Genomic DNA, 55620 nt, shown 5'->3' on the forward strand with positions numbered 1-55620 from the left:
GATGGGGACCACACCGTAGCTAATGGAAGGACTGTTCATAAGCCTGATAACAGAGGGAAGAAACTGTCCCTGAGCCTGGTGGTGCGTGCTTTTAAGTTTCTGTATCTTCTGCTCGATGGAAGTGGGGAGAAGAAGGAGTGTGCGGGGTGGGACAAGTCTTTGATTATGTTGGCTGCTTTCCCGAGGCAATGTGAAGTGCAGATGGTGTCAATGGTGGGGAGTCTGGTCTGTGTGATGGACTGGGCTCACTGTAAGTTGCCATTACATTACAACTCTCTGTAATTTCTGGCAATCTTGGGCAAAGCTGTTCCCAAATCAAGCTGTGATGCATCTCTTCCTAAACACTGCACCATTCTGACATGGAGCTACAGGGTATAATAATATCTTCATTCTTACTGGGTCTAAATCCTTACCCAACAACACCTATGCAGTACTCCACCTGAATGGCTACAGTAGTGCAGGAAAGCAGTTGACGCCTATGTCTCTCGGCAATTAATTTAGAGATACAGCAAGGAACAGACCCTTCAGCCTACCGAGTCTGTCCTGACTATCGATCACCCATTCGTACTAGTTCTATATTGTACCACTTTTTCACCCACTCCCAACACGCTTGGATCAATTTACGGAGGCCAATTAACCCACACACCCGCACATCTTTTTTTGGGATGTGGGAGGAAACCAGAGCACCCAGAGGAAACCCACGTGGTCACAGGGAGAATGTGCAAACTCCACACAGACAGTTGGGAACAAACCTGGTGCTGTGAAGACGCAACTCCAAACAGCAGTTTAGAAGGATGAGGGGTGACCTCAATGAAACTTCCCGGATAGTGAAAGGCTTGAATAGAGTGTATGAGGACAGGATGTTTCCATTAGTGGGAGAGTCCAGGCCTAGAGCTCATAGCCTCAGAATTAAAGGATGTTCCTTTCGGAAGGAAATGAGAAGGGATTTCTTTAGGCAGAGGGTGTTGAATCTGTGGACTTAAGGCTGTGGAAGCCAAGTCAATGGATATTTTTAAGGCAGAGTTAGATGGATTCTTGATTAGTACGAATGTCAGAGGTTATGGGGAGAAGGCCGGAGAATGGGGTTAGGAGGGAGAGATCGATCAGCCATAATTTAATGGCGGAGCAGATTTGATGGGCCGAATGGCCTAATATTGCTCTTATCACTTATGACATGACCTCTACCAGCTGCGCCATTGTACCACCTTAAAAGGGTCGATAAATGTTGTCCTGGCCCAAAGGTGCCCCTTGTACAGCTGTGCCACACGTACACCAGCTCCCCCACACTGCCAGTGCTTTTGGGAATGGGCATTCCCCATCATTAGCACAACCTCTTTGGATCTGTTACACTACAATGTTGAGAACTACAGGGCGGCACAGTGAGCTGCTGCCTCTCAGCGCCGGTGACCCCGGTTCTATCCTGACCTCGGGTACTGGCTTTGTGGAGTTTGCACATTCTCCCTGTGACCGTGTGGGATTTTTCCGGGTGCTCCAGTTTCCTCCCACATCCCAAGGATGTGCGGGTTTGTAGGTTAATTGGCCCTCTCTAAATTGCCCCCAGTGTGTGTGTGTATTTTTTTTAATTTATTTTTTTAAACAAATACTTTATTCTAAAACAAAACCAAACATACAAAGTAGTAACGCGATCAAATCAAAAGCCTGTATTGGCAGTTTACAAACAAATTAAAATTCTGCCAACTTTGTCAATAATACATTCGACCTCCCGTGGCGACCAGCGTTCACGGAAGGCCTCCAGCGTCCCCGTGGACACCACCCCTAGTGTGTTGGGAGTGGATGTGAAAGTGGGATAACATAGAACTAGTGTGAATGAGTGATTGATGTTCGGCGTGGACACGGTGGGTTAAAGGGCCTATTTCCATGCTGTATTTCTAAAATTAAGACATGCGGATCTGTAGGTTAATTGACCTCTGTAAATTGGCTTCTAATAGTAAAATGTGATAACTTAGAACTAGTGAGAATGGGTTATTTATGTTTGGCATGGACTCATTGGGCCAAAGGGCCTGTTTCCTTGCTGTATTTCTAAACTAAACTAATCTAAATTAAACTAAACTAAATTAAACTAACCTAAACTAAACCGAACCAAATCTAAACTCAACTAAAGTAAATTCTGCACTCTGTGTCTTTCCTTTCTTCCCTACCTCTTGATAGAAACAAGGAACTGTAGATGCTGGTTTACAAAAAAAGATAGAAAATGCTGGGGTAATTCATACACGTCAGACACCATTTCTGGAGAACATGGATAGCAAGAATCTAAGACCAGAAAGCACAGCATCAGAATAAAAGATCGTACCTTCCACTGCTTCGCCGATGATATCCAGCTCCTCATCTCCGCCAAGTCAATCTCCACCACCACACACTCTACACTGGCAAACTGCATCACTGAAATAAAATCTTGGCTTCAATCAAATTTCCTCAAACTCAACTGCAACAAATCTGAAATCATCATCATTGGTCCAAAAACGCTCTCCAAATCCACTCAAAACTTCATCCTCAATATTGATGGTCTCCCAGTATCCACCTCCCCTCACATCCGGAATCTTGGAATCATCTTTGATCAAACCCTCTCCTTCGACAAACACATCAAACACATCACAAAGACAGCCTTCTTCCACCTCAAAAACATTGCCCGTCTCCGTCCATCCCTCTCCTCCACAGCTGCAGAAACCCTCATCCACGCCTTCATCACCTCCCGTCTGGACTACTGCAACAGCCTTCTCTATGGCTCACCCTCAAAAATCATCAGTAAACTTCAATACATTCAAAACTCCGCTGCCCGTCTACTCACCCACTCCCCGATCCGTGACCATATCACCCCCGTCCTTTACAAACTCCACTGGCTCCCCATCCTCCAGAGAATCCAGTACAAAATCCTCCTCATGACCTACAAAGCCCTCCATAACCTGGCCCCATCCTACCTGACTGACCTCCTCCACAGGCACACTCCCACCTGCACCCTCCGCTCTGCTGCTGCCAATCTCCTGTCGTCCCCCATCCGGACCAAACTCAGATCCTGGGGGGACAGGGCTTTCTCCATCGCTGCTCCCACCCTATGGAACTCACTACCCCAAACCGTCAGAGACTCCTCCTCACTCACCACATTCAAAACATCACTGAAGTCTCACCTGTTCAGCACTGCCTTCAACCACTGACCGTCACCTCACCTTCTGTCTCCTTTTTCTGTTCGTTTACTTATTTCTCTATTTATTCACTTCTCTATGTTCTAGTAATCTCTGTAAAGCGTCTTTGAGTGTTTGAAAAGCGCTATATAAATGTAATGCATTATTATTATTATTATTATTATTATTACCTTTAGAATAGAGGAAGAGTTTCTTTAGTCAGAGGGTGGTGAATTGGTGGAATTCATTGCCACAGACAGCTATGGAGGCTTATTCATTGGGTATGTTTGAAGTGGAGATTGATAGGTTCTTGATTAATGACATCAAAGGTTATGGGGAGAAGGCAGGAGAATGGGATTGAAAGGGAAAAATAGATCAGCCATGATCGAATTAAACACTACAACCTCCAAATAAGCTCTCAACTACATTGAGTTGGGAGCATTGGTTTTGTCTTTTTGCACTAGTATTGTTTGTTTTTATGTGTATGTTTGTATATCTGTACATGTATTAGGGCGGCACAGTGGCGCAACGGTAGAGGTGCTGCCTTGCAGCGCCAGAGACACGGGTTCGATCCAGACTACGGTGCTGTCTGTGCGGAGTTTGTACCTTCACCCCGTGACCACTTGGGTTTTCTCCGGGTGCTCGGTTTCCTCACACACTCCAAAGACGTGCAGGTTTATAGGCTAATTGGCTTCAGTAAAAAATGTATATGTCCTTAGTGTAGCTGGTCGGTGTGGTCTCGGTGGGCTGAAGGGCCTTTTCCATGCTGTATCTCTAAAGTGTATATGTGTCTGTGTGTACTCTATATAGTACTCTGTAAACGAGAAAAAAAAGTTCAGTATATGTATATTCATCGTTCTGTCTGGGACACATGACAATAAACCCTCTTGACTTTACTCTTTTGATTTATTTGGAGAGCAGGCAAACAAAAGCTGTATCTGTGTCTGGTAGCATTTGATCTTAACAACAATAAACCAGAAACCTCAACCTATCTTATTAGTTTGGAAGTTGTTCTTTCGGCACCTGCCATGCATTTTGCAAGCGGCACACACTGCAGACGTGGTGTATCAGTGGGGTGGAGGTTGTAAGCCGGTGGGGTGTGAATGAAGTGGGATGTTGGACACTGTCGCCAGTCCTCTCTCTCTCTCTCTCTCTGTGTCTCTCTCCCCGGGATGAAACGGCGCCGCGAAATAAAGTGGAGTCGTCATAAAGTGGTCGCGTCATTGTTTCCAGGGTTATCCTCCGGAGCTTAGTCTCCTCTCTCGCCCCCCAACCCTCCTCAGCTACTCTCGAAAGCTGAAGCCGCACGCCTCCCGGCGATTACTGGAGCAGCGAGGTGGTGATGGAGGCGACCCCTCTCTGTTTGCTCATCCTCGCCTCCCTGGCGCTCGTACAGCCCCTTCTCGCTCTCTCCAAGGCAGAGAAGACTAGCCTGGTCGATGCCCACAACAGGTTTCGCTCCGAGGTGCCCGATGCAACCAACATGCTGAAAATGGTAAGTGTGCTTTAACTCTTCAACCCCTGTAGGGAAGGCACTGTAGATGTTGGTTTACACCGAAGATAGACACAAAGTGCCGGAGTAACTCAGCGGGTCGGGCAGCGTCTCTGGAGGAAAAGGGAATGGGTGACGTTTCAGGTCGAGACCCTTCTTCAAACTGAGAGCCAGGGAAGAGGGAGACTAGAGGTATGAAAAGGTACAAAGAACAAATCGCCTGGCGTTTCTCCGTATTACTTGAAAGAAATTTCCCGGGACAGCATTTGTCATGTTCCACTGTCTGCCCGCGTTTGAGCTTTTCATAAGTTCTAGGAGCAGATTTTTTTATTTTAAAAAAATACATATTTATTTTCCAGTCAATACAATACAACCGATTGACCATTCCGTTGTGAAAGTTAAATAGTGCGAAATCATTGTATCAAAAATAAAACAATATAATCACATATTTTCTGACCAAAAAAAAGGTGTAGGCAGAAGCCAAAACTTATTGTGCCTACCCTTAATACTTAACAAAATATAATTAAAAAAAAACACAACATCATAAGTCAGAAGCAGATAAACAAAACATAGAAAGAAACACAAATATAGTCAAGAACCATCATTTCTGTCATGCCAGTCATTTCTCAGTGCTGATCACATATTTTGTATCTTTCAAATATAATATTTTTGAACATTTTCTTGAATTTACACATATTACTACACATATTACTACACTAGAATTAGGCTAGCAAGTCGACTTTGCCATTCAATCCTGCCTTCTCCCTGTAACTCCTGACACCCGTACTAATCAAGAATCTGACAATCTCCTTTTGAGTTCAGACACTGGACTTTCTTGTGTTTATTATATTGTTTACAGAGTGCTATGTTTACATATTCTGCTGTGCTGCTGCAAGTAAGAATTTCGATGTTCTGTTTCGGGCATATGACAATAAAACACTAGATCTTGAAGATCGACACAGAATGCTGGGAGTAACTTAATGGGTCAGGCAGCATCTCTGGAAAGAAGGAATGGCTGACGTTTTGGGTCGAGACCCTTCTTCTGACTGAGAGTCAGGGGAGAGGGAAACTAGAGGTATGAGACGGTACAAAGAACAAATGAATGATAGGTCTGAAAAGAACAAATCAAAGTCAGCAAGGCTGATTAAGGAAAGGTGGAGCCCACAATGGTCCATTGTTGGCTGTGGAAAAGGTGATAACGAGTGGATACAAACAGTGAAACTGAGCAGGACAACAATGAAACTAGTAGGACGACTAGGGTGGGAGAGGACAGAAAGAGAGCGAATGCAAGGGTTACTTGAAATTAGAGAAATCATAATTCATACCACAGGGATTGTAAGCTGCCCAAACAAAATATGAGGTGCATATTGGTTCATTCAAAATACTCTGTACATCCGTAGGACTGCTCAGATATCGGCTCGTACTTTTCTCCAGTTCACTGGTATCTGAAAAAGGGACCCGAGATGTCGCCTGTCCATTCCCTCCACAGATGCTGCACGATCTGCTGAGTTACACCAGCACTTTGTATTGTGTTAAGTGACTGTTGACTTTTCACACATGTGTCTATCTGATCCCCATTAGGGTAGGGCTGAGTAGCTGTTTTCACTGCGACCGCATGGGTTTCCTGCACGGGAGCCTCTGAAAATTGCCCCTGGTGTGCAAGGAGTGGATGTGAAAGTAGGATAATGCAGAACTAATGTGGACACAACGAACTGCAGATGCTGGTTTACAAAAAATGACACACAAAACGGGTAGCTTCTTTGAAGAACAAGGATAGCTTTTAGTTTAGTTCAGAGATGCAGCACGGAAACAGCCCCTTCAGCCCACCGAGTCTGCGCTGATCAGCGATCCCCGCACACTAACACTATCCTACACACATTTTGGACAATTTTACCAAGCCAATTAACCTCAGACCTCTACGTCTTTGGAGTGTGGGAGGAAACTGGAGCTCCCGGGGAAAACACACACAGGTCACAGGGAGAACGTACAAACTCCGTACAGAGAGCATCTGTGGTCAGGATCGAACCCGGGTCTCTGGCGCGGTAAGACAGCAACTCTACTGCTATCCCACCATGCCGCCCTGTGGATGGGAAAGGCCGATGACATAGAACTAATCTGAACTAGTATGATCTATGGTTGGTGTGGGTTCGGTGGGCCGAGGGCCTGTTCCACGATGTATCTTTCAAGTAGTTCAATCAATATTAATTTGGTTTGAAACATTTTCCAATGTCCGTGAACTTACTGAAATAATGCAAATAACTTTACTACATTTATTTTGTTGTGCATCTTTCTGAATTCAATAAATCCTTGGTTAAGGACGAGAAATAACGTTGAAACGGAAAGATTGTAAACTTTGAATACTGTGGACCACATTAATCACCTCACAATGCATAACCAACTGTTTTGCATAAAGTTATCAATTGGTCTTTCATACTGTTTGTCATTGATTAAATTTTATATCACCACATAATGTGCTGTTTGTAGGTTAATTGGTCTCTGAAAAATTGCCGCCAGTGTAAGGAGTGGATGCAAAGGAGGAATAACATAGAACTAGTGTGAACAGGTAATCGATGGCCAGAGGGGCCGAAGGGCCTGTTTCCATGCTGTATCTTGAAACTAAGCTAATTTCTTAGACACGCAATGAACTGTTTCACATAAAAAGACACAAAGTGCTCAGTAGATCAGGCAGCATCTCTGGAGAACATGGATTGGTGAAAATTTGGGTGGGGACCCTTCTTCTGAACAGGATCGAGCTATCAAAGATAGACACTAAGTGCTAGAGCAACTCAGCAGGTCAGGCAGCATCTCTGGAGAAAAAGTGGGTGATGTTTTGGGTCGGGACCCTTCTTCAAACCACTCAGATTCAGACCAGTCTGAAGAAGGGTCTATCTTTGGTATAAACCAGCAACTGCAGTACCTTATTTCTAGAGGATTGCGCTATCATTGATCTTTCAACTCCAATTGATTTCACTCAGATTAGTCCTAACTTTAAGCAACCTAGGTATAGAATCGTAGAGTCAGAGAGCACAGAAACAGGCCCTTCGGCCCAACTTGTTCATGCCGTTCCAAGATGCCCCATTTACACAAGTCCCACCTGCCTGCATTTGGTCCATATCCCTCTAAACCTTTCCCATCCATGTACCTGTCCAAATGACTTTTATATTTTCCATTTTCTCATCTATGAATTTGCTTTCAGAAATGGGATAATCACTTGGAGAAAATTGCCACAAAATATTCAAAGAAATGTGCGTGGAAACACAATCCAAACAGAGGAAGAGTTGGAGAGAACTTGTATGCGACAAATGGTCCATTAATCCCAGCAAAGGGAGTTGAGGACTGGTATATGGAGATCTATGATTACAACTATGACACAACGGTCTGTACTACAGGGAAGATGTGTGGACACTATACCCAGGTATGAATTCCTTTTTTTTGTATCTCAAAATTTTAATATGTCTAATTATTGCAGAGAAATTGCGATAAGAAATGACAGAGAATTATGGACACAGCCCAGGCCATCACATAAACCAACCTCCTTTCCATTGACTCCATTTACACCTCATGCTGCCTCGGCAAGGCCATCAGCACAATCAAGGATGAGTCGCACCCTGGCCACTCCCTCTTCTCCCCTCTCCCATTGGGCAAAAGGTATAGAAGTGTGAAACTGCACATCTCCAGATTCAGGGACAGTTTCTTCCCAGTTTTTATCAGGCTATCCAACCTCTCCCTGTCGCTGAAACCTTCTGAAGCCAGGCAAGTGACATTGTGGGAAGGTCAACTATCCATTCCCTAGACCGTTGCTGCCTGACCTGCTGAGTTACTCCAGATTTTGTGTTTTGCTCATTTTTCAATGGTTCTTTTAACATCTCAAAAAATAAGGTTTGTCTTGGAAATTATGATGAATCTGTGATACTGTCATCTGTTTACAAATTGGACGTACACTTCTTGGGACATGTATGCTGTTCAGAGGTCAGGATGTTGTTGCCTAAGAGATTCATGTAAAAGTTGCATTCTGATGGTATCTCATCACTGTTCAATTGATTAAAAATATTGTAAAGTTGATGTAGTCATTTGACACAGATGACCTAAGCACCCCAGAAAACGCTCGAGCTTGCACGTACAGGATAACTACCCTTTTAATCGTGTGAAGTGCATTGCTACCAGATCATTTCTGTTTCTAGGAATTACCTTCTTCCAAGTGCTGAATCTCCTGCATCCCAAAAATGTGTGGGTTTATAGGTTGGCAGACCTGGATAGAGTGGATGTGGAGGGGACGTTTCCATTAGTGGGAGAGTCTAGGACCAGAGGCCATAGCCTCATAGTCGTAAATAAACATACCTTTGGAAAGGACAATGAGGAGGAATTTCTTTAGCCAGGGTCTTTGGAATTCATTGCCATAGGCATCTGTGGAGGTCAAGTCAATGGATATTTTTAAGGTGGAGATTGGTAGATTCCTGATTAGTATCTAGCCATAGATCAGCCATGATTGAATGATGGAGTAGACTTGATGGGCCGAATGGCCTAGTTCTGCTCCTATAACTGAAGAACTTATGAAGACACAAAGTGCTGGAGTAACTTGGTGAGTCAGGCAGGATCTCTGGAGGAAAAGGATAGGTGATGTTTCGGGTCAGGGTCCTTCTTCAGTTTGAAGATCAAAGGTCGGTTGGATCCGATGGGCCGAAGGGCATGTTTCCATGTAGTATCTTTTCTTTAGTATTAAGATGGGTCCCGACCCAAAACATCACCCATCCTTTTCCTCCAGAGATGTGGCCTGACCCGCTGATTAATACCAGCACTTTGTGTCCATCTTTGGTATAAATCAGCATCTGCAGTTCCTTGTTAAAACTGCTGGGTTTGTAGATTAATTGGCTTCTGCTAAATTGCCCCAAGCATGTAGGGAGTGGATGAGAAAATGGGATAACATAGAATGAGTGTGAATGACTCAATGGTTGGCATGGACTCGGTGGGCTGAAGGGCCTGTTTCCATGCTGTATCTTTCAATCAATATTGTATTACAGAAGTATGAGGAGAATCTTAGACCTTTCAGACTTGAATAGAGGCTGTCGATAGATACTCTCCTTGAAGAATGAAATAATTAAATACAGATCCAAATCAGTTTTACCGGCAACCGGTGGTTTGACCCCTCCTTTAATCCAGACAAAATCACGAGAGCGCTCTTGAAAAAAGTGACAGGGAGAATGTGCAAACTCCACATAGACAGCATCCGAGGTCAGGATCGAACCCGGGTCTCTGGTATTGTGAGGCAGCAACTCTACCAGCTGTGCCACTGTGCCTAATCTTGATCTCAAACTCCATTAAAGTTTTGACATATTTACAGCCAATTTTCAGTAATTCTGTGTTATGCTTCACTAAATGTTCACGTTCTAATTTATTTTGTTATTTTACAGGTGGTATGGGCAACTACTGAAAAAGTGGGCTGCAATCTTAACTTCTGTGATAAGCTGCAAGGTCTGGATAATAAAAATCTCACTATTCTGGTATGCAACTATGCACCTCCGTAAGTACAACATGTTGCTGAAATTCTTGAACATAATTTGGAATTGCTAGCCTGATCTAGGACATGCTCGAGATTAAAATACAGCAAACTCTTGTTATAACGGACCTCTTTATAACGGATTTTGGTTATGGCGGATGGACCTGCCAACAACTTCCCTGTCTCATGTTGCCTCTCCGGCTGCCCAAGACACCCCTAGCACACGCCGCTTCCAGGCCAGACCTTCTGACGCCACCTCCTGCCCGCACCGCCTCCCCGGCCATTTCCAGGCCAGACCTACTGCCATTATCGCCGGCCCACACAGCTTCCTCGGCCGCTTCCAGGCCTCGCCCACTGTCACCGCCGACCCTCACCTGCGCTCCGGCTGCCCGTGGGCTGCGACCATTGACTCCGCCGATCCTCGCCTCTCCACCGGCCGCTAGCAGGCCGGGGCTGTCAACTCACCTGGATTCCAGGCCCAGTTCCAGACCGAGAGTCTGAAGAAGCGTCTCCACCCAAAGTTTCACCTGTCCGTGTTCTCCAGAGATGCTCCCTGACCCGCTGTGTTACTCCAGCACTTGGTGTCCTTTCATGTATTAACCAGAAACTGCAGGTGTTTGTTTCTACTACATTAATTTAGTTTAGTGGTACAGAGCGGAAACAGGCCCTTCGACCCACCGGGTCCGCACCGACCAGCGATCCCTGCACATTCACACACATTAGGGACAATTTACATTTATGCCAAGCCACCTACAAACTTGTACGTCTTTGGAATGTGGGAGGAAACCGAAGATCTCGGAGAAAACCCATGCAGGTCACGGGGAGAACATACAAACATTGTACAGACAGTCGGGATCGAACTCGGGTCTCCGTGCTGCAAGTGCTGTAAGGCAGCAACTCTACCGCTGCCCCACCATGCCGTCCTATGCAATGCAATACTATACTTAAGCAATGAAACTCTTATTACTCAGTTAGAGTGAACATTAGGCAATAATGGACATCATTCCCCTCCCATGGTCCCTTATAACTACGGTTTACTGTGTAACGAATCTGGCATTATTGCATTTTCTATTTAATCAATCCATCTTAAATTCTAGAATATGTAGTTATGATGCCACAATTAATCTTATTGCATTGCAAAAATCCTATGTTTAAAAACTTGTGTTTTTGCCTCAGTGTTTTTGACACAACAAATTCTAATACTTGACTTTTGCATAATGTTTCCATTTCCAGGGGTAATGTGGTTGGTATGAAACCGTTTAAGAAAGGTGCTTCCTGCAGTGAATGTCCAACTGGATATAAATGTGTCGATAAACTTTGCAGTGAGTATGCTTCTGCAAAATAATTGGAATCAAATCTTCTCTGAGTAACACACAATATGCTCGGAACTCAGCGGGACAGGCAGCAGCTCTGGAGAACATGGATCGGTGATGTTTCGGGTCGGGACCCTTCTTCAGTCCCAACCAGAAACATTGTCTAACCATGTTCTCCAGAGATGCTGCCAGATCCACTGAGTTACACTTTGTGTCTTTTTTTCGTAAACTAGCATCCTGAAATTCTCAATGCAAGATATGGATTGTGTACAAAGGCACTAAGTGCTGGAGTAACTCAGCCAGCCAGGCAGCATCTCTGGAAAACATGGTTGGTGATGTTTTGGGTTGGGAACCTTCTTCACTCTCAACCCGAAATGTCACGTATCTATGTTCTCCAGAGATGCTGCCTGACCCGCTGAGTTACTCCAGCACTTTGCGCCTTTTTTCTGTAAACCAGCATCTGCAGTTCTTTGTGTCTACACATGGATTGTATAATCAGTCGGAGGATGGAAACACAAGATCTGTGAATATCTTCCATGTTCATCTCATGGTATTCCTCAAATTATATGTGGACAGGCAGAATAACACAGGCTTTATATTCAACTGGTGGAAAGTGAATTTGTAAAGGCAGCGTTTATCCAATATTTGTTTTTTGATGCATGCACAACTATTTAGCACTCTGAACCTTCATGCTGTGCAGAAGCATGGGGTGGTTTAAGCTAATCTTTACTTGTACAAGATGCTGATACCTAACTCAAACAGACAAGTGTTTCCCAACCTCTATATACATCATCCTTGTCTCTCTTCTTCCATCCGAGCTGGTTATGCTTCCTAAGAAGTACTTAACTGATTGGACCCTCTGTGTTCCTCCACCACTTCGTGTTTTGTTCAAGATTCCAGTATCTGCAGTTTCTTGATCTCCTCGTCGTAATGTTGCTGCCTCTGTTATTTAGTGGACTAGCGCTACAAATGTGAGCAGCTTTTCGATTGGATTTATAGAATCGTGGATGCTGAATTTATTCCTATTTGGCATTCAAAGTGTGCGCACAAATTGATGGCATGAGTTGCAGCAGTCCTGGTGAGGACTTGGTGTGAGTGCAGTGTGTAGGTAAGTTGTACCATCAATCGGCAGGCTGTGTTGATTTTGTTACACCCTTTGTTACACCATGATCTGATTAATGTCCTTGTGCATCGAGCAAGCATTGGATCAAAGAGAGACCCTCACCAGCAACATAGAAAGCAGTCACCAAGTTAGTTGCAACTTTGTTATCAGACTTCTGAATGATCCTTCCATAAGCTAGGGTACTGTCTAATTCACCTCTAACCCATTGCAGTCATTGGACTTAGTCTCTGGAACTGGTGTGCTACAATGCTGAGAACCATATTCTATGCTTTTATTCTTCCCCTTTGCACTACTTATTGTGTTTCAACTGATTGTATCAATTTATGGTATATCTGAAGACTGAAGAAGAGTCAAATCAAACGACACCTATGCATGTTCTCCAGGGGTGTGACCTGATCTGTTGAGCTACTCCAGCATTTTTGTGTCTTTCCTTGGTAAACTAGTATCTGTAGTTTTTTGCTTAGATTTAGAGATACAGCGCAGAAACAGGCCCTTCGGCCCACTGAGTGGTCCGCAACCAGTAATCGCCGCGTATATTAGCACTACACAGTAGGGACAATTTACCATTTGGAAATTCGGAAAAAGTCGCATCTCCGTCGAGGAAAGAGATTTTAAAAAGTCCCCATCCCCACCCAAATACAAAACTAAGGATACAGTAACACATACATTTAACAACATAAGATTAAAAGGAGCACAAAGTGCTGGAGTCAGAGGGTCAGGTGGCAACTAAGGAAGACATGGATAGGCGATGTTTCTTTAGACGTTGTAGAAAGCTGGAAAGGGGGGGGGGGGGGAGGACAAAGCCTTGCAAGTGATCCTCTTCTCTCCATCTTCCACTTGGGTAGCTTACAACCCAAAGGTATGAACATTAAATTCTCCAATTTTAGGTAATACCTCCCCCCTTCCTTCCCTGTACCCCACCCTAGTGCATACACATTTCTCCCACTATTTTACACCCCTTTCCCTATCCCCTTTCACCTCTTGCTACTTTTCACTCCTCTTCTCTCCTTATCTGACACCCTTTTGTCTCCTTACCATCTGTAGCATTTGTTTACCTATCTGCCAATCAAGCTCCCCTCACCTGTACCCACCTATCACTTGCAAGGCTTTGTCCTCCCCTCCCACCCCCCCTCCCCACCTCTTTTCCAGCTTTCTACAATGTCTGAAGAAACATCGCCTATCCATATTTTGCAGAGTTGCTACCTGACCCTGAGTTACTCCAGCACTTTGTGTTCTTTTTAACCTGATGGCAACAATTGGCATTGGAACATGGGTCTAAAGGTGGAGACACCAGGAACTGCAGATGCTGTTGAACACAAGGAGCGAGAGTAACTCAGCGGGTCAGTCAGCATCTCTAAAAGACCCGACCCAAAGCATCACCTATCCGTGTCCTCCAGAGATCCTGCCTGATCCATTGAGTTATTCCATGTGTTCTATGTGGGCGCAAAGAACATAGATCTCCTCAGAGTACATAGTATTATTGACTGCATGCAGAATAACTTGAAGATCAGCACCTCATAATCTGCCTAGTTAGCTTACAACCCAACAGCATGAACATTGAATTCACCAATTTCATTAATACCCCCCTAGTCTAAAGTCAGTTCACACCTCTCTTTCTCCTACCCCTACCCACTTGGTACACACATATTTCCCCCACCACCTTGATCACCCTGCTCCTTTCTCCTTCCCCTCATCCGTATGCTTATCTCCCATCCCTGAGTCCACCCCTACCCCTTTTACCCCACCTCTTTCCTCTTCCTCCTCTTCTACCAATATCTCTCCCTCCGGCTTTACATTTTACTCCTCCCCGTCTCTCCTTACCTGACACCCTTTTGTCTCCTTTTCACCTCCAACCTTTGTCACTTACTCCACCCATCTGCCAATTGCCCTCCCTCCTCACATGTATCCATCCACCTATCCCTTGCTAGGCTTTGTCCCACCCCTACCACTTTTCCCCTGCTGTACAGCACTGAGGAGATGTAGTCTAGGTACCTGTGGGGGTCAGTAGGTTTGTAGTAGATATCAAAGGATAGTTTGTCTCCTGAGATGGAGTTTGAGCGATTAAGATGGTGGAGACTGGTATTGGAAATAGTTCTAGTGAATTTGAGGGCAGGTTGATATCAGAGAAGAAAAACTATCGTCTGATATCTATTACAAACCCACTGGAAAATAATCTATACCTGTTATTCTTAAGGTGTTTCAGAACACGTTGCTTTTTGTTTGCTTTACAGCTTCTAAATCAAGTCCAGAAGGTAAGAAACAAGGCTTTGTTGCAGATTCTAATGGTCAATACTTATCTGACAGTGTTATTGATTTGGAAGTAGCCTGGAAATTATGTGGAAGAGTTGAGTATTACAATAGAGTCATACAGCGCACAAACAGGCCCTTCGGCCCAACTCGTCCAAGATTCCCCATCTGAGCTAGTCCCATTTGGCTGTGTTTGGCCCATATACCTCTAAACCTTACCTTTCCATGTACCTGTCCAAGTGTCTTTTGCTGTTTCGTACCTGACTCAACTACCTCCTCAGGCAGCTCATTCCATATACCCACCTCACTGTGTGAAAACATTGCCCCTCGGGTTCCTATTAAATCTTTAAACGAAGTCTTCAACGTGTTTCTGCCTGGTACTTTGAAACATTTTGCGGTGGTTAGGGTTAGGGTGGGAAATATATATGTGAGTGGTAAATATATTTCTTATAACACAAATATTTGAGATGCACTCTATGGTTTATTTTAATGATTCCTCATAACTTAATGTTAGGCCAAAATTCTGCTGGCTCACACCACAAAATAGATGTGTAATACTGCCATTGATAACAAGTGGTGAGCTTGTGTATGAGACGGTGGGGGTTGAGGTGGTGTTTGGTTTAGTTTAGTTTGGAGATACAGCACAGAAACAGGCCCTTCATCCCACCGAGTCCTCCACAACCATCGATCACCCGTTCACATGAGTTCTATGTTATCCCACTTTTACATCCACTCCACACACACTGGGAGCAATTTACAGAGGCCAATTAACCTACAAACCTGCACGTCTTTAGGATGTGGGAGGAAACCAGTGCACCCGGAGAAAACCCACGTGGTAACAGGGAGAACGTGCAAACTCCACACAGACAGCAGCCAAGGTCATGATCGAATCCTGGTCTCCAGTGCCATGAGGCAGCAGCTCTACCAGCTGCACCATAGTGCCGCTATGTTTTTGGTAATAGACAAACGTGTGTCTCTTCAGGATTATGAGAATCATGGTAGCTGGTTGTTGTGTAGAACAAATAAGTGCAGTAATTCCATTTTAGGGTCACCTGTGAAAATTTGCTAATTTAGTTAGTTGCGCAAATATATATTCCTGATTTCTGTCAGGCTAATCTTTGGCAATTGATTCAAGGAGAAGTGTGGGGCGAGTTTTTCATGCAAAACAGCGTGGAACACGCTGCCTGGGATGGTGGGGGCAGATATGATAATGGCATGTAAGAGACATTTGGACAGGTACATGGATATGCAGGGAATGGAGGGATGAGGATCACGTGCAGGCAGATAAGGTTGGTGTTGGCATCATGTTCGGCATGAATATTGTAGGCGTAGGGCCTGTTCCTGTGCCGTGCTGATGTATTCTATGTTCTTAGATGGGCAATGTGTCCCTGGTAGTTTGAAAGCAGGTTGTGTAGCATCCTTTTAACTAAAGAGCTTCCCCATTGACCTCTTCTTCTTGCGTTTGAGGCAGCAGAAGTTATGAAGCTGCTTCTGCTTCTGCAGTCTCTGTTTGCCTGACTGAGGTCAGTTGACAGGGCTCACCACGGGGAGGTCGAGAACATGAGCCCCCCCCCTCCATTGACTGAGATGACAATAACATCTTCCCTGTAACATGGTGTGCAAAACTGAACAGAATCCTTAAAATATGGTCTTATATAACATGATCTCCCAGCTTCTACGCTCAATACTCTGACTGATGAAGGCCAATGTGCCGAAAGCCTTTTTGACCACCCTACTTGTGGCACCACTTTCAAGGAACCACGCACCTGCACTCCTAGATCACTCTGCTCTACGACACTCCCCAGAGCCCTACCATTCACTGTGTAGTTCCTGCCCATGTTCGACTTTCCAAAATGCAACTCCTCACATTTATATTATGCCGTAACTAAATACGTGAATACCTTCTCTGTAAGTCAAGAATGTTGAATTGTTCATAGATACCAGCAACAGAACAATGTAAGTATTACTTGTAACAAGCTCCAACTGAACTAATTACAAGGCTGCCTTCTCCCTACTTTCCAACAGGTACTAACTTCCCTCAAATCACCACCTCAGGTGAGAATTCAACTTTGGGAGACATTTTATCCTGGATATTTAGATTTAGGTTTATTATTATTATTGTCATGGGTACCGAGGTATAGTGAAAAGCTTTGTTTTGCATGCCATCCACACAGTTCAAATCTACCATGCTTAGATAGAATCAGTTTAAACTCGAGTACAATAGATAGAGCAAAGAGAAAGACACAGAGTGCAGAATATAGTTCTCAGTATTGTAGCGCATCCATAGAAACATAGAAAATAGGTGCAGGAGGAGGCCATTCGGCCCTTCGAGCCAGCACCACCATTCATTGTGATCATGGCTGATCGTCCCCAATCAATAACCCGTGCCTGCCTTTTCCCCATATCCCTTGATTCCACTAGCCCCTAGAGCTCTATCTAACTCTCTTAAATCCATCCAGTGATTTGGCTTCCACTGCCCTCTGTGGCAGAGAATTCCACAAATTCACAACTCTCTGGGTGAAAAAGTTTTTTCTCACCTCAGTTTTAAATGGCTCCCCTTTATTCTAAGACTGTGGCCCCTGGTTCTGAACTCGCCCAACATTGGGAAAATTTTTCCTGCATGTAGCTTGTCCAGTCCTTTTATAATTTTGTATGTTTCTATAAGATCCCCTCTCATCCTTCTAAAATCCAGAGAATACAAGCCTAGTCTTTTCAACCTTTCCTCATATGTCAGTCCCGCCATCCCAGGGATCAATTTCGTGAACCTACGCTCCACTGCCTCAATTACAAGGATGTCCTTCCTCAAATTAGGAGACCAAAACTGTACACAATACTCCAGGTGTGGTCTTACCAGGACCCTAAACAACTGCAGAAGAACCTCTTTACTCTGAAGAAGGGTCTCGACCTGAAACGTCACTCATTCCTTCTCTCCCGAGATGCTGCCTGACCTGCTGTGTTACTCCAGCATTTTGTGAATAAATACCTTCGATTCGTACCAGCATCTGCAGTTATTTTCTTATACTCCAATACTGAAATCCTCTAGTTATGAAGGCCAACATTCCATTAGCTTTCTTCACTGCCTGCTGTACCTGCACGCCAACTTTCAGTGACTGGTGTACAAGGACACCCAGGTCTCGCTGCACCTTCCCCTTACCTAACCTAACTCCATTGAGATAATAATCTGCCTCCTTGTTTCTGCCGCCAAAGTGGATAATCTCACATTTATCTATATTATAGTGCATCTGCCCACTCACTCAACCTGTCCAGGTCACCCTGCAACCTCCGAACATCCTTTTCACAGTTTACACTGCCACCCAGCTTTGTGTCATCCGCAAACTTGCTATGTTGCTTCTATTTCCCTCTTCCAAATAATTAATATATATGGTAAACAGTTGCGGCCCCAACACCGAGTCTTGCGGCACTCCACTCACCACTGCCATTCCGGAAAGGACCCGTTTACTCCTACTCTTTGCTTCCTTTTTGCCAACCAATTTTCTATCCATGTCAACACTACCCCATGTGCTCTAATTTTAGTCACCAATCTCCCGTGCGGGACCTTATCAAAAGCTTTCTGAAAGTCTAGATATACTACATCCACTGGCTCCCCTTCATCCATTTTACTTGTCACGTCCTCAAAAAATTCCAGAAGATTAGTCAAGCATGATTTCCCTTTCATAAATCCATCATGACTTGGACATCCCTTTACTGCTATCCAAATACACCATTATTACCTCTTTAATAATTGACTCCCACCACCGAAGTCAGGCTAACTGGTCTGTAATTCCCCGTTTTTTCTCTCGCTCCTTTCTTGAAAAGTGGGATAACATTAGCTATCCTCCAATCCACATGAACTGATCCTGAATCTATTGAACATTGGAAAATGATCACCAATGCATCCACTATTTCTAGAGCCACCTCCCTGAGGACCCTGGGATGCAGACCATCAGGCCCAGGGGATTTATCATCCTTCAGTCCCATTAGTCTACCCAATACTATTTCTCGCCTAATGAAAATTTCTTTCAGTTCCTCTACCCCCCTAGATCCTCTGCCTCCAGTACATCTGGGAGATTGTTTGTGTCTTCCTTAGTGAAGACAGATCCGAAGTACATGTTCAACTCTTCTGCCATTTCCTTGTTACCCATAATAATTCAAGGGACCCACATTTGCCTTTGCCACTCTTTTTCTCTTAACATATCTAAAGAGGCTTTTACTGTCCTTCTTTATATTCTTGGCCAGCTTCCCCGCATACTTCATCTTTTCAGCCCGTATTGACCGTTTTGTTACCTTCTGTTGTCCTATGAAAGTTTCCCAATCCTCTGGCTTCCGGCTACTCTTTGGTGTGTTATACATCTTTTCTTTTAGTTTTATTCCATCCCTAACTTCCCTTGTCAGCCACGGTTGCCTCCCACTCCCCTTAGAATCTTTCCTTTTGGAATGAAGTGATCCTGCGTCTTCCGGATTATGCCCAGAAATTCCTGCCATTGCTGATCCTGCTAGGATCCCTTTCCAGTCTACCTTGGCCAGCTCCTCTCTCATGCCTTCATAGTCCCCTTTGTTCAACTGCAACTGCAACTTCCGATTTAACCTTCTCCTTCTCAAACTGCAGATTAAAACTAACCATATTATGATCACTACCTCCAAGCGGTTCCTTTACCTCGAGTTCTCTGATCAAATCTGGTTCTTTGGACAACACTAAATCCAGAATTGCCTTTTCCCTGGTAGGCTCCATTACAAGCTGCTCTAAGAATCCATCTCGGAGGCACTCCACAAACTCTCTTTCTTGGGGTCCAGAACCAACCATCCATTCCTTAGACAATGTCCAATGTTTGCAATGGGGTAGAGGTGAATCGAACAGTACCCTAGCTTATGGAAGGACCGTTCAGAAGCCTGATAACAGAGGGGAAGAAGCTGTTCCAGGGTCAGGTTGATCAAGCTTCTGCACCTTCTGCCATATGGGAGCGGGGAGAAGAAGCAATATGAAACAAATGCCTGTAGTGGGCAAGCATGTATTGATACATTTTATTATAATTTAATTTGTTTGCTCAGAGAGTGATTTATTTCCCTTGAAAACACAATTGGTGAAAAAGGCACAGGGCATAAAAGCAATGGAAATCTTAAGCACAACAAAATAACAGAAGAGAAGACTACCTGGTTCCTCAACCTGTTTCTTTGTGAGAGTTGATTAGGGTTTTGTGCCAATTGTACTTTTAATGCACCTGTTACTACATAATTTCCACTCATTCTTGATCAATGATATGCATCTCATATTCTTCAACGCATATAAAAAGTGCGCATGTCTTATCCGTAACATTTTTTGCAGCAAATGTTTCTGTTGTAATGTAAGTTTTATACAGGTGTGGCCACTTGCAACAGATGTATGGATTAATAGGTAGTCTGGCTCTGTGGAATTAATAGACTGAGATAAGAGTTTTGTTAGCATACAAAGAAACAATGGCCTTCGTTCAATGGGAGTTCTGTTAGCGCACATAAAAACAATGAGCATCATCCTTGGAAGTTCTGCACTTGTATAAGAAATAATGAACCTTAACCTTGGAAGTTCTGTACTTCTTTTCAGAAACAATGAACCTTACCCTTGACAGTCAACCAATTACAATTATAAGCTCATAAGTCATAGGAGCAGAATTGGGCCATTTGGCCCATCAAGTCGACTCCGCCATTCAATCACGGCTGATCTATCTTTCCCTCTCAACCCCATTCTCCTGCCATCTTCCAATTAAGCATTGGAACAACATGGGTGGCAAACCCACTATTTCAGACTTAAGACCCATCTGCAAGTCTGGACAATGTAGATGCCTCCTTCTCCCACCTGACGATATGAATACCAGCAGAAGATACACACACAGATACACATGTATGCACACATACTCATTCGCAAACATACACAGGCACTCATGCACACATGAATACACACATGCACGTACATATATACCTAGCTTTATTCTTATTTTACACAGATATATATTTTCACAATTGTAATGTTCTTCATTGTTGAATTTAATGACATGAAGCAGCCAGAGTAAAAACCAATATGAAGTTTTAATTAGATTTTCAAAAGGGTGTGGGATCTATGCCATGTTAAACCATATTGAGAAGATCACTCCTTAGCAACGAGGTTTTGTTCAGTTCTGTTTGCATAGAAGTGGTGTAGAGCTTCAGTTAAATCATACAGAGATGGCTTACACTTACATCAACAAACATGCAAAACGGATGTCCAATAAGTGGAGTCAAAGAGCCGAGGAGAGCATTCAAGAGTGAAGAGTGGTTTGTTGTCATATGTCCCAGATAGAACAATGAAATTCTTACTGGCAGCAGCACAACAGAATATGTAAACATAATACTCTATTCCATTGCTGCATGAATGTGGCAAAAGAACATTGTAAGTGACCACACAGGTCGTTCATCTCATTGAAACTGTTGAACTGATCAATAAGGCTGTGGCTGTTTGATGTCTTCATTCTATTGCCTGACTAGGCTCCATACTCTGCAGTATCCTTTCCCAGCAAAAGAAGACAGTCAATATTAGTTCTGAAATTTATCCTCAGCAGTTTTCTTTGGGGGGAGAGGGCATGTGTGGAGGTGGTGGGAAGAACATGAGATTCATGTTACCAGACGTGTGAGGAAGGACTTTCAGTAAATACTCCCGAACTGCCTCGTTCTCAGCTTTGTAGGACTTGGTCGGACCGCATTTGGAGTGTTACATTCAATACTGATCACACAATTACACCCGTTCACACGGGTTACCATGTTATCTACTATAATATGCTTAGATGGTAATATATGTAGATAGTTATATTTTTTTACAAAATATATAAAATATACAGATCATCCTGTACGCCAGCACTATCCTACACACTAGGGACGACTTACAATTTACAGAAGCCAACTAACCTACAAACCTGGACATCTTTGGAGTGTGGGAGGAAACCGGAGCACCCAGAAAAATCCCACGCGGTCACAGGGAGAATGTGCCAACCCTCCCATTCTAACTCTCGCCCCTCAGAGAAAATAGCTTCTTAGTATCAATCCAGTTAAATACTTTAATTGAGGTAGATCCGTGTATAATTTTGCATATTGCAGCCTGGTCTGACCATTTCAATTCTCCTAATTTGGTGGCACGAGCCCAGTATCACACTGTCCACCATTTCCCCATTATTGTCTGTTAATTCGAGGAACATCAGGGGAAGGAATGGGCACTAACTTTGTCGACTCGCGTGTGTTTCCCACATTGCCTTACTCTCATGCCCATATCTTGAAGAGAGATTTCAAAAACATCACTCGCTTATTTTTCTATTCTTAAAATAATAGGGTGGGGCACTGTACGTTGGTACTGCATTGCCACTTTTCAACCCAACTTCCCCTTCAGATTGACAAAGGAAACTCAGTTTCTAAATTTGAGTCTGTTCCTTAGAAACCTAGAAACAAACAAAGAGGTGTAGTTGATCCACCCCTCCAGCCCCTTTCACCATCCATTTAAATCATTTCCATTTTGTGCCTCCATATCATCACCCTGTCTTTGTTGTCTCGCCATTAATGTCACAAACCGACAAAGATCTGTCATTCCCAGCCCTGCTTCATTCAGCATATTCAATAGCTTTAGATCAGATATATCTGCAGTCAATTATGTGAAAATTTATTTTTGTAAATGCCTCCTCCGCATTAGAATGGCTCACATCCTGCTGAATTTGAGACATTATTTTTAGGATTTAAGCACACATATGTAGCATACTCTCCATAACACAGGGCAGCAGTAGAGATTGGTTCAAACAAACGCCCAGGTTCAATCCTGCCGACGGGTGCTGTCCGTGCGGAGTTTCCGCACGCCCACTTGTCTTTTGATGTGGGAGGAAACCGGAGCACCCAGAAGAAACCCACGGTCACAAACTCCGCACAGACAGCATCCAAAATCAAACCTGGATTTCTAGCGCTGTTAGGCTGCGGCTCTACCGCTGCGCCACTGTAGATGGCCAATAATACAAAAAGAACCAAAACAGTTCAAAGGCTTTGCTAAGCTCGGAAAGGGAACATCATTTCATTAGAAATGCCACTTTAGTCACCGTTATAAAATGGTTGCCAAGTAACCGTAATTCTATTTTACAACAGGTAGCAACAAGACTGATAACACAACACAAGGTGAGAAAAATGCAAAATGTCACTCTGAAGCACATAAAATATTTGTAAAAACGATAACATTTTGCATTTAATATAACATTGCATATATATTAGTTTTGCACGGAGTATAAGGCAGAAGAAACAAGAGTTAAGGCAAGAGTTATAAGCAAAACAGAAAACGCTGGAGTAACTCAGCGGGTCAGGCAGCATCTACTAGGTTAATTCCCGGAATGGCGGGACTGTCATATGTTGAAAGACTGGAGCGACTAGGCTTGTATACACTGGAATTTAGAAGGATGAGAGGAGATCTTATTGAAACGTATAAGATTATTAAGGGGTTGGACACGTTAGAGGCAGGAAACATGTTCCCAATGTTGGGGGAGTCCAGAACAAGGGGCCACAGTTTAAGAATAAGGGGTAGGCCATTTAGAACTGAGATGAGGAAAAACTTTTTCAGTCAGAGAGTTGTGAATCTGTGGAATTCTCTGCCTCAAAAGGCAGTGGAGGCCAATTCTCTGAATGCATTCAAGAGAGAGCTAGATAGAGCTCTTAAGGATAGCGGAGTCAGGGGGTATGGGGAGAAGGGCCGAATGGCCTACTCCTGCACCTATTGTCTATTGTCTATGGTGGGGATGGACGGGCGACGTTTCGGGTCGGGATCCTTCTTCAGACTGAACAAGGGTCCCGATCTGAAACATTGGCAGTTCATTCCCTCCACGGATGCCGCCTGACCTGCTGAGCTCCTCCAGCACTTTGTGTTTTGCTCAAGATTCCAGTATATGCAGTTCCCTTGTTTCTTCAAGGCATGAGTTACACATTGGAGACACAAGAACCTGTAGATGCTGGAATCTTGGACAAAACACCCCAGCACTTTGTGTTTCCCTCTCAATTACTGTGTTGTGTCCAATATTGTTACGGAGTCTAAAATAAGTTTTGTGGCCAGGCTCAATAGAGTCATAGAGTCATACGGCATGGAAACAGGGCCTTCGGACCAACTTGTCCATGCTGACCAAGATGCCCCATCTACACTAGTCCCACCTGCCTGCATTTGGCACATATCCCTCTAACCTTTTCTTTCCCTATAACTGTCCAAATGTCTTTTAAATGTTGTTATATAATACCGGCCTCAACTACCTTCTCTGGCAGCTCGCTCCATATACCCACCGCACTCTGAGTGAAAAGTTGCTGCCCACCTTCCTAAAAAATCTTGCCCCTCTCACCTTAAACCTTTGTGCAAATGTGCACATTTACATGTCAGTAAATTAGGGGACTAGATTATTAGTTCAGTGCAGAGATACAGCGTGGAAACAGACCCATCGTTCATCCGTTCACACTAGTTCTATGTTATCCCACTTTTGCATCTACTCCCTACACACTTGCAGCAAATTACAGAGGCCAATTAACCTACAGACCTGCACGTCTTTGGAATGAGCACCCGGAGAAAACCCATGAGGTCATAGGGAGAACGTGCAAACCCCACACGGACAGCACCTGTGGTCAGGATCGAACCTGGGTTTCTGGCACTGTGAAGCAGCAACCTCTAACCACTGTGCCACCCCTGTTGCGGTTACAGGGGGCAGAAATTCAGAGCTTTCCTCTAGTGGGATAAAAACATGATTGTGTTACCCAGTCCACTGAACTGAATCTCTCAGGCAGATACCTCTATTTCCCAGTGTGTTGGGGATGGGTGTGGCTCATAGCTTCTGGCTTAGACATCGGAAATGGCCCCAATTTGTGTATCTTGCCTGAATTCAATGCCAATAAAAGTCACGCCTTCGTTCTGGCTCCAGAAGTCTGACCAGTTAATTTTTCCATCACTTCTTATCAAAGTAATTGCTTGGCAGACTTCCATTCAGGGCGACGACTAAAAATTGCCTCACTTTTCAAAGGTTTGTCTGTCGTTGGAGACATGAGTACTGGGTGAGGAGGCTGGGGGCAGTGGGTGTGTGCGCAGGGAAGGATGGACATTGTAAAATTCCATGCGGTCATGCTAAAATTCCTCCCTTAATCAGAAACCCGAGAAAGCTAACTATATTCCACACTCCTTATCTTCCCCTTTTTATTGTACGAGTTTGACTTGATTGTATTTATGTGGAGTATTAGAGCATGGAAACAGGCCCTTTGGCCCAGCTTGCCCATGCCGACCAAGGTGGCCCATCTACACTAGCCCCACTTGCCCACATTTGCCCCATCTCTTTCCAGACCTTTCCTATTGACATGTCATGTTCCAAATCTCTTGCAAACGTTGTTATAGTATCTTCCTCGTCTAAGTTAGTCCCACCTGCCTGCATTTGGTCCATATTCCTCTAAACTGTTCCTCTCCATGTACCTGTCCAAATGTCTTTTAAATGTTGTTATAGTTTCTGCCTCAACAACCTCCTCTGGCAGCTCATTCCTTGTGCCACCACCATCTGTGTGAAAAGTTGCCCCTCAGATTCCTATTCTATCTTTCACCTCTCATCTCAAATTTATGTCCTCTAGTTCTTAATTCCCCTCCTCTGGTAAAAGACTGTGCATCTACCCTATCTATTCCCTATCATCTATTATCTGATCTGATTGAACAGCATGCAAACCAAAGCTTTCGATCTTTATTATCACATTTAAGGTTATGTTTATTATTGTTACGTGTACTGAGGTACAGTGAAAGGCTTTGTTTTGCAATTTTGATCTAATTTTGATCAGATAAAGTGTGCAAACAAGGAACCGCAAATGCTGGTCTACACAAAAGGACACAAAATGCTGGAGTAACTCAGCTGGTCATGGAGCATCTCTGGAGAACATGGATAGGTGATGTTTTGGGTTGGGTTCTGACCTGAAGCATCTATCCATTTTCTCCAGAGATGCTGCCTGACCCGCTGAATTTACTCCAGCATTTAGTGTCCTTTCAAATCAGATAATACTCTACATAAATACAATCAAATCAAACTCAAGTACAATAGGTACAGCGAAGGGGAAGATGCAGAGTGCAGAATATAGTTCTTAGTGTTGTAGCGCACCAATTTCATAGACAAAGTCCAATGTCCACAATGGGGTAGAGGTGAATCGGACACTACCCTAACTTATGGAAGGATCGTTTAGAAGCCTAATAACAGAAGGGAAGAAGCTGTTCCTGAGAAACTGTGGCCCTGATAAATTAACAGCTTGATAAACAAATATGCAGATTTGTACAGCTTTTAAACGAGATTTGTCAGAATTTAGTGACAGTTTTGTGTCAGCAATTGTGCTGAAAAGAAGCTTTTACTGCACTGCAGGGGATATTTTATCTTCTGTTTGGCTGTGTAATAGTTGGCAATTATTTAATTCTGAAAGTTGGAAAATGTTCCGTTCTTGCTTAAAGTATCTTCAGATTTCAAGTTGTAGTTTTAGAGATATAGAGCGGAAACGGACCTTTGGCCCACCGAGTCCACACTGACCATCAATCACCAGTAAATTAGTTCTATGCTTTCCCACTTTTGCATCCTACACATAAGGGACAATTTTACAAATTTACCGAAGCCAATTAACCTACAAACCAAAATGTCTTTGGAGTGTGGGAGGAAACTGGAGCACCTGGAGTAAACTCGCGTGGTCACAGGGAGAACCCTGGGAGAACTTGCAAACTCCACGCAGACAGCACCCGTAGTCAGGATCGAATCCAGGTCTCTGGCGCTGTGAAGCAGCAGCTCTACCAGCTGTACCACTGTGCTGCCCTGTGGAATAACATGGGTTAATTAGTTTTACTTTTCACCATTCTAAACATTAAATGCCAGCTTTGCTCACCCATTTATCTGTCTCAATCTGTTTTATTACCTCATTCAGCAATATGTGCAGTTATGTAGGAAAGAACTGCAGATTCTGGTTTAAATCGGAGGTTTAATATGTGCAGTTATGTTGCCCAATCCCATGTTAACATAACAGATGCATCAAATTCCTTATTATAATGTTGTTATGGGTAACCTAGCCAAAGAAACTGAAACTAATAGACGTTGAATTCCCCCCAGGAATTTGTCAGACCAGTGAGTAGTGTTAGAGCATTTGCCCTTGCACCTGATCTACTGGCTCCTTCCTCTTTGTGTGCCCCAACCCTTCCTTGCTCCATAATACAAGTGGAACGGTGGCGTATCAGTGGAGTTGCCGCCTTACAGTGCCAGAGACCCAGGATCGATCCTGACTACTGGTGCTGTCTGTACAGAGTTTGTACCTGTGACCGAGTGGGCTTTCTCCGGGTGCTCTGGTTTCCTCCCATGCTCCAAAGACATATAGGTATGCAGGTTAATTGGCTTTGGTAAAGATTGTAAATTGTCCCTTGTGTGTCGCATAGTGCTAGTGTACAGGGTGGCCGCAAGTTGGCGCGGAGTCAGTGGGCCGAAGAGCTTGTTTCCGCTCTGTATCTCTAAACTAAAAACTAAAATTAAACACTCCCTTAGTGTAAATGACATGTGCTGTCTGCCAAAGTAAGCAATGTGGCCGATATGGGAAGAAGACAAAGAGTAGTGGCAATCACATGGCAGCACAGTGGCGCAGCCGGTAGAGCTGCTGCCTCACAGCGCCGGAGACCCCGGTTCGATCCCCACCTTGGGCACTGCTTGTGTGGAGTTTGCACCCCAAACCGTTTCCTCCGGGTGCTCCAGTTTCATAGAACTTTGATGTAGAACATAGAACAGTACAGCACAAGAACAGCGCCTTCGGCCCAAAATGTCTGTGCCGAACATGATGCCAAGGTCTGCACATAATCCATATCGCTCCATTCCCTGCATATCCATATGCCTATCCAAAAGTCTTTTAAATGCCACTAATGTATCTGCTTCACCCACTGCCTCCTGGCAGCACGTTCCAGGCACTCACCACCCTGTAAAATAACATTCCCCGCATATTTCCTTTAAACTTTCTCCTCCCATTTCCCAGTGACATGCAGGTTTGTAGGTTAATAGGTAAATTGCGCAGGGAGTGGATGAGAAAGTGAGAATACATATAAGTAGTGTGAATGGGTGATCGATGGTTGGTGTGGACTTGGTGGGCCGAAAGGTTTGTTTTCATGTTGTATCTCTAAATTAAACTAAACTAAACTAACCTCTGTTATTAACGGGTGGCCCCTGATTCTTAAACAATGATCTCTCCCACAATGCAGTCTTCCACAAGAAGAAATAGTTTAGTTTAGTATATTATTGTCATGTATACCGAGCTACAGTGAAAAGCTTTTGGTTGCATGCTATTCATTCAGTGAAAAGACATAATTACAATCAAGCCGTCCACAGTGAACAGATACAGGATAAAAGGAATACCATTTAATGCAAGATAAAGTCCAGTAAAGTCCAATTAAAGATAGTCCGAGGGTCTCCAATGAGGTAGATGGTAGCTCAGGATCGCTCTCTAGTTGGTGAAAGGATGGTTCAGTTGCCTGATAAGAGTTGGGAAGAAAACTGTCCTTGAATCTGGAGGTGTGCGTTTTCACACATCTGTACCTCTTGCCCGATGGGAGAGGGGAGAAGAGGGAGTAACCAGGGTGAGACTGGTCCTTGATTATGCTGGTGGCCTTGCCGAGACAGCAACCCTGCCCACATCCATTCTGTCAACACCCCTTGGATTTACACGTTTTAATTCAGCTGCCCCCTATTCAAAACTCAGCAGATACAAACTGAGTCTGTCCAACCTCTCTGCAGAAGCCAATCTGCCCGTTCCAATATCAGTATGGTGAGCTTAACAAACAAACTTCCCTGCAAATAAGAGAGAAACATATGGAAAAGATGTTTAGCTTGAATTTTATGTCAATGTGTCCAATATTCTTGGCATTGAGTGAATACAATCCTCTACTTCCCTGGGCTATACAGTTGCTCAGCTGGAAGTGTTACGATGTGCAGTATTGTGCTGAGCTTAAACAGGAGGAAGTTTTTCCACTGCTTTTCATTTATGTTTCATTTATCAATCATAGAACAGTACAGCACAGGGACTGACCCTTCAGCCTACTATGTCCATGCCAAAAGTGATGCCAAGTCAATCCAATCTCCCCTGCCTGCATGTAATCGATTCCCTCTATTTCCCTGCATATCTATATTGGAATTTAGACTTTAGAGATAAAACATGGAAACAGGCCCTTAGGCCCACCGAGTCCATGCGGACCAGTTATCCCCGCCCACTAGCACTATCCTACACACTAGGAACAATTTACAATTTTTTACCGAAGCCAATTAACCTATAAACCTGCGCGTCTTTGGGAAGTGTGCGAAATCCTGAGCACCCAGAGAAAACCCACGTGGTCACAGGTAGTAAGTACAGACTCCGTACAGTCAGCACCGATAGTCAGGAGCGATCCTGGGTCTCTGGTGCTGTAAGGTAGCAACTCTACTGCTGCGCCACCGTACTGCCCTTGCTGCCCATATCTATGGAACTGATGCGCTACAATGTTGACAACTATGTCAGATTGAAGAAGAATCCCGACCCGAAACGTCACAAATTCCTTTTCTCCAGAGATGCTGCCTGACCCGTTGTGTTACTTCAGCATTTTGTGTCTATCTTCTATGTTAATGTTATTACCTCAAATGAAGAAAACCTTAAAATTGTAACTTTTTGAGTCACATTTGAGGACAAATAATTCATTGTTTAGAGGTTAAATGGAGAGTAACGACCGCCAAAATAGATCACGTGATTTCTCTAGTTGTGGGAAAGCGTTGGGTATTTTTTCATAATTAACATCCCTTTAATGTCTGTTCCAAAATAGTTGTAAGATGAGCATCGTCCTATTTCTTAACAGGTACCCAAACAACGACAACAGCCACCACTGTAGGTGAGAATGCAGCTTCACGCTATATTTTGCTCAAACCTCCGTGATCCCAATAGTAATCTGTTGTGTATAGGGAGGTCCCAATTACATTAGTGATTAATGTATGATTTAGACTTTGCTAATGAGCATTTGGTATGCTATAAACTTTCATGTGAAAGCTATAATCAATAAAAATTAACAAATATCTACAAAATCTTGTGTCTGGACATTCCGGAGGGGGGGTTTCGGAGAAAGCAATTCGTCTATCCAACCTCTCCCCTGTACCTAATACCCCTTCCAATCCAGGCATAATTTTTTAGTTTAGTTTAGTTTATTATTATTGTCACATGTACTGAGGTACAGTGAAAAGCTTTTTTGTTGCATACTACCAAGTCAACGAAAAAACTATATGTGATTACAATCAAGTTGTCCACAATACACTGATACAGGATAAAAGGAAAAACGTTTAGTGCAAGACAAAGTCCCATAAAGTTTGATTAAAGATAGTTTGAAGGTCTCCAATAAGGTAGACGGTAGGTCAGGACCGCTCTCAAATTGGAGATGGGATAGTTCAGTTGCCTAATATCAGCTGTGAAGAAACTGTCCCTGAATCTGGAGGTGTGCATTTTCATCAACTATACCTCATGCCTCAGGGGAGAAGAGGGAGTGAGCAGGGTGAGACTGGTCCTTGATTATGCTGGTGGCCTTGCCGAGGCAGCGTGAAGTGTAGATGGAGTCATTGGAAGGGAGGGTGGTTTGTGTGATGGTCTGGGCTATGTCCACAACTCTCTGCAATTTCCTGCGGTCTTGGATGGAGCTGTTCCCAAACTGTGCTGTGATGCATCCCGATAAAATAATAATAATAATGCATTACATTTATATAGCGCTTTTCAAACACTCAAAGACGCTTTGCAGGGATTTCTAGAACATAGAGAAGTGAATAAATAGAGAAATAAGTAAACGAACAGAGAAAGGAGACAGAAGGTGAGGTGACCTTCAGTGGTTGAAGGCAGTGCTGAAGAGGTGAGACTTCAGTGATGCTTTGAATGTGGTGAGTGAGGAGGAGTCTCTGACGGTTTGGGGTAGTGAGTTCCATAGGGTGGGAGCAGCGATGGAGAAAGCCCTGTCCCCCCAGGATCTGAGTTTGGTCCGGATGGGGGGGGACAGGAGATTGGCAGCAGCAGAGTGGAGGGTGCAGGTGGGAGTGTGCCTGTGGAGGAGGTCAGTCAGGTAGGATGGGGCCAGGTTATGGAGGGCTTTGTAGGTCATGAGGAGGATTTTGTATTGATTTTCTCTGGGGGATGGGGAGCCAGTGGAGTTTGTAAAGGACGGGGGTGATATGGTCACGGATCGGGGAGTGGGTGAGTAGACGGGCAGCGGAGTTTTGAATGTATTGAAGTTTACTGATGATTTTTGAGGGTGAGCCATAGAGGAGGCTGTTGCAGTAGTCCAGACGGGAGGTGATGAAGGCGTGGATGAGGGTTTCTGCAGCTGTGAAGGAGAGGGATGGACGGAGACAGGCAATGTTTTTGAGGTGGAAGAAGGCTGTCTTTGTGATGTGTTTGATGTGTTTGTCGAAGGAGAGGGTTTGATCAAAGATGATTCCAAGATTCCATGCTTTCCATGTGCTGGTATACGCCCTCTGTTCCCTTCCCAAAGCCTCTACATCCTTCCTGTAATGGGGCAACCAGAAATGCACGATATGAGTCTATTTTCTGTGGCAACATGCCTCGGGCAATCAGTCAGCAATAGTTCAAGAAGAAATTGATGTTTGAATGAAAGTTTACCCATTCATCGAACATATAGAAATAAAAATGATCATAGCAAGTCTGTGCTTGGGTCTGATCAGACACCTTTCCTTGCCCCAAATCTGTCTCCCAGGCTCAGAACTTAGAGAGATGGTGTATCTTGGGAAGTGGAGAAGGCCAGCGTTTTATAAATGGAATATTGTAACATTCCTCTATTTAATGAGGTCACAAAATGCCTTTTCCTATCAATTTGCCTCTTGCTCTTTTTCCATGTGATTTGTCTTGTAACTTGCAGCATTGCCCCTTGTTCCTGCTAGTTAAGCCCGTTTTAGAAGTTGGAACCATCTTAGATGGGGGTAAGGAGACCAGGGTGATGTGTGTAGTGTGCAGTCATTGGGAAATGGTTGGCTGTTTGAGTTAGTTATTCACTGTCTTGTAAAGACCAGAAGACCTTAAGACTGGAGAGCAGAATTAGGCCAGTCGGCCCATCGAGTCTAGTTTAGTTTTAGTTTAGTTTATTGTCACATGGACCGAGGTAGAGTGTGAAGCTTTTTTGTTGCATGCTGTCCAGTCAGTGAAAAGACAATACACGTTTACAATCAAGCCATTCACAGTGTACAGGATAAAGGGAATAATGTTTAATGTAGGATTTAATGCAGTCCAGTAAAATCTGATTAAAAATAGTCTGAGGGTAGCTGTTGGAGTAGAGGTTTAAAAGAGTGGAGTGATTGTAATGAATCACTTCTGGGTGATCCACTGGACAGATCCACTTCTGGGACCAGCACGTAAAAGAGTCGCCTGGCTTGGGCGCCATCTTGGCATAACTAAGTCTACTCCGCCATTCGATCATGGCCGATCTATTTTTCCCTCTCAACCCCATTCTCCTGCCTTCTCCCTGTAACCTGTGACACCCTTGCTAATCAAGAATCTGTCAATCTCCGCTTTAAAAATATCTAGTGACTTGGCCACCACAGCCGTCTGTGCCAATGAATTCCACAGATTCATCACCCTCTGACTAAAGAAATTCATCCTCATCACCTTTGTCTTTTCTTCTGAGTCTGTAGCGTCTGGTTCTAGACTCTCCCATTACTGGGCGAGGACAGATCTTACTTCATGTAAGGATTAGCTTAAGCCCTGTGCTTTGGCACAGCATGGGGAATTAGAGTGTTATTCAAGCGTGAATGAACAATTATTGGATAAACTTTGCCTCTACATATTCACTTTCCAAAAGTTGAATATAATGCCTGTGCTATTCTGTCTGTCCACTTGTAAGTCGAGGAATACCATGAAATGAACATGGAACATATTCAAAGATCTTGTGTTACCATACACTGCCTGATTATACAATCCACGTTTCGACACAAGGAACTGCAGATGCTGGTTTACAAAAAAAGACACAAAGTGCTGGAGTAACTCAGCGGGTCAGGCAGCATCTCTGAAGAAGGGTCTTGACCCGAAACATCACCCGTACCTTCTTTCCAGAGATGCTGCCTGTCCCGCTGAGTTACTCCAGCACTTTGTGTCCGTCACTGAGAGTATGAACTCTCAGCGGCGGCCGGCTGCGTCCAGGGCACTTTCTGCAGCGCACGGCCTTCTGGGTAAGCAATGCCGCCATTGCCGGCTTGTTTCCGAGGTAAACCTGGGTGATCGTATAGTGTTGTGGATATTACAAACTGTTAGCATTGTTTACTTAAGTGCGAGTTTACTTAAGTCACCCATTGCGTAATTCGGGGAGTGTCTGTAGAGTCAGAAACGGCTTTCTCAGCGAGTACCAGCAAAATGTATGCGTTATGTCCTTATAGCCTAACTCTAAAAGACCTGATGCATCCTTGTGAATGTCCAGAACTGCCAAAGACATGTTTCTTTCCTGAGGTTTGGAACCAAAGGTGAGGTGCAATATTCCATTGTGGTCTAAACAAGGTTTTTGATTGAAAGAGGCATGAGGCATGGAAACAGGCCCTTCGGCCCACCGAGTCAACCCCAACCATCGATCACCCGTTCACACTAGTTCTATATTATCCCACTTTCTCATCCACTGTCTGCATACTGGGGGCAATTTACAGAAGCGAATTAACCTACAAACCCGCACGTCTTTGGGATGTGGGGGGAAACCGGAGCACCTGGAGGAAACTCATTCGATCAGAGGGGGAACGTGCACACTCCGCACAGACAGCACCTGTGGTCAGGATCGAACCCGGGTCACTGTGCCGTCCTACATACAAATGTTCTGTACGTTCTGCACAAATGAAGCATCACTAACTTACTCGTGAAATAAAACACCATTGCATTTCTTTTAAACAGACATCAATGGATGCCACTCTCAGAGAAATGTTTCCTGTTGCCAATCCATGTGAAGGATTTTTTTAAATCCTTTATCTTGTCTTGATTTAATACCTACTGTAATGAAATTAAATGAGTGCTGAAGCTAATTATTCCACTGAGGTGGGGCAAAAGTGGAATAAACACTAGTTTAGAAATGCCAACTTATGTGCAGCACAGTGGTGCAGCCGGTAGAGCTGCTGCCTCACAACGCCAGAGACCCAGGTTCGATCCTGACCTCAGGTACTGTCTGTAGGAGTTTCTCCCTGTGACCACATGAGTTTCCTCCGGGTGATCCGGTTTCCACCCACATCCAAACGAGGTGCGGGGTTGTTGGTTAATTGGCCCTTTGTAAACCGCCCCTACTGTGCAGGGAGTGGATGAGAAAGTGGGATAACATAGATGAGCAATGGTCGGCGTAGACTCGGTAGGTTGAAGGGCCTGTTTCCATGCTCAAACTAAACTAAACGAAGTTACTGATAACCTTACTTTCATGATGATTGTCATCTTATTTTTCTGCAGCCTCTGGCGGCGGGGAAACCGCAAATGGAGGTGAGAATATCAGTGGTTTTATATTACTAATCATCATTCTCTTCATTAATGTTCTGCTCATTGCCTTCTCATTCTATCCATATACTCCGGAAGGTTCATTGATGAATCTGACCATTCTTGTGAATGATCCAATTGACCTCTGGAATTTATTGACAACTAGTTGTGCTGATAAAGCAAAGGTGGCGTTTTTTTTATTGAAAGATACAGCTTCTTTGGCCCTCCGAGTCCACGCCGACTATCAATCACCAGTTCATCTGCCTTAGCAGAAGAGTGGAGACGCAAATGACTGCAGATTAACAGATTTGTTTAGTTTAGAAACACTGTATAGAAACAGGCCTTCGGCCCACAGAGTCCATGCCGACCAGCGATCACCCGTTCACACTAGTTCTGTGTTATCCCACTTTCTCATCCTACACACCAGGGGGCAATTTACAGAGGCCAATTAACCCACAAACCCACACGTCTTTGGGATGTGGGAGGAAACTAGAGCACCCGGAGGAAACCCACACGGTCACAGGGAGAACCGGCAAAGTCTGCGCAGACAACACCTGGAGGTCAGGATCGAACCTGGGTGTCTGGCGCTGTGAGGCAGCAGCACTACCCACTGTGCCACCCGAATGACCTAATAATTTACCTCAGGATGAACTGTGCAGCTTATGTCTGCGAGTCCGTAATCATGATCTTGGTGATCAGACGTAGACCAAGCACATAAGCTGTGTGCTTAAGAGGAAATGCACGTAGTCAAGGGAGAACGTGCAAACTCCACACAGACCGTGATCAGGATCGAACCTGCTATGCACTGTCAGGCTGCAGCTCTACCAACTGCGCCACTGTGCTAGTGAGTTTTTTTAGAGGCTTTATTTCCCAACCTTTTTCTTTTCTGTCCTCTAACTGAATGCTGTTCACGTTGTTTTTACACATGCTCCACCTTGCACTCCTTAACCCCAGGAATCCCCACAACCAAATCCGCCAGGAGGTGAAAGACCACCCATTAGGAATACTATAGTTTATTGTCAGGTGAACCTAGGTACAGTGAAAAGCTTTTTCTTGCGGTGCTAACCCGTCAGCGGAAAAACTATACATGATTACAATTGAGCCGTCCACCATGTACAGATGGAGCAGAAAAGGAATAATTTTTAGTGCAAGATGGAGTCAAGTAAAGTACAATTAAAGATAGGTCGAGAGGTCTCCAACGAGGTCGATGGTAGTTCAGGACTGCTCTCTAGTTGGTGATAGGATGGTTCAGTTGCCTGATGACAGCTGGGAAGAATCCTGTCCCTGAATCTGGAGGTGTGCGATTTCACACTTCTGTACCTCTTGCCTGACAGGAGAGGGGAGAAGAGGGAATGACTGGGGTGAGACTGGCCCTTGATTATGCAGGTGGCCTTGCCGTGGCAATAACCCTGACCACATCCATCCTGTCAACACCCCGTGGAATTACACGTTTTAAGTTGCCGAGGCACGTCATCAACACTGTGTTAAAAATACTGGAGTATGGTAGCTCAAGGGCAACAAATTGCAACTTTGTCAGTGAGGCAAAAATCCTATGAAATATTAAATGTGAAAAGAACATGTATCTTTCGGTTGCAGGGACAAGTTGAGGCAATATCTCTGGAATGGTGAGACCAAATGAGTTAAATTGGCCTCTAGAAACAGACAAAGCTACTTTAAAATACACACAAAGCGCTCAGCAGGTCAGTCAGCATCTCTGGAGAGCATGGATAGGTGATGTTTTGGGTTGGGACCCTTCTTCAGACTATGATTCTGTATCTGAATTAGGTGTTGCCAATAGCAGGACTATGGGTGGGTATATGTAATGAGCTGCCTGAGGCAATTGAGGTAAGTACTACAACAGCGTTTAAAATATAGTTGGACAGGTACATGGATAGGAACAGTTTAGAGGGATAGTCAGATTTTAGATAAGATAGTCACAAATTGCAGCAGGACCTTGATCATTTGCCCAGCTGGGATGAGAAATGGCTGATGGAATTTAATACAGAGAGATGTGTGGTGTTGCATTTTGGAAAGTCTAACATGGGCAGGACCGACACAGTGAAATGGTAGGGCTCCGAGGAGTGTTGTAGAGCAGAGGGATCAAGGAGTGCAGGTACAGGGTTCCTTGAAGGTGGTGTCACAGGTAGATAAAGTGGTCAAAAAGGCACATTGGCCATCATCAGTCAGAGTATTGAGTATTGGGAGGTCATGTTGCAGTTATATAAGACATTGGTGATGCTGCGTTTAGACTATTGTGTTCAGTCTGGGCACCATGTTATAGGAAAGATGATGTCAAGTTGGAATACAAGGATGTGGCCAGAACTCGAGGGTCTGAGCTATAGGGAGAGGTTGAGCAGGCTGGGACTCTATTCCTTGGAGCACCGGATGATGAGGGGTGATCTTATAGAGGTGTATAAAACTATGAGAGGAATAGATCGGGTAGATGCACAGAATCTCTTGCCCAGAGTGGGGGAATCGAGGACTAGGGGACATAGGTGTAAGGTGATGGGGAAATGATTTAATAGGAGCCTCAGGGGTAACTTTTGCACACAAAGGGTGATGGGTATATGGGACGACCTGCCAAAGGAGGTAGTTAAGGCTGGGACTGTCGCAATGTTTAAGAAACATTTAGAACAGGTACATGGATAGGGCAGGTTTAGAGGGATATGGGCCAAATGCTGGTAGGTGGGACTAGTGGAGATGGGGCATGATGGTTAGCATTGGCAAGTTGGGCCAAAGGGCCTGAATCCACACCCTGTGACTATGACTCTGTATGGGTTTAACACGGGCAAATGGGACTGGCTTACATGGGGCATCTTGGTCAGCCTGGACGAGTTGGGCCGAAGGGCCTTTTTCCGTGCTGTATGACACCATGACAGCAGGCCAGAATATATTAACAGAACAGAATTGTGTGCAGGCAGGTAAGAGTTGGTCTTGGCATTATGTTCAGCACAGACATTGTTGGCTAAACGGTTGTTCCTGTGCTGTACTGTTCTATGTTCTATGTTCCATGTACGAATCAAGAGAATTAAGAGAGTTTTATTGCCATATGTCCTTCTTATCTTCTATAAATACAAGATGAGGCAAGGTAACAGGAAAGTGGCTCGTTGTCCTACTAAATGGACAATAAGCACATAGAACCGTAGAGCGATACAGTGTGGAAACAGGCCCTTTGGCCCAACTTGCCCACACTGGCCAACATGTCCCACCTGCCCGCATTTGGTCCATATCCTTCCAAACATGTCCTATCCATGTACCTGTCTAACTGTTTTGTAAATGTTGGGATAGTCCCAGGCTCAACCACCTCCTCTGGCAGCTTGTTCCATACACCCACTGCCCTTTGTGTGAAAACGTTACCCCTCAGATTCCTTCTAAATCTCTTCCCCTTCACTTTAAACCTATGTCCTCTGGTCCTTGATTCACCTACTCTGGGCAAGAGACTCTGCATCTACCCGATCTATTCCTCTCATGATTTTATACACCTCAATAAGATCACCCCTCATCCTCCTGCGCTCCAAGGAATAGAGTCCCAGCCTGCTCAACCTCTCCCTACAGCTCAGACCCTCTAGCCCTGGCAACATCCATGCAAATCTTTGTACCCTTTCCAGCTTGACAACATCAGACATAATATTGTCTTGCTTTATAGATTATCGTTGAAGATGCTTTCATGAACATCTCTAACTGCTGACACAAAATATTAAATAATTATGGATAAGAGAATTATCAGCATGAAATAAATTAGTTTAATTTTACAGTTTTAGACTTCGAGTTAGTTGATATCTGAGAAACTGATCGTTTCCATTTTATTGTTTTATCAGGATCTCAAGGAGATGTCACCCCCAAGCCCAGTGGGATTACACCAATATGTTATAATTTTGTGTCAACTCTTGTGATATTAGTAATTGCGTATTTTGTATAAAGCAAGAGGGGAGTATATGTTAGAATTAATGTTTGCTCAGTACGGTCTGGTGTGGTTTTAACTGTTGGCAGGTGACGAGTCTACATTGATCAGTCAGGATAAAATACACTGATCAAAAAATAATCAAAACCTAAGAAGTATATAACCAAAAAACTAAAAGACTGTTTGCCTCTCAATCTTGTTTCCACATCAATTTTATCTCTGTTTTTTTATTTTGTTGGAGATTATTGTAATTTTTGCTTTTACATTGTCTTGTCTTCCTTTCATGAAGCTGGCCTGGATTTTTGCAGTTACTTCCAAACGATGGTACCAGTAAATATCAGTAATGTGTATTTACGTATTGATTAACTTTTACACTGGGAATTGGGAATGATCACAATCCATCTACAGAGTGAATGGAACAAACAATCAGGCGTTTGCTTAATTAGAAACTTTCCCTCCCGAGCCATGCAGGATCCAATCAGGTAGAGTGAGAATAGATCAGTCAACTTCCATCAATTGCAGAAAGCAAAATAAAGGAAGGATTAAAGATTATGATTAGGAGAGAGAGAAAGGAGGAGATTTAGAGAAACAGCGTGGAAACAGGCCCTTCGGCCCACCGAGTGCGCCGACCATAGATTACCCCGTACACTAGCACTAACCTGGACACTAGAGACAATTTTACAACTTACCGAAGCCATATAACCTGCAGACCTGTACATCTTTAGAGTGTGGAAGGAAACCGGAGCACCCAGAGAAAACCCACACGGTCACAGGGAGAACATACAAACTCTGTACAAGAACACAAGAAAATAGGAGCAGGAGTAGGCCAACCGGCCCCTCGAGCCCGCTCCGCCATTCAATACAATCATGGCAGATCCCACCCCAATCCCCTTCCCACTATCGCCCTTCTTCCCACCCAAAAGAACCGTGTGATCTCCTGGGAGAGGCGAAAAACCGGATAAAAACCCAGGCCAATTTGGGGAAAAAATCCGGGAAATTCCTCTCCGACCCCAAGCTAGGCGATCGAAACTTGTCCAGGAGATTACTCAGGTCTTACTATACTAACAATAACTCATGTCCACTTCCCTGCCCGCTCCCCGTAACCCCTAATTCCCTTGTCTATTAAAAAACTATCTATTTCTGTTTTAAATTTATTTAACGTTCCTGCTTCCACAGCTCCCTGAGGCAGCGAATTCCACAGACTAACCACCCTCTGAGTGAAGAAGTTTCTCCTCATCTCCGTTTTAAAAGCGCCCCCTCTTATTCTAAGACTATGCCCCCTAGTTCTGGTCTCCCCGATCATCGGAAAAATCTTTAGCGCATCCACCCGATCAAGGCCCCTCACGATCTTATACGTTTCAATAAGATCACCTCTCATTCTTCTGAACTCCAATGAGAAAAGTCCAAACCTACTTAACCTTTCCTCATATGTCAACCCCCTCATCCCTGGAATTAACCGTGTAAACCTTCTCTGCACTGCCTCCAGAGCAAGTACATCCTTTCTTAAACTTGGGCACCAAAACTGCACACAGTATTCCAAATGCGGTCTTACCAATACTGTATACAGCTGCAGCAACACCTCCCTACTTTTATACTCTATCCCCCTGGCAATAAAGGCTAAGACTCCATTGGCCTTCCTAATCACTTGCTGCACCTGCATACTAACTTTTTGTGATTCCTGTACTAGTACCCCCAGGTCCCTTTGCGTTGCAGATAGCACCCATAATCAGGATTGAACCCAGGTCTTTGGCGTTGTAAGGCAGAAACTCTACCACTACGCCACTGTGCCGCCCCACAGGTAAAAGGAAAACAAACATAAATTATTTCATATTGTTAATTTTTATTTAAAATCTTTAACAAGCGGCAGAGACCCAGGTTCTCGACCCTGACCTCGAGCACTCTCTGTGATATTTGCACGTTCTCCCTGTGACTGCATGGTATTTGCACGTTCTCCCTGTGACCCAGTGGGTTTTCTCCAGGTGTTCCAGTTTCCTCCAACAACCCAAAGACCTGCAGGTTTGTGGGTTAATTGACCCTCTGTAAATTGCCCCAGGTTGCAAGTGGTGATCGTTGGTCAATGCGGACTCGGTGAGCCAAAAAGTCTCTTTCCTCGTCGTTTCTCTAAAACTAAAACATGCAAGTTTGTAGGTTTTAATTGACCTCTGTAAATTCCCCCTAATGAGAAAGTGAGATAATATAGAACTAGTAAGAGCGGGTGATCAATGGTCGGCGTGAATGCGGTGGGCCGAAGGACCTGTTTCCATGCCGTATCTCTAAACTAAACTAAATATTAAAATCTGAAGGAATGGGACTCCATGCTTGGGAAAGTTCACTTTGATTGTCTTGAGACCTTTAGAGTGACAGTAATAACAGAGAAAAACAATATTTTTTGTTATTGTTGAGCTTAATTGTGGTCAAGCAAATAAGCACCATAACTCCAAGTACTTCCACTTTTCAATACTGAGTCTTTCGGCAAGATATCAGTGGAGTTAAGCTTCTTGCGAAACTTTGTGATAACAGCTTTAAAAAGATTTCTGCGTTTAGCCATGATGTACAGTCACCAAATGTTGCTATTTCATTTACCTTTTAGTAATGTTATTTCTCTGCAAAATCGTGGCCACAAACCTTTACTGACAGAGTCTGTAAGGCACCAGCTGCTCTCTGCTTCTGACCGTGTAAAAGTTTAAAATTGTCAGAAACAAGCAAACCAACGAAATTAATGTCATATATTTAAGCTTTGTGTGTATAGTTCATTTTAATCCATATTGTATTGAATGTTAATGGGACAGGAAGGAACCATGACAGTCCCAAAGAAAATATACGAAGGGGACAAATAGATGAACAATTTCCTTTTTCTGTTTAAGTTATTTCAGCTGAAATTCGAGTCACAGTCATACAGCACGGAAACAGGCCCTTTGGCCCAACATGCCCATGCCTACCAAGATGTCTCAACTACCCTAGGACCCACCTGCCCGCGTTTGGCCCATATCCCTCTAATCCTTCTTAACCATGTAGCGTGGCTACACTGACTAGCATGCCCCATCTACACCAGTTCCACCTGCCTGCACTTGTCCCATATCCCTTCGAAACCTATCCTATCCTTGTAGCTTGTAAATGTTTCTTAAACGTTATGATAGTGCCTGCCTCAACTACCTCCTCTTGCTGCTCATTCCATGTACCCCACACACCTGTGTGATAAAGTTGCCCCTCAGGTTCCTATTAATTTTATAGGAACTTATGTGCCCTTGTGATAGACACAAAATGCTGGAGTAACTCAGCGGGTCAGGCAGCATCTCTGGAGAAAAGGAATAGGTGATGTTTTAGGTCGAGACCCTTCAGACTGAGAGTCTGGTTATGTCCTCTGGTTCTTGATTCCCTGACACTGCGTGAAAGACTCTCTTCCCCTGAGGATTTTATACACCTCTGTAAGATCACCCCCTCAGCTTCCTGCGCTCCAAGGAATAAAGTCCTAGCCTGCCTAACCTCTACCTAACTACCTAAAGGCCTTTAATGTAACTCCAAGCTATGACACTCAGAATCCTTCAACAAGGCAGAAATAAGATTTCTTAACAACCAGAATTATTTACCTCTAAAAAGTTACCCCTTTTATTATTTAGAGAACATTTTAAATTCACCAAAGGCATAATAAAGATGGTTTTATCAGGTGCAGTTTGGTCATCAATTGAATGAAAATTGAGAGGCACAAACTGTTTTTCCAGGAGCACACATTGCTCCAAAACCTGAGAAAGAGGGAGTTTAAGGGCAGCACAGAGGTGCAGCGGTAGAGTTGCTACCTTACAGCGCCAGAGACCCGAGTTCGATCCTGACTACGGGTGCTGTCAGTACAGTTTGTACGTTCTCCCTGTGACCCCATGGGTTTTCTCCAGGTGCTCCGGTTTCCTCCCACATTCCAAAGACATAGAGGTTTGTAGGTTAATTGGCTTCTGTGAATTGTCCCTCATGTGTAGGATAGTGTTAATGTACAGGGTGATCGCTGGTCGGCACGGACTTGGTGGGCTGGAGAGCCTGTTTCCGCACTGTATCCCTAAAGTCTAATTGTCATACATGCTGACAACAGAACAATTAAATTCTTACATGCAGCAGTTTAACAGATCCATAAATTCAATGTACACAGATAAATTACAATAATACTTTAAAATTCAATAATTGCAGACAAATAAGAGTTGGGCTTAGCATCATGTTCGGCACAGACATTGTGGGCCGAAGGGCCTGTTCCTGTGCTGTACTGTTCTATGTTAGTAACTACCATCCTTGATAGACATAATAGTGCAGAAAACTAAGTTCTCCAGAGCAACCAAAATAAAATCAGTTCAAAGTTGAGGTTAGTGTTGTGTTGTATTCAAGAGCCTGATGGTTGTTGGGAAGCAGCTGCACTTGAAGCAGATGCTTATGGTTTTCAGGCTCTACCTTCATCCCATTGATATGAGTGGGATGAGAGCGTGGCCAGCGAGGTGTGGGACCTTGATGACTGGCTGGCTTTGTGAGGCAGAGTCTTCTCCAGATCAATTCGATGATAGGTGGCACAGCTGGTAGAGATGTGTCGTGAAAGACCCACACCACGCAGGTTGAAGATTTGATTCTTACCTTGAGTGCTGTCTGTGTGGAGTTTGCACATTCTCTCGTGTACTGCATGGGATCCCTCCAGGTGCTCCGGTTTCCTCCCACATCCAATAGACTTGAGGGTTTGTAAGTTAATTGGCCGTTATAAATTGCCCCTAGTGCACAGGGAGTGGATGAGAAAGTGGGATAACATAGAACTAGTGTGAACGGGAGATCAATGGTCTGCATTGACCCAAAGGACCTGTTTTCCATGCTGTATTTCTCAATCAAAAATGGGAACGGGAGTTTCTCAGAGTTATAACATTGCAGAGTGCAGATGCTATGAATAGGAAGTTATTTAATTATATGAATAGGAGGTTATTTAACTGACAGTAAGTACTGCCTCTCATAACTGTTATTTTACTACTTGTACTGTTAAACACTGGAATAATATATTAAATATTGTTAAAAGTAGAGCTGTTACTCCGTCAATATTTTTAAAAGAAAAAGACTTGCTCAGTGATGAGCATCTCTTTAAAAGGATGGAACTTCCGAGGTGAATCAGATAAAGATGATGAAATGTCAAAATAAAGAATAGAATTAACAGTGCATTTGTCTAATTTATATAGCGTTTATTATTGTGATAATTATAATACTCTGGTCTAATTTAAAGAAACTAAGAACTGCCGATGCTGGTTAATACACGAAAGGACACAAAGTAGGACGGCACAGTGGAGCAGGGGTAGAGTTGCTGCCTTACAGCGCCAGAGACCCGGGTTCGATCCTGACTCCTGTACAGAGTTTGTACGTTCTCTCTGACCACGTGGGGTTTTTTCTGGGTGCTCTGGTTTCCTCCCACATTCCAAAGACGTGTAAGTTAGTAGGTTAATTGGCTTCTGTAAATTGTCCCTCGGGTGCAGGATACAACTAGAGTACAGGTGATTGCTGGTTGACGCAGACGCGGTGGGCCAAAGGGCCTGTTTCATACTGTATCTCTAAATGTAAAGTGTATAACTAAATGTAAATGTACTGGAGTAACTCAGCAGGTCAGGCATCATCCCTGGAGAACATGGATAGGTGATGTTTTGGGTCGAGACCCTTCTTCAAACTCGATCTGAAACATCACTTATCTGTGTTCTCGAGAGATGCTGCCTGACCTGCAGAGTTACTCCAGCACTTTGTGTCCTTTTGGTCCAATTTGTACAGTGTTGGCATTAACTGCACAAAGCCACACGCTGGCTATCCAGCACAAAACACGCCAATTACATTTTTCCTCAGTATTTCCACAGGATGGCGCAGTAGTGCAGCGGTAGAGTTGCAGCCTTACAGCGCCAAAAACCCGGGTTCAAATCTGACTACGGGTGCTGTCTGTACGAAGTTCGTACTTTCTCCCTGTGACCACGTGGGTTTTCTCCGGGTTCTCTGGTTTCCTCACACATTCCAGAGATGTTCAGATTTGCAGGTTAATTGGCTTCTGTAAATTGTCCCAAAGCTTGCGGGAAATATAAAAACTGACTGTAAAAGATTCTTATAGGTATGTAAAAAGGAAAAGATTAGTGAAGACGGATGTAGGTCCCTTACAGTCAGAGACAGGTGAATTTATAATGGGAAACAAGGAAATGGCAGAACAGTTAAATGAGTACTTTGGTTCTGTCTTCACTAAGGAAAACACAAACAATCTCCTGGAAATACTAGGAGACCGAAGATCTAGTGGGAAGGAGGAACTGAAGGGAATCCACATTAGTCAGAAAATGGTGTGAGGTTAACTGTCGGGACTGAAGGCAGATTGAACCCCAGGGCCTGATGGTCTGCATCCCAGAGTACTCAAGGAGGTGGCCCTAGAAATCATGGATGCATTGATGATCATTTTCCAATGTTCTCTCGAGTCTGGATCAGTTCCTGTGCATTGGAAATGTAACTGGATGTAACTCCAATGTAACTCCACTTTTTAAGAAAGGAGGGAGAGAGAAAACGGAATTATAGACCAGTTCGCCTTACATCGGTAGTGGGGAAGATGCTGGAGTCGATTATTAAAGATGTTATAGCAGCGCATTTGGAAAGCAGTGACAGGATCGGTCAAAGACAGCATGGATTTATGAAGGGGCTCATCTTTTGGAATTTTTTGAGGATGCAACAAGTAGAATGGACAAGGGAGAGCCAGTGGATGTGGTGTATCTGGACTTTCTAAAAGCCTTTGACAAGGTCCCACATAAGAGATTAGTGTGCAACCTTAGAGCACATGGCATTGGGGGTAGGGTATTGACATGGATAGAGAACTGGTTGGCAGACAGGGTGCAAAGAGTAGGAATTAACGGGTCATAATGGCAGGCAGTAACTAGTGGGGTGCCGCAAGGCTTGGTGCTGGGACCCCAGTTGTTTACAATATATATTAACGATTTGGACCAGAGAATGAAATGTAACATCTCCAAGTTTGCGGATGACACAAAGCTGGGTGGCAGCGTGTGCTGCGAGGAGGATGCTATGAGGCTGCAGGGTGACTTGGATGGGTTGGGTGAGTGGGGCAGAAGCATAGCAGATGCAGTATAATGTGGATAAATGTACGGTTATCTACTTTGGTGGCAAGGACAGGAAGGCAGATTATTATCTGAATGGTATCAGATTAGGAGAAGGGGAGGTGTAATGAGACCTGGGTGTGCTTGTATATCAGTCACTGAAAGTAAGCATGCAGGTGCAGCAGGCAGTGAAGAAAGCTAATGGCATTCATTGCAAGAGGGTTTGAGTTTAGGAACAAGGCGGTCCTACTGCAGTTGTACAGGGTCCTGGTGAGACCGCACCTGGAGTATCATGTGCAATTTTGGTCTAATTTGAAGAAGGACATTATTGCTATTGAGGGAGTGCAGCGTAGGTTCACCAGGTTAATTTCCGGGATGGCGGGACTGACTTATGAAAGAATGGGTCGACTGGGCTTGTTTTCTTATAGAATGGGATCTTATAGAAACATATAAAATTCTTAGAGGATTGGACAGGGTAGATGCAGGAAAAATGTTCCCGAACATTTCAGATTTACAATCTTTTGTCAGGATGTAAGCGACAATTTATTTTCAGCAAAAATCTATTCATCGGCTCACAGGGTGATTGAATGTGTGCAGTATTTATTTTTGGTTAAAGCTTACATATACATAATCTATATGCTAAAACTCTTGTTTGTTTGTTTGTTTGTTTGTTCCTGAACTACAGCCAAAACGGTACATGATAGCGGGACAATTTTAGGTCCACCTTACTCACCGTCGTCCCTTTGGTGCTAATGGAAGAAATGGATAATTTTATTTTACATTATTTTTAAAGTTATTTTATTTCACATTATTTTTAAAGTTATTCACATTTTAAAGTTTAAATCTAAATGAGGGAAGGAGGGGGGAGGGGGGGAGGAGTGAGGAGGGAGGAGGGAGGGGGGAGGAGGGAGGTTGAGGGGGATGGAGTGGGGAGGGAGGGGGAGGGTAGGAGGGAGGGGGGGATGTGGTGGAGGGGGGAGGAGAGGGTGCTGCACCAATGCAGGAGAGGTTTGGGCCCAACAGAGAGGTTTGAGTCCACTTGGTCTAGTATGTAATAAAGTGCGTCACGGTGGCGCTGCTGCCTCACAGCACCAGAGACCAGTCATGAATTCAGGTGCTATGTAGAGTTTGCACGTTCTCCATGTGACTGTGTGGGTTTCTTGGTTCTTGGTCCTCCAAAATATTCCAAATGGAATTTAAACTGGAGGTGGCGGAGTATGGACTTAAGCAAGAAGGGCTTCTTGGAGACGAAAAGCTGCCTTAAATGTAGTTGCGTCTGGTTGAGTAACTATAGTAGGGTGAAGACTATTCCATGCTTTAATTGTGCGAGGGAAGAATGAATTGCTATACACATCTGTCTTGGTAGCTGGTATCTCAAATTGAATTGAACGCCCTCGTCTACTCCTGCTAGGTTTGGGTTTGGTGTAGGTGTGGTCATCTATGTCGAGCTGACCATTTAACATTTTGTAAAAACAGGTCAAACGGTGGGCTTTACGTCCGTCTTGGAGAGTGTTCCACCCAATGAATTTAGAAGTTCGGTATCACTCGCTTCTCTCTCATAGGTATTTGTAACAAAATGAGCTGCCTGTCTTTGGACGTTCGATGGAAGAATTTTTTTAATTTGTGTATGGATCCCATGCTGCAATGGCGTAGTCCAAATGTGGTGTAACAAGGGTGAAGTTTCCTCCGGGTGTTCCGGTTTCCTCCCACATCCCAAAGATGTATGGGTTTGTATGTTAAAGGGCTGTTGTAAATTGCCCCTTGTGCGTGGATGAGGGAAAGAATCTGAGGGGAATCTTTAGTCTTCAGAGTCTTCAGTCTTTAGACATACAGCACGGAAACAGGCCCTTTAGCCCACCGGGTCTGTGCCGAGCAGCACCAGCACTATTCTACACACTAGGGACAATTTACCATTTTTACAGAAGCCAATTAACCTATAAACCTGTACATCTTTGGGATGTGGGAGGAAACCGGAGCACCCGGAGGAACCCCACATGGTCATGGGGAGAACATACAAACTCCATACAGACAGCACCTGAGGTCAGGATCGAACCCGGGTCTCTGGCGCTGTGAGGCAGCAACTTTACTGCTGCTGCACCATGCCAGTGAGAATGACGAGAATAAATTATTGGATTAATGCTGATCGTGTTTGATAGTACGATCTCGGTGGGCCGAAGGGTCTGTTTATGTGCCGCATGACCCCAACTCTTAGTCTTTTGTATTAAAAATGGTCAATAAGTCACAAAATAACGGAGTCAAAGATTTAAAAAAATTATAAAGTGCTGAAGAGTCTGAAGAAGAGTCCTAACCTGAAACGCAGCCTATCTATAGAGTCACAGTCATAGACTCATACAATGTGGAAACAGGCCCTTCAGCCCAACTTGCCCATGCCGACCAAGATGTCCCATCTATGCCTGCATTTGGCCCATATCCTTTCCGTTCCATGTAGGTGTCCCAATCCTTCAGAATCTGTGCTCTCCAGAGGTGCTACCTGACAAAAAAACATTGCGTTTTTATTTTGTAAGCCAATATCTGCAGTTCCTTATGCCTACATATTAATTAATATGATTTCATATCCTCAGCAAATCATTTTGTTAAAGATAAAAACCTGATAAAGATTGCACAAAGTAAATTACAATTAGTTAACAATAAGAATATATAAATTAAATAGACCAAGTGGACCCGTTGGGCCCAAACCTCTCCTGTATTGGTGCAGCACCCTGTCCTCCCCCCCTCCCCTCTCTCCTCAACTCCCCTCTCCCTTCTCCCACACTCCCCCCTTCCCCCCTCCCTCCCTTCTCCCACACTCCCCCCTTCCCCCCTCCCCTCCTTTTAAACTTAAAAATGTGAATAACTTTAAAAATATAACACCGATTTCAATGAAACTGCTTGCATTATCACTAAAGTGACAATGGGTGAGTGTGGGCCTAAAATTGTCGTGCTATCGTGTACCGTTTTGGCTGAAGTTCAGTCACAAACAAGATAACAAACGAGAGTTTTAGTATATAGATTACAAAGCTGAAACATTTATTGGATTTAGCTCCGACTATGTTCACTGTCACCATTAGAGGGTGCCTTTGAGCTGCAGGGAGTCAAGAGTTATAGAGTCCTCATTCCTAGATTCCTAGAATTGGATAAATTCCTCATCTCCTTTCTAAGGTACATCCTTTTCGTCTGAAGCTATCGCCTCTGGTTCTAGACTCCCCCACCAGTGGAAAGATCCTCTCCAAATCCACTCTATTATGGCCTGTCAGTAAGTTTCAATCTAGTGACCACTCATCCTCCTAAACCTCAGCGAGTACAGGCCCAGTGCGTCAAACACTCATCATATGTTAACCCAATCATTCCTGGGATCATCCTCTGGACTCTCTCCAATGCCAGCACATCCTTCCTCAGATATGGGACTCAAACTGTAACTGTGGAAGGAATGGACAGGCAACATTTTGCTCGTGTATTGGGAGTGAATATGAATGTGTACTAGAACTAGTGTTAATGGGTGATTCATGGTCGGCGTGGACTCGCTAATCTGAAGGGCCTGTCTCCATGTTGTGTCTTTCAATCAGTTAAAAGCAATTGTGAGCATAACCAATCATTTTTGCTGATAGCAACTTCATTGAATAACTGGATAATCAATAACAACTGCACCAGATTTTTGAAGTTGCATTATTTTTGCTTTTGCATGGAAGATCTGATTATTGTTTAGGTAAATTATTTTTATTTTGTTTATTATTGTCACGTGTACTGAGGTACAGTGATAAGCTTTTGTTGCGTGCTATCTAGTCAGTGAAAAAACTATACATGATTTTCATCAAGCCGTCCACAGTGTACAGATTCAGAATCAAGGGTATAAAATTTAGTGCGAGATAAAGTCCAATTAAAGATAATTTGAAGGTCTCCAATGAGGTAGATAGGAGGTCAGGACCACACTCTAGCTGGTGAGAGGACAGTTCAGTTGCCTGATAACAGCTGTACCTTTTGCCATACACTAGCACTATCCTACACAGTAGGGACAATTTGCAGAAGTCAATTAACCTTCAAACCTGCATGCCTTTGGAATGTGTGAGGAAACCGGAGCACCTGGAGAAAACCCACATGGTCACAGCGAGAACGTACAAACTTCGTATAGCCAGCACCTGTAGTCAGGATTGAACCCTGGTCTCTGGCGCTGTAAGGCAGCAGCTCTACTGCTGCACCATTGTGCTACAGTGCTGTCTTCAGGCAATTGAAAATACAAAACATAAAGTGCTGGAGGAACTCAGCGGGTCAGGCAGCATCTGTGGAAGGAATAGACAGGTGATGTTTCAGATTAGGATCGAAGAAAGATCCCAACCTGAAACATCGCCTATCCATGTCCCTCCACAGATGCTGCCTGACCCGCTAAGTTACTCCAGCACTTTGTGTTTTGATTGATAACTTTGTGTTTTGATTGCATCTGCAGTTTGTTGTGTCTCCAAATGAAAAGTTTTTTAAAGTTCCTTTATTCCTTTTGTAGCAATAATATCACAATGAATAAAGGATTTCAATGCAGAAATGCAGAGGATGCTGCTTTTATTTGTTGATGGAAATGGGAAAACATCTGCAAAGCTTTGCGTGTTTTTTAAACGGAATGCTGCCAAATCTCTGATGGTGAATTAATCCCTGCAGTTTATTTAAGGCTGTGTGCCTTGTATATATTTTCCATAAACAAACCTGGTCAGATTGGAAGTGTATTTGACCCAGGCAGAGGCTACAGCTTAAAACGAGAGGAGTGATTCACAAAGAGATGGAGAAATTATCCATGCTAGTCAATAGTCAATAGTCGTTTATTTGTCACATACACATAAATGTGTAGTGAAATGAAACATTACCCGCAATTGAAACATTAAGACCAATAAGAATAATCAATAAAAATGCAATAACACATACAATCATACACTAACACCAAACAAAAGTAACATCCATCACAGTGAGTCTCCTCCAGTCCCTTCTCACTATGATGGAAGGCCAGAATGTATTTTCTCTTCCCCTGCCGTCTTCTCCCGCGGTCAGGCTGTTGTCGTTGCCACGTCGGGGCGGTCGGGGCTCCCGACATTGGAGCGCCACGCCGGACGGTTAAAGGTCCACGGCCTACTCCAGGCCGCGCCGGACGGTGAAAGATCCACGGCCTACTCCAGGCCACGCCGGACGGTGAAAGGTCCACGGCCTACTCCAGGCCACGCCGGACGGTGAAAGGTCCACGGCCTACTCCAGGCCACGCCGGACGGTGAAAGGTCCACGGCCTACTCCAGGCCACGCCGGACGGTGAAAGGTCCACGGCCTACTCCAGGCCACGCCGGACGGTGAAAGGTCCACGGCCTACTCCAGGCCGCGCCGGACGGTGAAAGGTCCACGGCCTACTCCAGGCCACGCCGGACGGTGAAAGGTCCACGGCCTATTCCAGGCCGCGCCGGACGGTGAAAGGTCCACGGCCTACTCCAGGCCACGCCGGACGGTGAAAGGTCCGCGGCCTACTCCAGGCCACGCCGGACGGTGAAAGGTCCGCGGCGGGCCGACCCAAGCCCCGCGATTCGGGGCGGGTGAACACGCTGCCTCTGCCGGTGTTCCCGATGTCGGCCCCCACCCAGGGGCCTGCGGGCTTCCGACATCCACGCGGCCCGCGCCGGAGCCTCCGGAGATGAGTCGCAGCCGCACCCGCAGCATCCGAAGACGGCCAGCGCCGCAGGTGGTGAGTCCGGGCCGCGGGCTCTGCGAACCAGAGCCCCAGGTGGTCCCAGGTGCATGGCCGCTGGTAGGCCGCAATGGGAACGGAGACACCACACAGAAACAAGTTCGTGTCTCCGTTCGGGAGAGAGAATTTTTTACAGTTCCCGTTCCCTCCCACCCCCCCCCCCAAACATAACATACAAACACTACACCATATTAAAACTACAACTCATACAAAAACAACAAAAAACACAAAAGACAGACGGACTGCAGGCAAGCTGCTTGGTTTAGTTCAGTTCAGTTTAGAGATACAGCATGGAAACAGGCCCTTCAGCCCACTGAGTCTGTACTGACCATCAATAACCCATTCACACTAGTCATTAGTTTATTGTCATGTATACCGAGGTACAGTGAAAACCTTTGTTTTGCATGATGTTCTATCAGATCAGATAATACTTGACACAAATGCAACTCAGGTACAATAGATAGAGCAAAGGGGAAGATACAGAGTGCAGAATATAGTTCTCAGCATTGTAGTACATCAGTTCCATAGACAAAGTCCAATGTCCGCAATGGGGTAGAGGAGAATAGGCCAGTTCCCCAGCTTATGGGCGGACCGTTCAGTAGTTTGATAACAGAGGGAAAGAAACTGGAAAGCAGGTAGTTGAGGGGAGACCTGATAGAAGGATGTAAAATTATGAGATGCGTAGATAGGGTAGACAGTCACAGCCTTTACCCCAGGACGGAAATATCAAATACGGGAAGGCACAGCTTTATGGTGAGAGGGGCAACGTTTGAAGGAAATGTGTGGGGCAAGTTTTGTTTTCATTTCATCTTCCTTCATGTGTCATTAATTTCACCCTAAAGAGTGTGGTGTTGGTCGTGGTGCTGGGTTGGCAATGGCTGCACGGACACTCGTGGGAGGATGAACTCACGTTGTATGGCTTATTTCTAAAGACAGACTATAGTGACAAGAAGGCCCAGGTCCACACAGGGGCATAGAACTTCATCGTCACTGAGGAAGGACGGTTGATAAGGCCCAGTCTCCTTCCCCTTCCACTTCCCCGACCGCTTCCCCTTCCCCTTCCTTTCCCTTCTTAGAGTCATAGTCATAGAGTGATACAGTGTGGAAACAGGCCCTTCGGCCCAACTTGCCCACACCGGCCAACAATGTCCCAGCTACACTAGTCCCACTTGCCTGCGTTTGGTCCATATCACCCCAAACCTGTCCAATCCATGTACCTGTCTACCTGTTTCTTAGACGATGGGATAGTCCCAGCCTTAAGTACCTCCTCCGGCAGCTTGTTCCATACACCTATCACCCTTTGTGTGAAAAAGTTACCCCTTGGATTCCTACTAAATTTTTTCCCCTTCACCTTGAACCTATGTCCTCTGGTCCTCGATTCCCCTACTCTGGGCAAAAGACTCTGTGCATCTACACGATCTATTCTTCTCATGATTTTGTACACCTCTATGCGATCTCCCCTCATCCTCCTGCGCTCCATGGAATAGAGACCCAGCCTACTCACCCTCTCCCTAAAGCTCACACCCTCTAGTCCTAGCAACATCCTTGTAAATCTTTTCTGAACCCTTTCAAGCTTGACAATATCTTTCCAATAACATGGTGCCCAGAACTGAACACAATATTCTAAATGCGGTCTCACCAACATCTTATACAACTGCAACATGACCTCCTAATTTCTATTCTCAATACTCTGACTGATGAAGGCCAAAGTGCCAAAAGCCTTTTTGACCAGCTTATCTACCTGCGACTCGACCTTCAAGGAACCATGCACCTGCACTCCTAGATCCCTCTGCTCTACAACACTACCCAGAGGCCTACCATTTACTGTGTCCCATCTTCTCCATCCTCATCCTCTTCCCCTTCCCCTTCCTCCTCCTCCTTCCCCTTCTCCTTCTCCATCCTCTTCCTCTTCCCCCTTCCTCTTACCCTTCCTCATCCTCCTCCTTCCCCTTCTCCTTCTCCATCCTCATCCTCTTCCCCTTCCCCTTCCTCCTCCTCCTTCCCCTTCTCCTTCTCCATCCTCTTCCTCTTACCCTTCCTCTTCCCCTTCCTCTTCCCTCCCGGCAGGACCTCCAGGGTTTATTCGGAGTGGGACTGACATGGTGCAGGTGAGTGGGTCCAATGACTACTAATTGTTCCCAGCTGCGGCTCGTTTACCTGGGGCCTGGGTTTGCTGCAGAGTGCTGGCGTTTTCCAGGGGGTGTTGGTGGTGCTGAGCGTGGGCTTCCTGCGGCCTGCCTGCCGCTCCTGGGGGTGGGAGCAGCCCTGAGGGAGCACACGCCATCACACGAGGTACAATGGGGCTTCATTCCAGAGTCTCTCTCTCTGGCTGTAGAGCTAACAGCTCACACTTGCCACAACATGGTGATCAAACATTCCCAAAGCCTACAAATGTGAGGGAAACCAGTAGGAAACGTAACACAACGGGACCTGTGCATGTTCTGTATAGTTACTATTGATGTGTAGGAAGTCACTGCAGATGCCGGTTTAAACCGTAGACACAAAAAGCTGGAGCAACTCAACCGGACAGGCAACATCTCTGGAGAGCAGGAATGGGTGACGTTTCGGGTCGAGACCCTTCATCAGACTGAGAGTGAGGGAAGAGGGAAACTAGAGATATGAAAAGGTACAAAGAATAAATGAATGAAAGGTATGCAAAAGGCATTTGTGCTACCCATTGGCCTTCTCCCTCAGTGCCATTTTCAATTCTATCCCTTGATCCCCTTAATATCCAGAACTCCATTGATCTCTGAATGAACTCAACGTTTTAGCTTCCAGGGACCAGGAAAGTTGTTCAGCAGACTCTGCCTCTGGATGAGGGAATGTATCCTTGTCTCAGTCCTAGATGCCTTATTCCGTACTCCGAGACTGAGTAATCTAGGTTTTTTTTCCAGCGAGACCTTCCGAGAATGAGAGTAATTCTAAGTCTGTTTTCTGTTTACATTTTCCTTATATGGTACCATTAGGCACTGAGGCAGATAACTCTGCCAGTATTTTCCTGGCATAACAACGTTCAACAGTTTAAGGTGGCCCTAAAACATTCCAGAACTTGCATTTCGTGAACGGAATCTTTCTGAAGCCTTGTTGAGTTTAAATCTTCGTAAAATTATAAAAATAGAACACAGATACATCAAAATTTAAGTTTCCTTGTGCAAGCGGTCAGGAATTTGACTAACAAGTCCATGATAAGGTTATAACACTGGTATTTCTTATATAACCAGGCAGCCTCAACCTTCAGAAACACTGACTTCCTTTTATTCTAATTGCTGTTTGTAACATTAATTCCTTAGTTTAACTTTACAAGCAGCACTTTAGTTTATTTTGCCTTATTTATATCCTCTATGATTACAGTTCTGCAGAATCTTAGCATTCAAGAGTCATGTTGTCATAGAGTCATAGCATGAAAACAGGCCCTTCGGCCCAACTTGCCCACACCGACTAACATGCCCCATCGATAGTAGTCTCGCCTGCCTGTGTTTGGCCCATATCCCTCTAAACCTATCCTATCCATGTACTTGTCTAAATATTTCTTAATGGTTGTGGTAGTACTTGCCTCAATGAACGCCTCCAGCAACTTGTTCCTTACACCCACCACCCTTTGTGTGAAAAAAGATGCCCCTCAGGTTCCTTTTAAATCTTTCCCCTCTCACCTTAAACCTATGTCCTCTGGTCCTTGATTCCCCTACTCTGGGTAAAAAAACTCTACACATTCATCCTAGCCATTCCCCTCATGATCTCACACACCTCTATAAGATCACCCCTCATCCTCCTGCACTCCAAGGAATAAAGTCCTAGCCTGTTCAACCGCTCCCCGTAGCACTGGCCCTCAAGTCCTGGCAACATCCTCGTAAATCTTCTCTGCACTCTTTCCAGCTTAACATAACCTTTCCTATAGGAGGGTGAACAAAACTGAACACGATGCTCCAAACGTGGCCTCATCAAGTCTCGAGTTTTGGCAACATCCTCGTAAATATTTTCTGCACCTTTTCCAGCTTCAGTCAGGTCAAGAGTGTTTTAATGTCACATGTCCAGAAACGGAACAATGAAATTCTTACTTGCTTCAGCAGCAGCACAACAGGTTTGTTTCTGTGACCAATGCCAATGTGTACAAGTCATCCAGAACAGAAGCAAGAGCAGGCCCTGGGACACAGGGCGACATGGGCCTGATCCACGTGGTGGAGGACAATAGTTTCCAGCTGGCTGCTCTGCAAGGTTAGATCACACAGGGTCCCGGGAGCGCTAGCTAGCAGGACACAGAATTAACTTGATGCTAAAATGTAGACAGAAGTGCTAGACATTGTCTTTTGGACTGGAGGCCTGTGACTAGTGATGTTCCTCAGAGTTGGGCCCATTGGTAGATGTAGAGGTAAAACAGACAGTAATAACGTTTAATAGATACTTGGACAGGTACATGGATAGGGAGGGTTTAGAGGGGAAAGTGCCAAACACGGGTCAATGGGCCCAGACTAGATGGGGCATATTGGTCAGCATAGATGAGTTGGGAGAAGGGCCTGTTCCCTACTGTTCTATGTTCTGGATTCAGTTTTACTTTTGAGATACAGAATGGACAAGAGAGAACAGGTCAGGTGTAAGGCCAAGGCACTGGTAACAGAGGCACTCCACCCTCCCAGCATGCCTCTAGAGAGGGAAGTCG

At 44.5% G+C, this 55620-nt stretch overlaps 1 protein-coding gene across 1 annotated transcript; it reads left to right on the forward strand.

Moving 5' to 3' along the window:
• The first annotated feature begins 4479 nt into the window (after positions 1 to 4479).
• Positions 4480 to 38204, forward strand: LOC144605549 (peptidase inhibitor 16-like). The gene is made up of 6 exons (XM_078420959.1): positions 4480 to 4632; positions 7826 to 8044; positions 10038 to 10147; positions 11357 to 11445; positions 34262 to 34291; positions 38104 to 38204. Exons 1-6 carry the CDS (start codon positions 4480 to 4482, stop codon positions 38202 to 38204), a joined length of 702 nt encoding a protein of 233 aa, XP_078277085.1.
• The last annotated feature ends 17416 nt before the right edge of the window (positions 38205 to 55620 follow it).

Source organism: Rhinoraja longicauda, chromosome 24 (genome assembly GCF_053455715.1).
Source record: "Rhinoraja longicauda isolate Sanriku21f chromosome 24, sRhiLon1.1, whole genome shotgun sequence".
NCBI classification, from domain to species: Eukaryota; Metazoa; Chordata; class Chondrichthyes; order Rajiformes; family Arhynchobatidae; genus Rhinoraja; species Rhinoraja longicauda.

Coding starts and splice junctions, on each gene's coding strand:
- LOC144605549 (XM_078420959.1), top strand. CDS start 4,480: ATGGAGGCGACCCCTCTCTGTTTGCTCATCCTCGCCTCCCTGGCGCTC. Junction 4,633..7,825: donor CAACCAACATGCTGAAAATG/GTAAGTGTGCTT, acceptor ATTTGCTTTCAG/AAATGGGATAATCACTTGGA. Junction 34,292..38,103: donor CGGGGAAACCGCAAATGGAG/GTGAGAATATCA, acceptor TTGTTTTATCAG/GATCTCAAGGAGATGTCACC.